A 70,563-nucleotide genomic window follows, 5' to 3' on the forward strand; every position below is an offset into this window, starting at 1 on the left:
GAGAATCCTACCCATTGCATTTGCATCTTAGTTCAAACTTTCCTTTTTGTTTAGTCTAGTTTAGAAGTAAAAATATTAGTAACTAAAAGAAAACACATTGATGTCACTTGGTATTATAATCTAGTAATATTTCTCTTCACTTGTAAGTGAGGTAAGTGAGAGGCATGAAAGAGAATCTATGCATAAAAACTTAAAAAGTTAGAGATGTATGAAGTTGCTTTTGATCCCAGCTCCCTTCATTTTTTTAAGACGATAAGATAATTGCATTAAATTCATCTTAATTATGAAGAAGGAAATTCAAACTTAAGCGTAGAGAATTGAGCACGATGTTCTAACCGAAAACTATTAAAAAAGAAAAACGAAAGCGTCACCAAACTTGCATCAAATGTAGCAATCTTAGCATGCACCATTGCCAGAAAACTGCATTAAAGTTGTGGGCAAAGCAACCACAAAGCGCATGTCGATAAAGGGAAAGGCAAATGCTGCTTTCAATCCAAGCTTCCTCAGTCGGCATTTTTTAGTTGCCGTTGCCGTTGCCGTTGTTGTTGTCGTTGGCTAATGGTGAAAAAATATGCAAGCATCAAACAAAAGTTGGAAACACCGAAAAAAGTGAGGAAGAAAAAGCAGGTTTAGCGCGTCGTAGTCGAGGCTTTCTCTCGAGCTGTTTTTTTCAGGCAGCAAAAGATGATTTAGAACTTCCCAGGAGCAAACGCAGCTAGCCGTTGTGTGGCATCTTTCCCTCATTCAAATTCAAAAACAGACAACCGTTAGTGGTTTTCATTCAACCATGGCATGCTCGATAAAGCTTTTGCTTTTACTATGACCGCCAGTGACGCAGATTCTGGCTAGGGGTGGACACATTTTGGTTTGGTCTAGTTTTCCGAATGAAACCGCAAACCGAAGCATAAAATATAACTAATTTCGTTCGTTTAGGTTTTGCACAATTCATTTGGGTTGGTTCAATTCCCTTTGAGCTCATCCATAATATAACTAATTTTGTTTAGGCCCTTTGATTGGAGATGAGATATGAATACAGCATGACATAGCTCATAAAAAATAATATCTTACAAAGCCATAATTCTAGATTAGGTTATGTTCAGCCCCTTCCGGTTGGAGATAGCCTAAGAATAGAAAGAAAATTTTAGAGATTTAACCGGTCCGGTCAAATTCCGACCAAAATTAATGAGGCAATAACCCAAACCAAGTCTAACCAGTCTGGTTAAGGTTTTTGAGTTAAAAACCACACCAAACCCATGGGTTCAGACCGGTCTGGTCTGGTCGACAAATTATCATAACCTTTAATTTTGGCATCTTACTATTTTCTAATCACCAACAATCACATATTAAGTTGAATAATAAGCTGTTTAGAACTAAGGTACAGAGTGTTCAAGCTTGAACAGTGTGAAGGACCAAAACACAAGCAGAACTAGGCTTCCCGAACAATTAGTAAAGTTTTCTCACACAGTGAGATGTCTTATATTCGATTCTCGCCAAAAGAGAATTTGAATCACATTAAGAGTCCGGGCTCAAAACAGATCCCGGTGCCTAGTTCTGGCATTCGACATGCATAGCAGGCCACCATCCGACTACACAGATATACGTGCAAAAAACAAGTTAACTCAGAGTTCATAAACAAACAAGAGCTCGTCCCAACTCAACTGCAAGGGAGGAGGGAAGCACGCAGTAGCTCGTTTAAATAAGTCTAGAAAGTAGATATTAGCGAAGAGAATAAATTCGAAGTGAGTCATATAATCGACGTCCAGGGTGACAATTACATTGTATATTATCACTAGTCAAGTCAACTAACTAGAATTCCATGACAACCAACACAAGTACATATTACCATAAAATCTCTATGAAAAGGGAATCTACATATGACCAACAGAAAATACATCGAACTCAAAGGAATGCAAACCCGGAATCATCACTGCATTTTAGCCACCGGTTCGAGTGCTTCAACTGTAACTACACTATTGCCCCTGATCACCTGCAGAAACAGAAGTTAAGAATTAAGCAAACCAACCAAATTACCGGAACATATGGCAAATGGCAGTGGAATTATAAAAATAACAAATAAAGAAGAAAACTGGGACCTACCACCATGCCAATTTCATTCTTTTCGTCGCCGTTGACTTCTACGGTGTTGTCAACGACCAGGTTCATGAACTGGTCAAAACCCCGGAGGGTTCCAACAACCATGCGGTTGGCATTCATCTTGACTGCAATCCAAGACATCGGTTAATTCAGCCATTTCCATTTAAACTTCTCGTAATGTTGAAGAGAAGAAAATATAAATTCCAACGCATTAGAATCAAGGAAAATTGTTTCGGCAAATTTAAGACATAAGGGTTTGACCTTCTACCATTTTCCCCCAAACTTCAACAACTACATACAAAACACAGTAACTATTCCTATTTAAGCTTTATCCCAACCACTCCTAGAGAGGGGCAATCTAGCGAAGCAAGAGGGACAAGTTATAACTTGATTTTCACACAGTGATCCCAGGTGATCAAACATCTACAGTCTAAAAAAATTTCAAAATGCCTAATGATTTTAAAAAGGAGCTAGAAGCCCGAATAAACTCATCATAATATCATGCAAGTAAAGCAACTAATAAAAAGTCGTACCCAGTGCACAAGGCTCCCGCTTTACGCAGGGTCTGGGAGAGGTGAATGTCGGCTAGCCTTACCCCCATTTTATGGAGAGGCTACTCCCAAGTCTCGAACCCGAGACCTACCGCTCATGGGCGAAGGCAACTAATAAGCCCGTAAAAAAACAAACGGCATATCCTTGCTAACGAATACAAATACATCTTTATGTGCTCAGACGGTCAGTGTACAGGCATTAGAAAGTGTCCCAACAAATCCCTACTTGACTAAAAATGTACAAGAATATAAAATCAAACTTTTATTAAAGAAAAATTAAACAAAATAAACTTAAGAACGCTGCGAAAATAAAGGCCATCATCGACATGCCAGCTCCCAAATCACACCGGATTAGGAATGCGAAGGCCTCCCCTTTTTTATCATTTTGTTTGAGGCTAGAGAATTAAATGCAGAAATAGGGGAAGGGTTCCAAATCTTTTTTGGTTCCTGTTCAAAATTTCACCTATACCTGATTAAAAAAAAATTGATTTTCTTATAACATAGGAGACATCTCTATTTTTCCCCGGGGGGAATCCTTAGAATTACCATGATCAACCATTAACGAGTAATCCTAATGTGGGGAGGTGGAATCTTCTAGTTCTTTCGATTTGCCATTCACAGCACAGAATTATAGAAACCAAGCTTGAATGTATGTCATGAAACTCAACTTAAAGTTCATGTTCACATCAATTTAGAATTACATATTCATTAACAAGTTACTTTGACAGTCTGAAATCATGACATTCAACAACAAATTACTGCCAAAGAAAAAACGTAAACCCCCCGTCACGCCCACAAAAACAAGCATTGGGTTACAGAAAGCGATCGTGCCTTTTAAAAATGATAAGATAATAGTAAACCAATCAAAACATAACAATATGTAGTATTATTATCTTTTGGCCTCAGAATATTTGGTAGTATCAATTACGGTTTCTGTAAAATCTCAGACTTCTTCCAAGAAAGCAAAACAGACAGATCCTTTCGTTACTAACTTTTCCACTTAGTATTTAATACCCAGATAACTGAAATTTATGGTTAAATTCAGCTAAATTTTCCCAGCAACCAAACAGAACAATAATGCAAATCCAGCAGAACACATAAAATAGAACAAAATTGAGGAGAAAATGCATCGAAAACTTACTTTGGAGCTTTTTGTCCATGTACCTGTTGAAATAAAAAAAAAGCAACAAATTCGAATTAATTAGCACCCTAATTCATAAAAAAACAAATTCAAAAAATAACAAAAATAATACAGCAGAGAATCGGAACGACGAAATCGAGCATTCGACACAAAATAATACTTACTTTTTCAGATCCGGAGGCTGGCCTGATCTGCTCATGGCGAGGAATGAGGGAGAGAGAGAGAGAGAGAGAGAGGCTTCGGGCGAAGTCGACTTCGGATAAACCCTAGCGAATGAAATATTTTTGGTCTCTTCGGTTTCTATGGAGGTAGGAAACGGGTTTTGATTGAGAGGTGGGCCATCAAAAAGCCCAGTAACGGGAGACAAGGGCCCAATAAGCCCACAAAAAATGAGAAAAATGTTGGGGTGTTGCGAGAATCGAACTCACGACCTCTCGCACCCGAAGCGAGAATCATACCACTAGACCAAACACCCGGTGATGGTATCGGTTCCGAACACAATCTACTTAGACATTTCATGATAAAACTCAAACTTGATAACCTTCATCCGTTTGTGCTAAACTGCGGATTGAGATGATTTTACTTCCTTATAACATACGTGTACCCTATATGGCACGTTCTATTAATTTTCTGCCTTGGGGAACGTTTCTTTGTATCTCCAAGCCTAAGAATTGGACGATGCTGGTGTGTTAGTGATTGTGATCGATCGGCTTTGTTGACTAATGGTTTCGTCCAGAAAGTTTCGGGCCATTCAACCTCGGTTCCGCTTTCAAGTCACTCTTACGTTCTAATCGCGTCAACAGACGAGAAACTTTTCATCTCCGCTTGTTTAAAATTTGTTGTTAGTTGGTGTTATTTCCCCATTGCAGGTAGGTTCTTCTCCAAGTCTTTCACGTTCCGTTCCCAACACAGTTGTCTTGTTGTAATTTCGAATGTAATTTACACAGTTGGTTGCTGGCGTTAGAGGATTTGGTGGGGTTGGGTTCATGTTATGGTGATTGGTTTCTTGTCTTGGTTGCTGGAGTTTAGTTTTGTCCAAAATTTAGGCACTCATAATTTGATTTATTCCTTTGCCGTAGGTTTCTTTATACTTTGTTGCTGTTTGGAGTTGATCTTGAAGATGTTATTGGTGTCGCTGTTGATGGACGTGGTGTAGGCAAGTTTATGGTAGTTACGTTGGTATTTGTATGACGTTTTTGTTTGTTACGCCTCGTAATGTTAATCAGGCAGCGTGTCTTTTAATTAAGACGTAACTTTAGTTTTTGATACTTAGTTCGGGTTTGGATAGATTTGCTATTCTATGTACTATCTTATGATATTCAATAAAGCATCAAATTCATATAAAAAAACAATATTCTTGTTGCTCGCAAGAAGTTTATATATGAGTTGGTGTTGTAAATATTATTTATTATGTGGCCATTCACTTATGGATCAATACGTAATTAGTCAGGACTTTTCTACGTAAATCATAAACCTATAATATAAACACTATAATGAGAACGAAAAGACACTCTGATTTTTCCTCCCAATCTCTCTCTCGTCTCTCCTTGTTCTCTCTTACTCTACACTTTATTTTTAATAGTTGGTTATTGATCTCGAGTCATGCGTCCGGCTCCTCCCTTATATCATCTGTATTAAAAAAAACTAATATTTCAAATGCTAAAGGAAAACATTATTCCAATGACATACAGAGTGGAAAACAAGAGCACATACTATGTATACTATGGTCGTGGGAGATCTTGACAAACCCAGGTCTCCGATAAGCCTCCTAGAACTAGAAGACTTGGGGTGAAAGCAAATCGACAACCACGCTTTGTCCCCACAAAAATTGGGCATCTTTTGACACGAACAAACACTTTTGTTCATATGTTCAACTATTTTAATTGTGTGATTTTTCTAACTTAAAGACTCCAAGAAAGTCAAAATTGAATACGAAAGTTTTGGAAGATTTTTGTTTGTCCACATAGATATATCCATCTTCTTATATCGCTCATCATATGATTAAGAAAAACTAATTTATTCAATCATATGCAAGCATCAAGCATCTCTTCACGACTTCGAGAAATTCTTATGTCTGACGATTATACTTATTCAGGTCCAAATGATACGCAAACACATTGAAACACATTTTCTTATAAGTGAGTCAAATGATCCACATTATTGTACTGTCGGACGCGAGAATTTCTCTACTACTCAACACAGACATTTGTGGACACTTGTTTATTAAATTATTTATGTATTCCTTTCGTTGAATTTAAATTTTTCAAAAGGTGTCCTTGGTGAATGGAGTACATTTTTTAAGTACAAATGGGTGTCAATGTTTCATGGTCCAAATAAACAACTCAAAGTCTTCACGTATAACTCTTAGGCCTGGTCAATTCATTCTGTTCCAGATATGGCCGGTCCACCCAATGTCCCTATTTCATATCTCCTAGTGAGTGGAGTTACTCCATGACTTTTCGTGTCAACCATGCCTTTGCATTTCTTATAGGCAAATGCCGGCCATGCTTTCTTATTTTTTTATTTGCCTAATATATAGACTTTCTTTATTCTTTGCTCCTCACACGTTGCAATCAAATTTAACTATTGTAGTAGTAAGTTAGAGCATCCCTTCTTGTCTTCATTATTTCAAATGTCAATGCCAAAGTTCGATAGCTTCTAGCAACATTCCCATTGACCACTTGTTTCAAAGAAAAAGTAACGTAGATGGTAGATTTCAACAGTTAAGAGAGTTCGGTGGGTAAAAAATAAAAATAAAAAGTTCAAGTGGTACTGATGTGCATTCTTTGCAAGATGTGGTGGTTCTTGCGTAAAATCCTCTTATTTCAAGTGTCAATGCCAAGTTCAATAGCTTCTCGCAACACTCCCATCCACCACTTGTTTTTAGGAAGAAGTGTAGATTTTAGATTTGTATGGTAGAGAACTCATCTCTGTATTCATGATTGTAATTCGATTCTAGCGATTGAGAGCTATATAGGAATAGATGTTTCAGATAAGGTTTTTCTCGTACAAAACTTATCTATGCATTCATGATAAAAGTTCGACTCTAACGATTCAGGATTACCCCGGAATAGACAGATGTGAGAGAGTTTTTAGAGTTAGAGAAGTTATTTCGGTACTCATAACAAGAGTTCGACTCTAATCATTGGAAACTATCAACAGACAAATGAGAACAAGTACCTGCAGTAGATAACTTATCTTTGTATTCATGATAAGGGTTCAGATTCAACAATTGTGAACTATTTAGGTAGAGTGGTGTTATCCTTACACTCATTTTTACTTCTTACACATTCTTTTTAATTTCTGACCGTTGAATCGAATGAATTGAAAATGATTAAATGACAAAAATTAATAAGAGCGTATATAAAGTAAAAATGAGTGTATGAATAGAACTACGCTTTATGAATTGACAAGTTCTCTTGTTATTCAATGGAAAACTAAGAGACAAGAGTGTGTTTGTTTGGTTGGTGGATAGTTCTTAATTCCTTTTTGAGTTTGATTAGGGAGCCCTTAAACTATGATGGTTGGTTCTTGTATGGAAAGATAAAAACAAACCAACTATTTCCTTTTGACTTTCCAGCAAATGAATTGAGATTCCACTCCCCATAAAGTTAATCAAACCACTATGAATCTGGTAATGATAAAATGTGGTCGGTATTATTTACCAAAAAAGAAAATTTGTGGTTGGCATGCATTTGGTTCAAACTGACAAATGATTCCTGATTTTAAAGTATACAGTAGTGCCAGTCCATCATTTTTAATATGTTTTTGTTTTAAATTTATTATTAAAAAAGTGAGATTCCATAAACTTTTTGTCATCTCACAATTTAACATAAATTTCAATGTCAATAATATAAAACATTGTGTAAAAAATATGAAGCGACAAAAAATCCATGAAAAATCTCATTTTGAGAGATTATTCTTAACATTTCTCTTATGGGAACTATAACATTTTACATTCCATCCTTTGTTTTCTCTTTACCATACATCAAAATAATTTTTGTTTCATTTATATAGAACCCTTTGGTTGACTCAAATTTCCAAATAGTAAATTGTAGCAAATGGTCCCTCAACTTTAATCAAATTGGAGCAATAGTCTCTCAACTAAAAATCCATTACCATTGGTCCCTCAACTCATCAAATTTTGTAGCTATGGTTATTTCGTCAACTTCGTTAGAATTTTGTCAAAATGAGTTATGTTGGAAGAACCATTGCTACAATTAGGTTCACTCAACTCATTAAAACGTGTAGCTATGATCATTTTCATCAATTTCGGCAGAATTTTATCAAAATGAGTTATGTTGGAGGGACCATTGCTACAATTGGGTTAAAGTTGAGGAATCATTTCTCTAGTTGGATTAAAGTTGTGGGACCAATGGTAATGAATTTTTAGTTGAGGTACCATAGCTGCACGTTTTGATGAGTTGAGAGATCAATGATAATGAATTTTTAGTTAAAAGACCATTACTTTAATTAAATTAAAATTAAAATACCATTACTATAATTTACTCAATTTCCAAATGATACATCAACCATTGTGTACCGACAAATGTGGTGTTAAACCGTCTGACATGTATTGTCAAATGCCAAAGTGGGTCATTAGACGTTCCCACTGTTTTTGAATTAAGGAAATTCTATGAGACCGCACTATTCTTCCATTTCCAAATTATACATCAACCATTGTGTACCAACAAATGTGGTGTTCAACCTTCTGTTTATACTTATAATATATATAATTTCATCATAAACTACAAAGTAGAATGATGAAGTATTTGAACATAATGAAGACATGAGGAACAAACATATAATTTGTGTTCATTTAAGTATACAAGTCCTTAATAATTTATTGTAAAAAATAAAATGTAAAATGAAAGTTATCTATTTTTTGGTCTAAGTGAATCGCAACCTAGGCTGATCTCTAGACGGGTCTGGGCGGACTAGGCAGATGCCTAGGTGATCTAGGCGAGAGCCTCAGCAGGTTTAATCGTCTTTTCTTAATTTTCAAACGTCTAGGCATTAATCGGGACGGTAGCCAACCACCTAACATCTAGGCAGGGCCTAGTCGGCGCTAGGCATAGATTTTTATAACAATGCTTATATAAATTATAAATTTTAAATTATTCTACCATATGTAAAAGTGATTTAGACAAAAAACAAGCATATTACGGTCCCTAATTGAACTGTCATATCTGTCAGAACTTTATAATATCTTTGCTTGTGAGATTAATTGCTCTAAACAGTCACGTTTGGATCAAATAAGTGCTCTAAACTGTTAAGAAGTCAGAAACAAAGGAGACTCTTTCTGAGACATTCCCCCCACTCCCATAAATCTCATATAAAATCCTCTTTCCCAACCACCACCATTTCCTTATGTCCACTAACCAAAGTCATGTAGCCACTCCCTCCTCCTTAGCCTTCTCAACCTCCACCACCTCCAATCTCCACCCACCTCTCTCTCTCTCTCTCTCTCTCTCTCTCTCTCTAAACCTCAAAAAACCAAACCAAAATGCTTGGAAAAAAGATGGTGAGTTTCAAAGAGCTAGCAAAGAAAGTGAAGGTTATGGGAGGAGCTGAGAGAGAGCCATCACACCATGAGTATCTGCTGAGGAATTCGGAGCAAGGAGGCTCTCCGTCAGCGAAAACCCCGACTGGATTTTTGGCCTTGTATGTAGGCGAGGAGCGCCAGAGGTTTCTGGTACCAACAAGCTCCCTTTCTCATCCACTCTTCAAGATGCTGCTGGAGAAAGCTTACAATGAGTACGGCTTTCAGCAGAGATATGGGCTTGTGGTGCCCTGCAGCGTCTCAGCTTTTGAGGAGGTTTTGAATGCTGTGGAATGCAGCAATGGCAAGTTTGATTTTGGTGAACTTGTTGAGGAGTTTATTTCATGAGTCAAAAATATTTGTTTTCTTTTTGTACAAGAAATACTGAGAGAGTGATGAATCAAAATTGAGACCTCAAGTTCTAGTAGCTTAGGGCGACCGGGCCAGGCCGAGTCAGAAAAGTTTTGATTGCACAAGGTGAATGCTCTTAACTAAACTAAATTACGAGCCATTAAAAGTAAAACGTTATGTTTCGATGCTTTTTTTTTATTAGTGAAAGTGTTTAGCTTAGTGATTATGGGTTTATAATTTCAAGTATGTACTGGAACATGTTCATATTACATATTAAACATTGCTCACCTATTCAGAAGAGGTGAAGCTACTTTCGGAATGAGGATCCTCTCTGGATCCTATTTGTGAGGATTCCGGATTCCTCAAATCGTGTCCGTTCATTGTATATCGTACTGTCAATTTTCGTCATGTACTTTTCATGTTTAATTTTAAATAAAAGTATTTAAAATGATTTATAACTGTAAGATGTACGATGAATAGACACGATTTGATGATCCCGGATCCTCACAAAGAAGATCCTCATTCCTACTTTTGGTCAATTTAGGTAATCTTCCAAAAGGATACATTATTATGTTCTTTAATCCCTCTTAGTACAATTAATTGCAATTCTCAGTTCAACTTCTGCAATTTGACCTTTGAGTTGTAGTCTTAGAGCGTCTCCAAAGGACAAGGCAATTTACGTGGCAAACCTAATTTTCCTTCCACATTAACATTTTATCTTCCAATGGATAAAGGCAAGCGTCTAAAGGCAATTTGCCTCAACGGGTTTGGCGGCAAGGCAACACATTGCCTTGTTGACAAGGTGAAGGCAAATAGGGACCCATTTTTATATTATTATTTAGAACATGATTTATGTGTATGTCATGAAGTGATGTTGTCTGGGTGTTTGGTTTAGAAAAATGACTTTTTCACTCTCATTTCATTCTCCTGCACGTTTTGCTTGTTTTTGTCCATTAAATTACCGTTGATTTATTTAATCATGTGGCTAAAGCAAGAAGGAAAGTGTTAGAAAATAAAAAGGAGTTGTGGAAATCATTTCGTTTTACTTCATTAGTTGCCTCATCACTTAGAGTGACACGGTAAAATTTGAGGCACCTGTATTTTGATGATCCATGTGAACTTTCTTCAGTAGTTACCTCATGAAAAATATGTCACTCTAAGCGATGAGGCAAATACTGAAAGCAAAAGTTCACATGGATCATCACAGCACATGTGACTCAAAATTTTACCTTGTCCCTTGGAGATGCTCCAAGATCACATAATAAGGTTGCAGATGCTGTGGAGCTAATTCTGCAGATTTTCTACCACATTGAATATAGAGACCAAATTTACGGTGCAGAAGGAAGTTGTATGACTTGCAAAAGGGAAATTTAGACATGATGAGCTCGTATGTTGCCCGGGATTGGATTGGAGTTGGATAACTCTCTAAATTAAATGTGTGTTGAAGGAAGAAATGAGCAAATTTTCCAACTTGGAAGTAGGAGATGGATTAATCATGAATGAAATTTATCCCATCCAATCGCTAGAAAATGGTAGGTTTAGAAGAGATAAGTTTCCTTTGTGTCTAATCCCTTGCATTTGACTCGGAAAAAAAAAAATCATTCACTTCTACTCCACACATACCTTGAATTATATGAGTTATCAATACAAAGCTTAATACAGCAACGTGTAACACGAGTACACCACCACTGTGGCAATAATATGACGCCGTGTGTAAAGGTTTTTACACATGGCATCGTATCATTGTCATAAGCCGTCACAGTTGCGGTGTACCTGTGCCATGGAATTCCTTCTTCAATCCTAGGCACCACATGAGATGGCCAAAGACTGGACTGTTTCTCATGATGCATCAGAGATTCTGAATAAAAGAGCAATTCATACAGTTGGGCATCTCTGTAGGAAACAAATTTTGTTGTCCATTTTATTGCAGACCATCATACTACACCAACAAGTACAAGTTTGAACAATCAACTTTCCAGGGAGAGGGAGAACCTGGTAATAAACTGTAAACCCGGTGAACTGACGGGTTGGCCTCTTATAGGGCCTTCTCGTCCTTCATCGGAAAGCTGTATAGCCCGGGCCAATGGGCACATGCCTCCATTGATTAAGCTCATAAAACAACCTAGCTCTCACTCTCAACATCCTTACAACCGTTCACAAGAATGCTCTTCATGCGGTCCATCAAGTCCTGCATTTGTTCCCTCGAATGCAATGGAGACGGATAAACACAAGCACAGTTCAAGCATCCATCACGTATGGTGTCGAAAATGGCTATGGAGGGGCCAACTCCATGGGCTGAAGCGCAGCCCTCATAGTCCTCAACCCCAAGCTCTTTGTTGATTTCACTAGACTCATCAATCACTGTGTCCTCAAACACTGAGATAAAGGCAGTTCTCATAGAAGACGATGGGGTTAAGCCAGGGTTTTCAATAGCCTTGCACATGAGGAAGTTGAGGTCTGCCATGTCTGTGAAATGCTTGTTAGAGTTCTTGGCACTGGCAAAGGACGTGTAGCATCTCTTTGCCAGATCCCACAATGTGTTGCCTTCTCCGTTGATGTCATGCGTGTTCATGATGGCGGAATGATAAAACCCTGAATCAATTAGTGATGCATGCCAATCTTATTTCACCAGCACTTTTATTATTGACAATTTGACATTGTATTCATATCAATGATCAATGACTTTTAAAAACTGAAATTTAATAGTCAAAAATTCGATTGAAGGTAAAAAGTAAGCAATGGCTTACCGAGATGATTGATAGAGAGGGGTGGATCAAGAATTGGCCGACAATCGAGTAGGGTTACAACACCATACTTCTCCCATTGATGATCGGGAAGCTGCTTAGAGGCACGGGCAGCAATCATTCCAGCAGCTGCCAAGGCTCCGCATAATTTTATATCTCTAGACTTACAACCCTGCAGTTCAAGTCACCAATAAAGCGGCCAATAAGTAATCTAACAACACCATCAGTCACAATTCTTGACATTTTCGAGTTATACCAAATCAACGAATTTGCGTTGACAATTACTTAGTTTATATAGAACCATAGATGTAGAAGTACAAAAGAGAGCTCTAGTCTTAAGTTTTTAATAATTCACAAGTATGTGTATAACCCGAAAATGTTTCAAAACCAAATAAAACTCCCGGAAAATGTATGGTTTGCTTAATGCGAAGCTTGATTGTATGTTATGATTAAGTAAATGGCTTGATTGTATTGTCCTTCCTATTTACAGACTTGAGTCCATGACGAACCCAAGGATATGGAGAAAAACTTCCGTAACAGTTGTATGCCTAGGTCAGGTCACGTAAAACGGACACATAATTATACACAACTGGCTACAGTTAAAATTTTCGTCACAGAGATGACGCATTATACGAAACTAACAAGCAACAGAAAAACGAGTAGTCTACATAATTGAGAAGAAAACAACAACTCCACGCACATTCTTATGGAAAGAGGACAAATCATCAGGCCCATGACGCCCATTCCTACTACTCCAAGGGCTTACACACGACAAAGGTTTGATGCGATAGGGGACCAAACGACTGGTCGTATAGCCCACAGGACCGCGCCCCATTTCCATTCTCAATGTCGAGCCATTGTTAATTTTGTTACCTCTTTTGTTTCTGCAACAGCACAAATGGGACCAACTACGATATTTTTTTTCATTTGTAAGTAAGGTGTTTTAAATTTTACTCTCATTGATAGCAAGTTCGATACTAAATTATTGTAGCTGATTTATTGTGAGATTTAGCCGTAATTTTTCATTTTTATTTTATTTTATTGTTATATTAAAAAAAAGAAAAAAAATACACCCTGTAATAAGTGGCCACGTATCAATAAACTGGGGATGGTTTAATTAGAGGGGAAGAATCCCCTCCGGATCTCTCCCATCAAATTTCAAAGGTTCGGATCTTTGAATCTCTAAAATTTGGAAAGAGAGATCCGGAGAGGATGTCTTTCCTTATCGAGTAGATGGATTATTAAATTGCCGTTAAAATTAGGTTCACGCGCCGTTATATTTTATAAGGAAACCCACTTTTATGTCGTTTTCAAACACATGCATGCAGTGACCCTTCTATCTTTAACAAAAATACATAAACTAATTAAAAAAAACTAAAAAAATATCAATGAAACACAAATATTCTGTTGATCTAATAAAAAATTGTGTAATTATTTATGGTTAAATGTGATATTAAAAGTGTAGAATAATGCATATTTGTGTAATTTCATCATTTAATGTTAAATTTAACGGTGAATAACGATGACCAAGAGAACGTGACTCAAAAATTGAAAACGACTTACAGCGAGCAGCCTGTGGGTATCTTCTGGGCTCAACTGTAATTTCACCACCTGGGAGCGCCTTTCGGAACTCGCGTCTTGGAACTCCAGGTTCGACAGCCTCAGCGAATTCAAAGAGTACCCCATCATGTCCACCCCACGCGCCCAAAACGGCTTATTCGCCTTCCCGTTCGGGATCAAATCTTCTATTCCCAAACTCACCTCCCCGTCTCCCTTTAATTCCCTCTCTGCCCCTCCTCCCCCCGTTGACTTCAACTCCCCCAGCAGCTCCTTCAGCACCGCAACGGCCGCCGCGCGGTCGCAGGCTGACGTGTGCAGGCGGAGCACCAGTACCCACCGCGACTCGCTTATCGCGTACGTGCTCGCATATATCACGTCCGTGTCGGATTCCACCGAAGGGTCGAGGTTTTGCCACGGGTTCAAGTTCATCTCGTGCTCGAGGATCTGATGCAACGGGGCGATATTGTCGGGGTTGATTTGAAGAATGGGAGCCGTTGACGGGAGATCGAACGGCTGGATTTGGAGGTGAGGGGTGGGGAGAGTGAGGAAGGAGTAGGTACCGGTGGCGGGGTCGAAGTGGTGTTTCGAGCGGAGGATGGGGTGGGAATTTTGGAGGTTGTGGAGGGCAGTTTGGAGATTTGAGAAGTTTGGGGGTCTCGTGAGGAGGAGGGCTAGGACAGTTATACCGGTGCCGCAGGGAACGGCTTTGCACCAACTGTGCTCAGTCCCGCCGACGAGTCGGGTCTTGGGCTCCGGCATTGCTGGTGGGTTGGGGTTTTGATGATCCGACTCCGACATGTTGGAATGCGAGAGATTAGATGAATAAAAAAATTGGTTGGGGAAATGTTGGGTCCGTTGGGATATATAGGAGGAAGATTATGAGAAAATAAAAGACCACGTTTGTTTTATTTATTTATTTTCAACACATAGAAACTAGAAAGTAAAAGACCATTGGCTCCTCAATGCACAGTGAGGACTAAGAGCTCATCCTCAATTAATTACATAGCGGATTCATGAAATCTTAATGTTTATATTTTAGATTCCTATGTAACGATTATTTTTGTAAAAAATTAGTTGAATATAATGAATTTGTAAAAATTACAAATCGTCTATTTGTTTACAACAATTAATTGACCAACAACTTTAATTAAAATTCTTTTTTTTATAATGTTTACAATATAAATTTATAATATAAACTGCTCAGATCATAAACTCAAATTTTTGTTTTGAGTGGTTTTAAGTCTTTGTCTTTATTTATGGGTCAACTTTTGTGTGCTTATCAGTCTAATTCTTAATACTTGCTACATTTTCATATTATTATTTTGGGAATACCTGGGCCCGTGGGGATATGCTATCCCGGAAAAGAATATGTGTTATGTTCTAAATGGTAATTACGAGTTACGACCAAGGTTTATACCATTCATTTTTCATTTAGTAGCGGTTATATCTATATCTAGTGGGTAAATGTTTAACTTGTAGAGTAAAGACCACATATTTATAGAATGTTAGGTGTATTATTTAGCGAGACAAATTAATGAACTAACATTCATGTGATATGTACATATCATTTGCCACATCAAATCGTAGATCAATGTCATATGAACATGTGGTCTTCCTAACATGTTCTTTTAAAGAGATGATGATATATATTGTAATGAGGTGACCATTATATAGGTGTAGCTAGGTAAATTCATGGCCTAACTTTTGGAGAAGTTTTTCAACACACGAAAAAGGGAGAGGCGAAATTTAAAAAGGTAAAAGGTCTAAACAAATTTAGACAATCAAATTCTTTTAGCCTAAGATTAAAAACAAAAATTTAACGCACACACAACGCAGCACTTCGGCAAATCGACGACAACCAAAGTTTTAAATATCAATTTTTACGAAAATATCGCCATATATTTTATTTCGATATCGATAGACATTTGGAGAAGATATTTTTCAGATGCACTCAAATATGTTGTATAAAAATTAGGTAGTGTGTATATATCATATATTTCATTATATAACATATTTAGAAGTTAACTTTTTATTAAGATAAAAAGACTTAAATAAAATAAGAAAAAACTTAAATGTTGTCTAACTACTACTTATTGACCCAATACGTTCAAGTTATTGTTGACCAAAAAAAAGGATCCATTTCTGGTTTTAGGCTAAAAAATTGTGGAAATTTTGGTCGTTATTATAATCAATTTTGTGGATATTGACGGATATTTGCCCAAAATCACCAACACGAAGAAGAAAACATTTCATCGAACACCTTCCCTGCATATTCGGAGGGGCAAATTTCGCATTCTTTACGGAAATTTTCGATAATTAGAGGTGTGGCCGCACTTCCTTGCGTTGTTGTGACTACACCACTGCACTCAACACACCGTCATGTGGTTTTAATCTCCACTCATATTATGAAATAGGTGACTTGATACACAATGTGACAAGTGTTTTCTATACCCCAAAATTCATTCAATATTTAAGTTTTACCTTTTATGTTTGATTCTGTGACAATTGTATAAGCACTTCAAAATGATCGTACACCATCATATATACAATTATACAGACATGGGAATGATTTAACCCCATCATATGAGACCCATATACATGAAAAATCATCGGAACTCAATCTTAACGGAAGTTGACGGGATATGGGTGTGGCATAGAATGAGACTGTCATTATTTATTTTCGGCTTTTCAACCAAAATGGTCTCTGAGATTTGTATAACTTCTCATTTTAATTTTTGAGATTTGACATCAATACAAGTGGTTCATGAGATTGTCTATCATCAATCATTTTGGTCCTTCCATGCATAGTTATGTTAAATAAAGATTAAAATGACAAAACTACCCTCAATTTAGTAAACAGTATACCAAAATGATTTGACAAAAATTGAGGGTATTTTTGTTATTTTTCCTTATTTAATGGAAATTTTTCACGGAATGACCAAATGATTGATGATGGACAATTTCAGGGACTAAAATGATGAGTTATGCAAATCTCACTGATTATTTTGGATAAAAAAAAAGTTTTTATTTTCAGTTTCTTCCAATATCTCAAATTCATATGGGTTCCAAATAATTCATTTTCCAGAGTCGTGATGATATGTTCCATCCTTTTCTTATCCACATATCGCTCTCATGTAAGTATGACCATATATAGGACCATAACATCAGTTAAGTATGTTGTGTGTGTGTGTATATATATATATATATATATGAAGAAAATTCAGTTTCGTTTAAAATCAAACTTTGGTTTAAAGGATGGATGTTTTAGCAGTCCATAAGTTGACACGAAATAATTTGGACAATATTGTAAAAAGAAGTTCTAGTGATTTCATTCATTTTTAATAATGTTACACTTACCGTCTATTTGTACTATCTCTCTAATAAAGGTAGAACTCACCAACACATATGACACAAATATAAGCAATTTGTCTTCAGTGCACACCAAGATATCTTCCATATAATTAACCTAATCAAGAAGTTGACAAAAAAAAAAAAAAAAAAAAAACCTAATCATCAAGAAGATTTAGGGTTTAGGGTGAACCTAATCATCAGGCAATGAACCTAGCCTTTTAGATTACGGAGAGATTTAGGAAGTAAAACAATCACGCTAATAAATAGTAAATAAAATAGTGGTTCAAATTTCAAAATCGAAGTCACTTAGTATTACGGTCTACTAGTATTTCTCTTCACTTGTAAGTGAGAGGTCTTATGTTCGATTCCAAGTGTATTAGAACCATATTATTGTTAGCCCATTGTGAGGCTCAACCCACTCCCCCACCCCTTTAGATAGGCTTGGCAAATGGGTCGTGTTTGCTATGTTCATGTCGTTTTCGTGTAACATCTTAATGGGTTCTTAATATGTTAGGTCACTTTATTGACCCGTTAAGAATTTTTGTTTCTTTTCTAAATTTGCACATACCCCCTTACCATGTAAATATAATTACTTCAAAACATAAAAACATATTTGTCATTAAGTACTACATCTACATACTCCAAAATATGAGCTTAATGAAAAAACATCAATACATTACTAGTCTACTGCAAAATATCAAATGTGTAAGGATATGCATGCATTTATTGTGGCGTTTCCATCTTTGCTAGTTGTGTGACTCTCGACTGTGAAGTATCTGTAAGTGGACCCCTTCTAAAATGCATGTTTTAATAGTAGAAATGCATACATGATAAACATGATTTATTGATTACGTTTGATGAGATATTATGCTTACTGAGAATATTTTGAATTATCATATTTTATCGAACTTATGTTCTTTATAGTATATATGATGGATGACTATATACTATTTAGGAACATGTTTTCTTTACACTTCTTTATAGTATATATGATGGATGACTATATGCTATGAAGATGTTTTTGAGATATATGTACCTATGTTTGGAAAGATTATATTCAATGTTTTTGTGCGTATCTAATGGTCACTATTCTGCCTCTGGGCAATGATACTTATATTAGGCATTCGGGTCGGGTGATGTAGGGGCCTTCAGGTCGATTGAAGATTTATATATATGCCTTTGGGTCGGGTGATGTAGGGGCATTTGGGTCGATTTGAAGATTTTTATATTGGCCTTCGGGTCGGGTGATGTAGGGCCTTCGGGTTGATTATGATACCACTAGTTAGCATACTATATACGATATATGTTTTATTAAAGGTTTTATGGCATGCTAGGGTTTTCAGAAAACCTATCACATATTATGCTATTAGTTTTAAAAAAACTTTAGGGGTTAGTATGTTGATAACTGTTTTTATTTATTATATATATATATTATGTTTGTTTTGCACCCCCTCAGGACTTAGAATCGAGACGCACAATCTCGGCGTCCAGGCACTTCTGCATCGGCATCTTCAAGTCCTCTCGGTGTATGACCCATTCCTTTATTCATTCAATTTCATATTACCTCCTTTTAGTGTTCTAAATTAGTTGTATGCTTTGTACACTTTCCTCATTTGCATATTAATTATATTTAAATTTATAAGTCTTATTTATTTCTGGTTCTCATGTATCTTAATATGGCTTCATTATCTTCGGGTGTCGGCTAACACGTGCTTACCTTAGTGTTTGGGAGAATATCAGGGTCAGGCGTGTTAATAATAAGAGTATTCCAGGAATATTCCCGGGGCCTTTCTTAAGGTAATTCGACGTCCTGAATCCGTTTTTGACGTCTATTTTCCCAAATTCAATCGTTTTAATAGGATTTTATTAATTGGACCCTTTATGTGCTTAGGTGCATTTATTGTGGCGTTTCCATCTTTGCTAGTTGCATGACTCTCAACGGCGAAGTATCTGTGAGTGGACCCATTCTAAAATGCATGTTTTAATAGTAGAAATGCATACATGATAAGCATGATTTATTGATTATGTTTTATGAAACGTTTTATGAGATATTATGCTTACTGAGAATATTTTGAATTATCATATTTTATCGAATTGATGTTCTTTGTAGTATATATGATGGATGACTATATGCTATGAAGATGTTTTTGAGATATATGTACCTATGTTTGGAAAAATTATATTCAATGTTTTTGTGTGTATCTAGTGGTCATTGTTTTGCCTCCGGGCAATGACACTTATATTAGGCCTTCTGGTCGGGTGATGTAGGGGCCTTTAGGTCGATTGAAGATTTATATGTAGGCCTTTCGGGTCGGGTGATGGGGCATTCAGGTCGATTGAAGATTTATATATTGGCCTTCAGGTTGGGTGATGTAGGGGCCCTTGGGTCGATTATGATACCACTAGTTAGCACACTATGTACGAGATATGTTTTATGAAGGGTTTTATGGCATGCTAGCGTTTTTGGAAAACCTATCACATATTATACTATTAGTTTTTATAAAACTTTGGGGGTTAGTATGTTGATAACTGTTTTATTATATATATATATATATATATATATATCAACTTGGTCCACTCATGTTTGTTTTGCGCCCTTTCAGGACACAAGAACGAGGAATAAGATTCCAGATACGAGGCATTCCCCTACAAGTGATACTGCATCTTCCTCTTTGCTTTGACTTCTATTGTAATAGCACCTCTCTATTTTATCTTCCGCCTGTGCTCTGAATTAGATGTATGCTCTGAACATGTTATGCATTATCATTATATTCATTGTTGGCACTTGAATATTATTATTGTGATAGAATCTTCACGCTAGGGGTGGGCACTTGGAACCGAAAACCGAAACCGAAACACGACTCGAATCGAACCACACCGAACGGTTTGGTTTTGTGGTTTTGAAACGGTTTCGGTTTCAAAACTGAACTGCGACAAAGAAAATGGTTTGGTTTCGGTTTTGGGTTTTCAAAACCGCACTGAAACCAACACGAAACCGAAACCGCACCATATAATAAATAAATGTTATATTTTAAACTTTTAATTAGTTTCAAGTTCAACTAGGTTATAGATTTGGTTTTGCGGTTTTGGGTTTGCACTTCTCTTCAACTCTTGACTGCTTCTGCGCCTTGCATCTTTGCCTCTGCCTCTGCAATCCGCATCTCTGCCTCTACCTCTGCGACTACGACTGCCTGTTTGCATCTCTACCTCTGCAATTGCAACCTCACTGAGTCACTGCTTGCCTTGCATCCCCAGATCCCCTTCATTTGCAAGCCCTAATCTCTGCAAATCAAAAGTTCTGCAAAACAGACTTGGCAAATCATTCACCTGCTCTTCGTTCCAGCTAATATGGTAAGAACTTAGAACTTGTATTAGTTAGAACTTAGAACTTGTATTAGTTAGAACTTAGAACTTGTATTACTTCAAACTTGTATCATTCATCAATTTAATCTGTTTTTATGTTGATCTATATATATATAGCTAGTTTTAAGATATTAGATTAAGCAACTGTTTAGTTGAGGGCGTTGTATTTAGTATTACATTTGCATAATCTCTTTATGGTTTACATTTTATTTTTCATTTTGTTTCAATCTATTTTATCAGTTTTGGACCTTTCAATTTGTTTTCAGGTGATTCCTCTCTCATGGATTATTTTTTGTGGATTTTCATATGCAAATTATGCTAAAATTTTGATGTAATGTTCTTTAGATCTCTGTTAATGTTTTCGTTTGCAAACACGGTCGGTTCTCGGTTGTGAAGGACAATATTTCTTTTTGTGTTTTAGAATGAAATAGAATATGCTTTGTGTCAATTTTATGATCTGAGTTACTTGTCGAACTAGGTTATTTCGGGTTTGATGTGTTTGAATTTGTTCTGGGAGCATTCAAGTAGTTAGAAACTGAAACCCCTAAGTTAATGAGAAACCATGTGGTCATTTTATTTGGTTTGTCATGGATGTGTTCTTTGTCTTCTGTGAACATCTTATTGTTTCTGGTTATGTTTTTATTTGCTCAAGCTTGCTTGATTTGGCTGCTTATAGAACATCTAAGGGAGTACTTAGTTTTTTATCGAGCAGAGGAGAGGTTTTCTTCACAGTCTCATTAACCAGGTTTACCTATATAGTTAAATGTGGTGTTTGACTAAGAACGAAAAACAAATTTTAGAATTGAAATGGTGTTGGACCTTTTGCTTGAAGACAGCCTGATGCCTTAGCAGAAGAGTATGATGTTAATTAAAAGTTTTAAACTTGGATTGAAGTTGGTCGAATTTGATTAATGAAACATGCAGTTCTGGAGCTTATAGCAGCTCAGCTAGCTGTTTTCTGTTTTGTTTTTGCTGAAACAGTTGATTTTGTTTGGAATTTTTGTTTTGAGCAATTCTGTGTTGGGTTCTACTTCTGGGATTATGTGATATTGTGATTGTTACAAGGAAAATAAGATCGTCTTATGCATAAATATGTGTATATTTTAAATTGTACATTTTTTTCTCAAAAACCAAACCGAAACCGTTTGAAACTGCACCGAACCGAACCAAACGGTTTGGTTTCATTTCGGTTTTGGCTTCAAAACTGCACTGCACCGCACCGCAAAAAGTTTCTGTTTCGGTTGTGGTTTCACTCGAAATCGCACCGAACCGCACCGCGCCCACCCCTACTTCATGCATGAATGAATAGTCACATCCTATTATTTTGCTATAATTTATACGCATGTTTTACATGTTCTTAGCATATGCATTCATTAAATGGGTTTCGTCATCCTCGGGTATCGATCAGCACGTGGCCATCCCAATATCCCTCGGACATTGAGATCGGGGCGTGTCACCAAACTTAAACCCAATGGCTAAAGTAATTAAAAAAATATTCTTTTATGTGTTTCATATTCTTTTATAGTTTTTCACGAGTTTCATGGTGTCGGTTAATGATTTTTCAATATTTGTCGGAATCTAAATATTTTTAGGTTAAAATGTTCACAAAATTAAATTAGGATAGTCTACATAATTTTATCTTTTAAAAAAAGTTACTTTAAGAAAAAAAATTAGCCTAAATTCATTCTTTAAAAATCTGGAGCTAATATTTTAACTAAAATGTTGGGTTAAAACATAAATTTTCTGGGCTAAAAATTTTAGGTTTTAACCCAAGAGTTGGAGATAGAATATTATGGCTTGGATATTTTGTATCATAATGCTTGGTATGGGATGGTAACGGCGAAGAAAAGGATGCACGATGACAAGTCGTCGTCATATAGGCCTTTAGCGTGGTATGTCAAAGCTATCGCTAGTTCTAATTAATCCTAGCTCACATTGTGTATTGGAGTGTGATTCGCAGTCATCCTGTTTCAAAAGAAAAAAAAATTCATGTCATTCCATGTTATACAGAGTGGTTTACGTTTTGCAGGTAAGGCCTCGTTTGGCAGCTCGGACTGTACTGACTATTTCTGTCGGATAGGATAAATAACCACCGGATAGTACTGACTAAATTAGTCGGGCGTTTGGTGCAGTATCGGATTAATAACCGTATTATTTATACTATGTTTGGTATTATACCGGATAAGTGGAATTCAAAATATTAATATTTTAAGATAAAAATTGATACTTAGGTTTATTTTTCTTTTTGTACGGTTGTTTCTTCACTTTGCAGAAGAGAAGCACTTTGCTTCTCCCATTCCCGAAGCAAAATGAAAGGCACTCTACAAAGACCATCAACACCGAAGCCTCTCAAATCTCCACCTCTCTGTCATTTGAAGCACTTTGCTTCTCCCATTCGAGTTTCGTCAATCCATCGCGAAGATGAAAACCCAGAAGCAAAAAATGGAGAAGATGAAAACCCAAAAGCAAAAAGATGGAGAAGATGAAAACCCAGAAGCAAAAAATTGAAAACCCATAATTGAAAACCCAGAAACACCATAATTGAAAACCTGGGTTTCGTCTGCCTAGCTACCTTTTCTTCCTTCTTGGGCTCCCCCGTCGCCGGAGCCTCTGCTGGCAGTTGGGAAGGAGGGAGAGACAGAGCAGCAATACCTTGGTGGAGTTCGCGTTGGGCAGGAGCAGAGAGGGTCGGAGAGAAGAGCATACTGGGCGCGAACCCGACTAATTATACCAACCTATTGGAGAGGATAGCTAAGCGGGTGCAGAGTGTATTAAAATGGTGGGCCCGGATTATTTAATCCGGTGCTTATTTAATCCAAACGACCACCAAACACCGTACATCGTATTATTAGTACTATCCGGTGTCTTATACGGTGTGCCAAACAGGACCTAAGTGTTTTCTTAATTTTTATTCTGCATCAATATTAGTGGTGTCATCGTCACATTCCTTAATTTAACTACCAACGTTTTTTCAGGCCTATGTTATTTCTTGAAGGATTCTGATCAGAACCGCATGAATCATTTAAAGGAAGTAAGAAAACGAAATAAAAGAACATACAAAATGCATAAATTGACGATGAGACAGGAAAAGAAACAAATAATTTGTCGCTGCCTTTCTCACCTCTTCCCGGCCCTTTTGTTATTTTTGTGGCAACCAAATAGACGGAAACGAAGCTATTTGGGATTTTTCCCTGAAAATTGAGGGTTGCGGATGGCTTGTACAAATATTTGGACTTTGTGAGACTATTATGCCTTTTCCGATCATGTATTTTTTTTATTTCTCTTGTAAGTTTGGTTTGCAATTTGTGAGAAGTTTAGTTAGAGCATTCTACCCACTAGTAGAAAAAACACTTTGCACGACGGAGCAAATTTAGTCGTGCAAAGTGGGTTTGCGCGACTATAAACACAAAGTGTCGCGCAAATGTATTTTGCGTGATGAAAGTTGTGTCGCGCAAAACTGTTTTGCACGACGCAACCTTCGTCGTGCAAGATTTTGGTGCCAAACGAAGCATATTTACCGCTTTTATCCCAACTTTGCGCGACGCAGATGGGAAGTGGTCGCGCAAAACTGCTTTGCGCGACGGAGATGGGCAGTGGTCGTGCAAAACAGCTTTGCGCGACGCCAGCCTTTGTCGCGCAAAGCTGTTTTGCGCGACCACTGCCCATCTCCATCGCTCAAAGTGAAACTAGAAATTTTTGTCCTTCTGTCATTTATCACACTCATCACTCCAATTCAAACACTTCACTCAAAACTGAGAAAACCCAACAGTTCACTCATCACTCCAATTCCAACACTTCACTTCACTCACTCTCATCACTCCAAAGGTAAGAGCTTTCTTTCCCCCACAATTTTGCTACTTTTCAAATTTTCATTTATTTTTTTATGACTTCTTTTTCTTTTGATTTAGTGTATTTGTTTGTTTATTTTAGACAAGACTCTAGGAACATGTAGAAATTGACTCAAGAGGAACGTGTAGATATTGAAAGCTTAAGCAGTTGCCATCTGATTTACTAAAGCTTATTAAGATTGGGGAGTGAGTCAGATAGAGTGACCATCTAAGCAACTACACCAAATGGAAATAAAGAATTTAATACAATAAATTGGAAAGTTAAAGAGAATATATGATATTTGTAGTAATTTTTAGGTCCACTTATGTTCCCTTCTCTTTTCCCATGGATACTGACGAGGAAAAGAAAATGAAAAGCTTCAAGGACAAAAATATCATGAGCAGGGGAGAATCGATCCCATGCATCATTCATTCTTCGTTGTCCAGTTCTATTGATTAATGTTGCGTTTCAGGAGGGAGAAGAAGATAAAAAATGAAGGACAATACTTGCATTCAATGTTCTGGTGTAAAAATGAATCTTTCCTTGTTGATGGCTCTTAGAATGAAATGGAATTGTAAACTATGTAACAGAGACAGGCCTTCTAATTTAAATACCTTGATGATACAGGCAGGTGGAAGTGGGCATGAGGCTGCACACGCTGGATTTCTGGGGAATGGAATGCTAACTGCAGCTATTTGCGGGGATGTTTTTGCCTCACCACAAGTTGATTCAATTCTAGCAGTATGGTCTCCTGCAATTTATAGCTTTAATTGGAAGGGAACCAAACCCTATTGATTTATGTACAATTGTTACATGAGGAGACTCTGATATGATATAATTGTATAATTTATAGGGCATCCGAGCTGTGACTGGTATAATTTGAAGGAGCATTCTGAAAGACCATTGCTTGGGTTGTGACTGATATATTTATCATCATAGGGTTTTTGAACTCCTTCAGGTTGTCTTCTTATTGTGCAGGTATAATTTCTACTTTGTCTTGAAGTTTGTTTGTTGGGTTATCCTTTGTATGGTTGGGATGCTAAATAATAGTTATGGCCCAAGTTTTGGAGCATTCTGAAAAACCATTAATTCATATTAAATTATGGAATTGATTTAGCTATAACAGAGACATGAGTGTTGCAACACAGTTACCACTGCTATTGCCCACTTCGACATCAATATGTGCAAGTCAGGCGGTGAATTCAGTTAAGATGTTTGTGGATTTAAAGGAGTTTTTATGCTATAACTATTAATTAATTAATTAAAATAAAATAAAAAAAACAGAAACCTTTGCAATTTTAACATAAGGTAAAGCTAGCATGCAAATGTGAAAACCAATTAGAGAAATCTGATCAAACCTAAGAAAATAATTAGTCCAAAAAAACACAAATGCCATTAATTTGAAGGAGGTCAAACCCTATGATGATAAGAAAAATATGAGAAAATAAGTAAAGTGACACACAAAATTTTGTCCCGTTAATTATAAGAACAATAGATCACAAAAATAAAATAAAATAAATACACAAACACTAAATTAAAATAAATACGAAAACTAATAAGATTAAAAAACTTGTTATTGTGTACCTTTGCCTGCGTGCTATGCCCTTTTTTGGTCATGATGGAGTTTTTTGGGATTGAATTTTTAATTAATCTTTATTAATTTTATCTATTTTATTTAGTTCTAGTAATTATTGTGATTTAGTTTATTTGTATGCACATATTTTTGTACATCACGTACAAAATTGTTTTGTGTTGTACGAAGTTAATACTACTTAACTTCGTACCCTTTTTTCAAGAAAAGCTTAGTTTCCCGTTTGAGAATTAGTTGGATTTCGTGCATGGATGCGAAAGCATGACTGCGGTCCAATTAATTCTTGAATTGTCCCATTTTTTGGACAGTTTGGGAATGCATAGTTATGTGTTGTAGTTTGCGGTCCACATATTAGGTTTCGATAGTGGAAATTTTGGTAACATTTCCTGATGTTCTTCGAGTACACGGTGGATATTATGTATCTACGACGTGCACTTGAAGAACTGTAAGGAGATGCTGCCGAAATTAGCCCACGTCGAAATTTAATCCATTGGAATCATAAATTACGGCACATAACTGTGCATTCTTGAATAGGATAGGGCCTTACCGGAGGAATAAGGTGACAAGACAATAGTTGAAGTTGTTGTAATTCTTGTACTTTTATTGGGATTGCAGACAAAATGGACAGACAGTGGATACATAATCATAATAGATGTGCTGTTGAGTACTTGGATGGAATAGATGAGTTTGTTGAATTCGCAACTACACACAACCTAGGTTCAACTCATATCCGATGTCCGTGTAGGAGGTGTAACAACTCAATGTGGGAGACATTCGAGAATGTTCGATTTCATTTAGTAAGAAATGGGATGATGGAGACCTATACTACTTGGTATCATCATGGAGAACGATTAGACCAAGCTTCGTCTTCATACGTGACACGAGTGGAAACTGTTGAATCTAATGTGGATCCTAATGAACAAGTTATGAATATTCTAAATGACGTTTATCCATACGCCTTGAGCAACACCAATCAGGAAGGGGGAGAAGGGGGAGATGACAGTCGTCCAACCATGGACAGTGAGGAATTCAAAAACTACGAAAAACTATTGAAAAATGCCAAACAAGAATTATATCCGGGTTGTGAGAACTTTTCAGTGCTCACAGCAATTGTGGAGTTGATGCATGGCAAGATAAAGTTTCGTTTGTCAAACAAGTGTTTTGATTACTTTTTGGGAGTTATCAAGAGGATGCTTCCAAATGAGAATTGTTTACCTGAAGATCATAAAAGTGCCCAAAAAGTGTTGAAGGGTCTCGGATTGGGGTATGAAAAAATTCACTCATGTGTAAATAATTGTATATTGTTCTATAAGGAGAACAAATCGTTGGATAAATGCCCTGTCTGCAATGAGCCGAGGTTTAAAATGACATCACATAATAGAAAGACCAAGATTCCACAAAAAGTAATGCGTTATCTTCCATTGAAGCCTAGGTTGCAACGATTGTACATGTCGATGCATACCGCAACCGACATGAGATGGCATAAAGAATGACGAGTATATGATGATGTTATGAGGCATCATGTAGATGGAGAGGCATGGAAAGAATTTGATCGGATGTACCCTGATTTTACAGCTGATCCGCACAACGTCAGATTGGGACTTGCCACCGATGGATTTAATCCGTTCGGGGTTTTAAACCAAACCCACAACACTTGGCCGGTCGTCGTGTTTCCTTATAATCTGCCACCTTGGAAGTGCATGAAAAAAGAATACATGATGTTGACTCTATTAATTACCGGAGATCCAAGAAAGTCCATTGATGTTTATTTGCAGCCGTTGGGTGATGAGCTAAAAGATTTATGGGAAAACGGTGTTCGTACATATGATAAATATACTGGGCAGATGTTCACCATGCGAGCGGCAGTGATGTGGATAGTAAACGATTTTTCCGCGTATGCAATGGTTTCTGGGTGGATGACTAAGGGTTATTTGGCATGTCCAATATGCAAGGAGAACGTAACATCGTCTTGGCATGCAAGAAAAGTTTGTTATCTTGGTCATCGTAGATGGCTCCCTTGGGACAACGAGTGGCGTCAGAATGATAAAGCCTTTGACGACACAAAAGAGACTCGGCCAAGACCAAGAGAATGGTCCGGAGATGAGATTTTGGATCAGTTAAACCGTTTGGAATTTGGTCATTTCGGCAAAGGGGTCAGTAACCCCAGACCAACTACACATCTGAACTGGACACACAAGAGTATGCTATTTGAGCTTCCGTACTGGTCAAAGTTAAAATTGAGACACAACCTCGATGTTATGCATATTGAGAAAAATGTGTTTGACATTTTGGTCGGGACAATTCTAGACATTGAAAGAAAAACAAAAGACACGATCGAAGCTCACCTCGATTTGGAACGAATGGGCATTAGGTCATCCTTGTGGATGAAGAATGTTGGTGGTACATTGAAGAAAGGCCATCCCTTTTTTATAGTTAAGTCAAATGGGAAGAAAGAGTTTTTCAACTTTATTTCTTCTGTAAAGTTTCCAGATGTGTATGCTTCCAATATCTCGCGTTACGTGAACGTGAATGGGTGTAAATTTTCAAACATGAAGAGTCATGACTGTCATGTGTTACTCCAACGCCTTCTTTCGGTTGGTATTCGACATTTATTGCCTCTTGATGTGGTGAAACCAATCGTGTTGTTGTCGAGATTTTTTTCGCAGTTGATTGCGGTGTTTGCGGAAGTCAGATGTTAAACAATTGCAGGACGACATTGTGAACGTCTTATGCAAGTTCGAGCAGATATTTCCCCCAGCTTTCTTTACAAGTATGATTCACGTGATGATTCACTTGCCAGATGAGGCATTGCTTGCCAGACCAATGAACTGTCGATGGATGTATCCAATAGAAAGGTACTTGATTAAGCGTGTATATATATATATATAACATATTCATGATCAACGAATGCTTTGAATAATTTGTAGCATACCTTTTATTTGTGCAGATATCTTGGTGAGTTGAAAAAGTGTGTTCGAAACAGGGCAAAGCCCGAATGATCACTTGTGGAGGCATGGGTCGCATATGAGTCACTTACGTTTTGTGCAATGTATCTTCAAGATGTTGAGACAGCTTTCAATCATCTTGAACGCAATAATGATGGTGGTGTCAGAAAAGAGAAACTGTCTGTTTTTGCCCAAATTGCGCGACTATTCGGCGATCCTGTAAAAGGCAAATCATTTACCAAAAAGAACATGAAGGTAGCGCATTGGTTCATACTCAACAATTGTGATGAGGCTTTGCCATACCTTCAAGAGCATGAACAGTTGATGAAGCAGGAACATTCTTCACATTCATATGCCAAGAAGCACCGTGACTTGTTTCCTTCGTGGTTTCACGAACATGTAAGTTGTATGTGGTTTGAATTGAGCATATTTTCCAAATTGTTCATGCCCGTCTTTAAATTTGGTTACACTAACAGGTTAACTTTTTGTATATGTTATGTTAGATGAACAAATTGAAGGAATTGAATTCACCCTCTTACGATGAAGAATTATATAACTTGGCGAGAGGACCGATTCACACTGAATTGTTCTCAGGTTGTCATGTCAACGGGATCAAGTTCTTGGGGGCAACACGTGATGACAAGTTATCTACTCAAAATAGTGGTGTCCATGTCCCGGGTGCGGGCGACAGTGAAGACATTGATTTTTATGGCAAACTAACTAGTGTAATACAATTGCTTTACAAAGACAGGTGTCAAGTGATACTGTTTAAGTGTCTTTGGTTTGATACAAACCCACATAACCGAACGAGTGTTAAGCAAGACCATGGTTTACTATCAGTAAACACTACGAGACATTGGTACGATGAAGACCCATACATTTTGGCAACCATGGCGAAACAAATATTCTATCTGGACGACCCTAAAGCCGGCAATGGTTGGAAAGTTTTTTCAGAAGATTGATCGAAGAGGGCTATATGATATTCCAGAACTAGATCATGATGACAACGTCGCTGACCAACAGTTATCATCTTCGATAGAAATTGGTGAAGAAACACTTCGGGATACTAATATTGTCCAAGAACCGTTTGACGTACCTGGAGTTCCCGAATTCGAAATATCAATTGACCTTGGTGATTTGCCTCAATACAATGCACCGGAACAGGCAAACGAAGATGAGGATGAATGGGAATCCGAAAATGATAGTAGTGAGGATAGCGAGAGTTATTATTGTAGTTCGGATGAGGATTAATATAAACTTGGAAAGAAAAAAGCAGGAGGGTGAGGAGAGGCAAAGTCAAACTAAAAAAGGCACGGGATGAGTTCAAAACAATGCTAGAAGTACGTTGTTATCTTCTTCCCTCAAATTATTCTTCTCTACATAGAAATTATATGCTTTGTCTCATTTTCTTGTTCATGGCTTCAATTCCTTGTACGTTGTTATCTGCCACCGACGGCAGAGGCAGTTGGTCGTTTCACTGATGAAAACTTGTTCCAAACTGAGTAAAGTATTTTTGACTCCTATGGTGTATGAACTGTATAAAACAGGAATGGGAGAAACTACTTTTGAAAATGTGAAGTATTATATAAGTAGGCACCATTTTGTTTCCTTCCCAAGTATAAAAACAAATGTTTCCTTCCCAAGTATGCTTAGACAATTGAATGATACCATAAGCTTATTAGTTACTACTTACCGTTCACATCTTGTTAGTTAACTGTTATGTGGTTTGGAATGTTGTCTTCTGTAATACTGCTTTATGAAACTGCAATTTACATTGGCGAATGTGGATTTTGCAGATGTAAAGGTAGTCATGAAAAACTCAGGAACTGAAATGCTCGGAGTAGGTGTTTCCTCAATTCAATCAGCTACTTCCATTCAATCAGCTGATTGGATCTTCAATTCAATCAGCTACTGGCGTTGTGTATAATATCACAAGTGGAGGTCGTAAATTATTGCTAGTGGTTGGTGCTGGTAGCCCCTTTTTCTTTGCTCCTTTCCTTGGCCTAATGAAGTCTGCAAACTATTGTAAATGTTCAGGTCCTTCTGTTAACATAACATTTGGGGCTGTTGTGGATGATCGCTACGACGGAGAGCTTCATGTGACTATTATTGCAACAGGCTTTTCGCAGTCATTTCAGAAGACACTACTAATTAACAGACCCCAAGGCAGCAAAGCTGCTTGACAAGGTTGCAGGGGGCAAGAAAGCAGAGCCACCACCATTTCATCAAAACCGTCGCCGAGAAAGCTTTTATTTTAATTCAATTTGTATTTTTTCTCAGTCTCTTGTGCATTTTGCCTTGTAATGATACTAAAGTTCCAATCTATGAGATTTCATGTCACTATTTTCAGTCAATTCCTTTAATCTATTTCACCTCCCACCTTTTACTTTCACTGCGTTTTATAACAAAATTTCAAGAAGCACGAACTTGAGATTGGCTAAATCAGTGGTCTCTCAAATATACGTACACACATTACATGTTTCAGTCATTTTTCCTCATGAAAATGTGAAAACAAAAATAAAAAATTGAAGAGTTGGTAGACGTCAATGTTGAAGCCATCTGCTTTATTTATTTTTGGCCCCAGCAAGCTATCTCGGTTGGAAGAGTTGGACGTCAATGTTGAAGCCATCTGCTTCACTTTCGATCTTAAATTTCCTATCATATCCTTTCAACGATTCATCTCTTTCTCTGATCTGAGTTTCAAAAATGGCAGCATAAAGAATGTCATACAATGATAGCCAGAAGTATGTTTAACATTATGAAGGACTATCTTACTATAACTGTGTTTGATTTTTATCAAAAGTTTCATGAGCTTCTATCACAAACGGTGATCACATGAAATACAAACTTAAAGAAGTCATAACTTGGGAATAAACCTCGTCACATGCTACATTGACCAATAGAAACCGGAAATGAAAGAAGAGCATACAACAGTGTTCAATTCCTATATTTGTTCCAATAGCAGTTTGGTGTATGCATTAAAACAAGTCAACTGTGATTACTTAAAAGAAGAGAATTAAGATTGAAGCAGTTGTTGTTCCATCCTTCTTCAAAGGAAACTTGAACTCAATCTCTAAATTCAGGAAACTTGTTAGACTGTTGGCAACCATGGAAATGATTTCCTTGATTTTGAGAGGATCATTTCTGTGTTTATGGCTAAGTATTGCAAACACTTCCGCTTCTTGTCTGGAATGTCCATCTTGAAGCCCTTTCAAGTTAGCATATTCTTCCAAGAGCCTGATCATGGTTGTAACAATTTGCACCAGCAAGAGCACGATTTGACCAAACTGAGATAGAAATCAGCATGTACGCTTGATTTCTATCTCAACTTTGTAATCCTGAGTTTTGGACAGTTGAAGATCTGAATTTTTACCTTTTTTCTTAAGCTTATTTCGAAAGCTTCTTTTCCTGCTAAATGTCGTCTCCTATAATAGGAAAGCAAACTAATAATTACCAAGATCCACCAAAAAGACTCCATCGTCAATCAGAGCAGTAACAACATAGCAATATGCAATTCATTGTCTAAAACTAAGGATTAGGTGGAAGCAAAACGGTTGAATCATAATTAAGAATATCTTGTTTCAAATGGTATGTTTTTATACTTACCACAGGCAGATCAAGTTCTCCTGCTCTACGAACTGCAGCAACCAGGTCACGGTTAGATTCTGTATACATGCTAGTCACAAGTCCATATTGACCAGCTCTGGCTGTACGACCAACCCTGTGTATAAAGTCCACAGCATAAGTACCAAATTGAGAGGACTAGCAGCAGCCATAGCTGAGTCCTCTTTGTCAAACTGAACAAACCCAAAACCCTTTCTCTTCCCATTTTCGTCTACTACATTGAAAGAGATGAGAACGCAGGTCCTCTCCATTAACCATGTTGTATAATTCCTCTGATTGAACTTGTTGCTCTGATTGATGACAACCCTTTGATAAGATATATTGTCACAAGGATCAGTGAGAGTGTGACACCAACCCGGTTGCTGGAAAATATGGTCTTTCGCTATGCAATTAGGAAAGCAAACGGCATCCTGGTGTACATCAACCCTATTACACAATTCCTGATTCGATTTCGATAACAAGCTGGTGAAAATAGAATAGTCAAGCTGGGAAATGGCCATGATTGTCAATGCACAGCTATGTAACAGTGATAAGCAGAGGAACTGCTTGATAGCATTGATATGACCCAAACACCCATTCTCCTCAGTGAAACTAGCTGCAAGATCTTTAGGCGAAGAACGACAAACAAGTACAACAATATCCAAAGCTTCCAGGTTGCTACTCAATGACATATTCTCCGTATTATGCCTCTTAGACATATCATCAAACAGATGGAATGCATAGAAATTTTTCTTCACAAATTTACCCACAAGATACCAATTAACTCATCCACATTTCTCAATCAAGAAGTCTTCATACATGATCACAATAACACCAGTATAATATGGTAGAATAAACTGCAAAATCCAATACCATTTGTCCTTCCGATTTGTAAAATTTGAACCAATTCAAGTAAATATTCAATCACAGCAACTGCTGCTCAGATAAAATCGATGCAAATTCAAAACTTGAAACAAAGTAAGAAGTAATTAAACAACATGCACAAACCTAAACGATCCCACATAACCCATAATTCGCCAAAAAAAATGCTGATGGACCCTAAATTCTAATCGAAATTGTCAAAACGAAACCAAGAAATTTTTTATCTCGATCATAAATATACGGGGGGAAACAAGATTGAAATAGATATGATCCCAATGTAGAGGGTGATGAATTACCTGATTTAGGGATTGCGAATGTGGGCCGTGAAGAATGGGGAGATCGGAAGGGAGGGCAGAGACTGATCCTTGCAAAAGGATGATGCTATTTGTGCAATCGGGTAAAAACGTTTTGCGCGACGTCGCGCAAAGTGTTTTATTTTTTTTTCCCTTTGCTTTTTTTTTGGGTTCTTGCATTGCCTTTTTTTTTTTTTTTCGTATCCACTTGTGTAAATGTTTTAAATTGACGATCGAATTAGTTCATTATATTCATATAGGATTAAAGAGTGTAGCTGTAAAAAATCATCAAAATCGGAGTTAAAATAACCGTTAAATCGTGAATTTTCGTTTACAACCGTCGAAACGTTTTGTCCCGTAACTTACTTGTGAACGTTTTTTTTTGAGATTTTTTGCGTATGCGATCTTGAAGCATATACAAACAAGTTTGACGGTTGGATCGTTGAAACTAGTCTCGTAGAATGCGTATCCCATTAAAACGATATATTCCCTAGCACTTAGATTTTATTTATACTTGCATCAACTATAACATAAGATTTTGTGGTATCCACTTGTGTAAATGTTTTAAATTGACGATCGAATTAGTTCATTGTATTCATATAGGGTTAAAGAGTGTAGCTGTAAAAAATCATCAAAATCGGAGTTAAAATAACCGTTAAATCGTGAATTTTTGTTTACAAACGTCGAAACGTTTTGTCCCGTAACTTTACCTATGAACGTTTGTTTTTTGAGACTTTTTTCGTATGCGATCTCGAAGTATATACAAACAAGTTTGACGGTTGGATTGTTGAAACTAGTCTTGTAGAATGCGTATCCCATTAAAACAATATATTCCCTAACACTTAGATTTTATTTATACTTGCATCAACTATAACATAAGATTTTAGGGTATCCATTTATGTAAATGTTTTAAATTGACGATCGAATTAGTTCATTGTATTCATATAGGGTTAAAAAGTGTAGCTGTAAAAAATCATCAAAATTGAAGTTAACAGGCTTTGCGCGACGCATGCCCGTCCTTCTGTCACTACCTTTGCGCGACAGTTTTTGCGCGACGAAGGTCCATTGTGCTAAGTTTTGCGCGACCTTTTGGGACTTTGCGCGACGAAGGACCTGCGTCGCGCAAAGTGTTTTTGGTACTAGTGACCTCTATTTCAGTATAACGTACGAGTCAACGTTGTCCAAATACCATTCAACAATGCTTATATGTTTAGATTTTGTTGTTCTCAACGTTTCCAGGATTCTCATTTTGCATATGTCGTTATATACCAGACTGATCTTGTGATATAACGAAATGTCAAAGTGGCGTTGTTGCTGCTTGTACAAGGAACTACCTCAGGATGTGAAAGATACACCTGACCGGCTAACTTTAGTGATTTCATGTAAGTTTTCTCCTCTGATGCCACGGAAAGAGAACTTGTTCAAGTATTAGCAGAAACACATACGATGGATGGCGAGCTAATCAGTTCAATGAATTTTATAGATAAAGATCACAAACTCGAATCATATATAATTATGCCAGCATATATAGAACAAGTGCTGCATCATAAACTGAAAACATACAAATTAACTTCAGTTTAAGTAGATGGTTTAGTACTCAATTTTTTCAGCACACACGTAAAACCCTTCAATAACCAATAATAATATTACTACCTGGCCACACACTCTTAAGCTTATATCTTGCTGTCACAATCCACAAGAATTTTCTTCATGTTATCAACCAGCTCCAGCATTTGCTCTCTCGAGTGCAACGGTGTTGGATACACACAAACACAGTCCAACCTTCCATTCCTTATTGTGTCGAAAACCGCAATGGAAGGGCCGATGCCATGCACCGAAGAGCAGCCGATGTAGTCATCTACTCCCAGCTCTCGCTGTATGTCATTGTAATCGTCAATGATCGTGTCTTCAAACACTGTCATAAATGATGTTCTCAGTGAAGATGATGGGGTTAAGGCCGGGTTATCGATGGCCTTGCACATCACAAAGCTCAGGGTAGCCAAATCCGTGAAGTGTTTGTCGTTCTTTTTGGAGTTTGCAAAGGCCGTGTAGGTTTTCTTGGCCAGCTCCCATAGATTTTCTCCTCCTTTTATGGTGTGGACGAGGGGGATGACAGAGTGGTAATTCCCTGAAGGTCAAACGGTAGTTCTCTTTATTACCATCACGGGTAGAAAAATCCTATAATTGTATGATCTAAATAAAAAACAAATCATAGAGTTCTCATCCAGTACGACCTTTTGTAACTATATATGTTTTGTAGCATCCTCTCACACAAGAAAAACTTATGTGAGATTGCTCTTGCCACGTGACACGAGTGGATTGGTCAGCGACATGTGTGTAAATTCAATTTCAAGATGCCATCTCATACATTCATTAATTCTAGATATGCTGCTATTAATTTATTGAGTAATCTTAGCAAACCAAGTTACTGTCAAGTCTCTCTCGCAAGGACAAATAGATAGGTCAGGTATACTAGACACAAACCCAAACATGTCTAGGATTATGACTTTTCACGCCTTCGATTTATTATAGATAACCATAACATGTCAGAGCAACTTCTATGGCACGAGAGTTGTTACAATAACAAAGTACTTGTTTTGTGAAAATCATCTCTTACTGTGTGTTCGTTTATGTATGTTTAAGATCACTGAGAAACTAGTGTGAATTACCAAAGTGGTGAATTGAAAGAGCTGGATCAAGATCCGAGCGGCAATCAATGAGTGTCAGCACTCCATACTTCTTCTTTTGATTAGGTTTCGAGCATTTATCTGCTGCAATCAATCCAGCAGCCACCAATGCTCCACATAGTTTAATCTCTCTGGCCTTGCATCCCTACAAATTTTGATTTCATATAACACAAGGGTCTCAACAAACCCTATATATTTTGACCAAAGAAAAACCTTATATATATAAATGAGAGTTATTAGGTACCGGTACTCATATACAGTGTTAGAGTATATTTTGATACAATACTATTGATAGTCTGCTGTTATTGACACTCTAAAAATATCATTCTGCACTTTCTATTTTTTTTTTTATATATACAAATTTCTTTTAGATTTTTTTAAATTTAGAGTGCATGATGACCTTTTTATAGTGACAATAACATCTCCATATCGATATTTAGAAATATCAACACTCTATCAGCTACTGTAAATTAGTAGCGGTACTACTCATTACAAGCTTGACGGAAAAGTTGAGGCTGCATGCATATATATACATATAAAACTTACAGTGAGAATCCTCTTCGTTTCATCTTGATTCATCTGAAACCTCACCACCTGGGACGATCTAACTGATTTGTAGTCTTTGAATTTCAAACTTGACAGCCTGACGGTATTCAGAGAGTAACTAATCATGTCACCCCCACGACTCCAAAAGGGTTTCTTAGCAACCCTAGCAGGAACAAGATCCTCAATTCCAAAATTGGCCTCCCCTTTATTCCCAGTTTCCTTCACTATCCCTTTCCCCTCTCCACCATCATCACCATCATCAGCACTCATCAAGAACCCTAGCAACTCTCTCAGCATTGTCTCAGCTGTAGTGTGGTCGCATGCTGCCACGTGGAACCTCATCACTGCCACCCACTTGGCGTCCGGTAGGGTGTAGATGGTTCCAAAGAACATGTCATGATCATTTGGCGGCGACGACGATGACGACGAAGTAGTCTTAGTCCAAGTGTTTTGGTTGAGCTCATGCTCAAGGATCAGATGGAAGGGAGAGACTGAACTGTTGCTAGGGTTTGAGAGGGTTTCAAGGATTTCCAAAGTTGATGAGAGGTCCAATGTTTTGATTTGGACAAAAGGAGTAGGGGATGTGACAAAGGAGAATGTGTTTGCTTTGGTATTGGTATGGAGCCTAGAGTTGAGGATTGGGTGGGCATTTTGGAGTTTGTGAAGGGCGGTTTGGTATTTGACCATATCCGGGGCTTTGGATATGTCAAAACCTAGCACCGTTATGCCCGTGCCGCCGGGGACCGCCCGGCACCAGCTGTTCTCCATGGCACCAACTGCCCGGCCTTTTGGTTGCTCAGCCATTTTCAAAAGCCTAGTTGGTTGTGGTGGTAGTGGCAGTGGTAGTAGTAGTAGTCAAGGTGGTGGGATTTTATACAATATGTGCATAAATTATAAAGAGTTGGGATTGTAAGAACTGTAAAACAAATTGGTGAATTTTGCATTAATTTTCTATCTGCCCTCTGTTTGGTTGGTGGTTGCTTTGATGATGCATTAAAGAAATCTTGAAGGCCCAATTAATTTCTTAGCTATTTTACGAGAATGGACTAAATTTGCCATGCATCTCAACCATCCTTATGTGTAGGTTTAGGATTTGAACTTTGGGGCTTTTAGTGTTTAAAGTTAAAATTTTTAAGATAGCAATATAGTGTGAAGTGTGCAAAAAAAAATTTATTCATTGAGACATTGCGTCGAATAATTGGCGGGCGTGTGTTGTCAGCTAACCCATGTTACGCACAGGTATACGGATATTGACATATGCCGAAACAATCTGAGTAGTATCAAGAGAATTTGGCGTGTGTTGTCTACGCAATTTGTCGAGATATGCCTAGCAAATATTACATCAAATACTTGGTTTCCACAAAAGGACTTGTACCAAACATTTGAAGGGTCCTCATAAGATCTTCACATGAATATTTTCCAAACCCCGGGTGGTCCTGAGACCTTGTTCCCAATGTACATCCTCCTCTGGTTACCTAATGTTTTATTATTATTTAGAAATACTAGTAATGGGGCATATCGGTCTCATCATCAACCACATTATAACACGTGTAATAATAGTATTATGTGAGGGTATTTTAAGTGAACACAAAAAATTTCCATTGGGAACGAGTTATATGAAATGAGGATGATAAGGTGACGATATCTCAAAATAATCATGTGAAAATGTTAAAACACGTAAGTGACGTATGTATGATATATAATGGGGTGTGCTATCCACACACGCCTTTTTACTTCTTACACACCCCTTGTTAATTTATGTCCGTTGATCTTCTTTAATTCATCCGATCCGAAGGCCGAAAACCAAAAAAATGTGAGAGAAGTAAAAAATGGTGTGTGGATATCACACCCCTATATAATTTGAGATACAACTAGAGACGTTCCGTTGCAAAATGAGGCCTTTCTAATTTAGTACCTTAATGTGATATTTTTCACAATAATATAAATTGGAGGTGCATCATACTAGATTTCTTAGAATAAGAGATGAATGATGATTTTTTTTTATATATAATGAGAACATGAAGAAAATACGGTGCCTAATTTAAAGCAAGGCCTAAAACGTATGCCATATTCATTTTGTCTCCGGGCCGCCTCTGGACACAACCATTTTAATGTCTCTTTTTCCTATAAGGTTCGTTTGAAATTGTTTTTAAAATGAATGAAAACGTTTTCTATGAAAAATGTTTTAGAACCAATCTTTAGTTAAAATGCAAATGAATCTTGGAAAAGTATTTGAAATGTTTCCTACAATAAGCATATAAATAATGTTTTTTACAAGAAGCATTTTTAATGCTTTTGAAATCCAAAAATATTTTTTTAAACCAATTTTAATCATTTGAAAAACATTTTCAAACAATTTCTAAGCCTCTCACCCATTCCACATCAGCCGAAGTTCTTTAGCATTAAAAACTCATATCTTAATGCAACTTAAAGAAAGTGCCAGCCTCCTGTCTCTCTTTTACTCGCATTAACTAATTCTCCTACAAAAACAGAGATTTCCTCTCGTCAACAAACGATGCTGACAATTCTTCTCGTCCTGTTGTCTCTTTTCCCTCATTACTACCTTTTTTTTATATTGAGTTTAATTTCATAATTAGTTAGCAATAATATGGTTAGTTAAAATTCGTTTTTGACAATAATCGAATCTAAGACTTCTTATTTACAAGTGAAGATGAATATCATTAGATCGTAATACTAAGTGACCCCTTATTAATTTCACATAGGAAAATTGTTTGAGGTCTGGGTGGGCATGTGCCCATGAGAGACTAGTTTGGTGTCAAGAATTGAGAAAAAAAAAATGGTGATAATTCTCGAAAAATAAAAACACGAAGAGGGATCTGCAGAGGAATTTATTGATATGCAAAATCAAGAGAAACATGGCTCCTTCATTGTTTTCCATTTTGGTGTGAAACAAGAACGAGCTTTCATAAGTTCATTTTCTTAGGTACAACAATAGCTTATCGGCCATCCACCAAAATAAATTTAGGTAAGGAGCTCCATCACTGGCATGTTAAATATCAATGAGTTCAGTTACGTTGTATTGGAAGCTTTAAAATTTTTAGGTGATTCGAAGTACTCGATATTTTGGATCATGCCAAAAAAGAGCTAAATACTGCACCGGGCGTATTCGGTAAACTTTGATTTCTTTAGCGAGGAATTTATTATTGATTTCATGTTATAGATCAGCCAAGCTGCATTTTCATCATTATCATTTTACCTGCTCCACCTAACTGTTAACTCCTTTCCACCAATCTCCGGAGGTAAAAAAATTAAGGGCAGGAGGTTTTTAATGTGTTTTTAACTTCCAAACGAGCCTATGTTATCAAGATTTTAGAAAAACAGTTAGCAATGTACTATAAAATAAATTGATATTGTCTCTCCGAAATAAGATATAAAATGAAAATGGGGTTTTAACTTCAATATACACGACCACACTATCATATGAGTACGCAATTTATATTTATACCACATCTTAATTGAATTGTACAAAAATTCAACGACTTGTACTCACTTCTCAGCCACATGATTTTGACTTCTTATAAAATTTACAATATTATTTTAATACTACCTTGGGAGCAGCCTCTTCATAAAATGGGGGTAAGGCTAGCCGACATTCACCTCTCCCAGACCTTGCGTAAAGCGGGAGCCTTGTGCACTGGGTACGACATTTTTATTTTAATACTACGACATCTTACTAGGAGAAATAGTAGACTTTTCTAGCATAATTAATCCTCCTTGTCTCTTGCTTTGCTTTTCTTGTTGTGGAATAACCAGCAACCAGGTAAGATATTGCTACAGAATCCCTTAGTCGTAGTTTGTTGATCAGACTAACTAAAACGCAGAATTTGGCATCAGCTTCTCCATAGTATCACTATCATGATTTCTTAATTTTTGTACAATAACTACTGAGTTGTGGATACCTCATGCTTATTTATAATGTTTCAATCGAATAAATTAAAACAATCTAAAAATCAACGGACAAAAAAATACAGAATATGCAAATGGAGAAAATGAGTGTGTAGAAAATTTCCTAGGATTTTATTTTCACGGGGATGATGAACCCCCTGTTGTATTTATTCTAATATAATTGTGAATTGATTCCCTCTGAATCAATCTTGTATTTCATGTTTTGGATACACGTAAGATTGATTGAGTTCTTGACAATTATGTACTTATGATACCTAACTGATAGGCTAAGAAAATAGGATTTGAGATTCTTTTATGGACGAAACCCTAATGCCTTGGCCAGTATAAATAGTAAGGTCCCTACAAACCCTAGATACACAACAAACCAAACCTGACAGACACATTTTTTCCTTTTGGGAGGCTTCCCATAAAGTAGTTGTATCCGGCTAGGTGTTTGTAGAAGATCTCGATATTGCAAAAGCTTTTCTTCGTGTTCAAATTTGATGGAAATTGGGTAATTCACCAGATCGGAAACAAATGTTGCTTAGACTATCGATCACAATATGGTCTAAAGAATATGAACAGATAGTGATTATAGAATTGAATGAATCTAACAAAAAAGGATTGACAAATATATAGAGATGAAAATAACCTTTCTGGAGGAGTTGTATTCTTCAGGGGAGGTTATAACTTTTCACATTGAAATACAACTGTTCATATCTTTTTAGAATTAAATAAATAAATAATTATATTATTTCCTTTATTAATTAATTAACTTCTTTCACTACAATCATATGTATATTAGTACACCAATGTTATGGTGTACCTTCACACATCATTACAGATATTGTGAAAACCATTTTATCATAATTATATTCCAACATCTCCCATTGATTATGATGACCTAAATGGTTTCCTATTCTGATTTCTTTCTCAAGAGTATTACTCATAAAGAAATTCAATGTAACATCAGATATGTGGCTTCTTTACCTAGTGTGCACCATTCCACTTTATCTGATAACATTTTACACTTTAGTAAAATGACATCATATCCAAGTAACTAGGAAAAACAATCCATACCCGGTTACAAATGATGACTTAGTCCCACACTATACGCCACAATGTTATATAAATTATTTCTTGAAGCTTATTACGGATTTTACTTTCAAGACAATTTATTATAACATGGTTTCCTCGCTAGTACCCTTTATCTTTAACTGACCAAGTACTAAAGTACGAGATAAAGTCGCATCTACTTGTCCATGTTTCAGGCGTTCCTAAAACCATCCAATGATGCCCGCATCACGTCTCACACTACAACACATCTAGATGTTTTGCAAACCCATTGTACTCACATGCTCTCTAAATTTTTCTAGAGACAATCCCCTGGTCATCGATTCGGCCACCATCTCTTCGGAGGGTATGTAGTTGACCTTTACCTTTCCTCTCTCCACTATATCTTGTAAATAGTGATATTTAATATCAATGTGTTTTCCTTTGAAACTATTTACTCCACTCTTTATCAGAAAGATGGCAGACTCATTATCACAAAACATATTGACGAGCTCCTTAGGTATACCTATATTTAAATTATCGATAAATCCCTTAACCCATATTGCAGTACTTACCGTTGTGCTACATGATATATATTATGCTTCCATGGTAGATTTTGCAACACAACCTTGTTTCTTACTTAACCAAGAAGCAATCGTTCCCTAAACAAGACAATATTACCACTTGTTGACTTTCTGTCATCCCAGTCGCCTGCGAAAACTGCATCGCAATAACAAATTAAATCCAGATCATTTTAATCTGAAACAAAGTTTCATACCTTGGGTGCCTTTTAGATATCTAATAATTCTCTTTACTGCCATCCAATGTTGCTTTCCGGGGTTGGATTGATATCTACTTACCAATCCAACTGCATAACATATGTCAGGTCTTATGCTGGTCATAGCATACATCAAACTTCCAACTACTTGGGCATACAGAACATTTTGCATATTAATGATGTCTTGCTTCTGTACCAGACACATATTTTTGGAAAGCATCATTCATTTACAAATAGGTGTACTAACTGGCTTGCAATCTTGCATATTAAATCTTTTAAATATTTTATCCAAATAATTTCGTTGATCCAAATAGAGCGTTTTGGCATCTCTATCCTTAGTAATTTTAATTCCTAGAACATAAGATGCTTCTCCCATATCTTTCATTTCAAAATTGAATCCCATATATGACTTAATCTTTTCAATCATATCTATATAGTTACCTGCAATAAGATGTCATTTACATATAGTTTCCTTTTTCCTATAATTTTTACGAACTTCTTCAATAGCCAACATTGCAAGCAATGTATCCATTGTTAATTCAACTTGACCATAAGTCATGGAAGTAACTACATTTTTCCAAGAATTTGGGAGGTTACCAAGAAGAACAATAACTTGCATTTTATCGGAAACTGGATGGCTAGCATTGGCTAAGTCTTTTGCCATTACCTCCATTTTAGTAATATGATCGACCATAGAATCCCATTTTAGTCCCATTGTATTTCTTAAGCAATAACTGAATGTATGTTTGAGATTTAGGGCCATACTTCTTTCAAGTACATCCATGATTTCTTTGGACGAATCATATTCTTCATAGAGAGGTATTAATTTATCTTCCATGTAATTGAGAATTGTGGCCTTAGCCAACTCATTATCTTCCACCCATTTCTTATAAACTCAAGATGGCCCAAGGGGTCTCTCGTCCTTGATAGTGTACAAAGTCTTGTCATGAGTTAAAAGATAAGCGATCCTTCTCTTCCATATTTGATAATTAACGTTGTTCAATCTCTCTATTTTAAAAACTTCAGATCTGGAAGATTTAGTTGACATATCTCAGAAAATTACAAAACAAACACAATACTTAATACAAACTTAAATACAAATACAAATACTACTAGTGTACTTTTAATTATTACAAGCTACAGATACTAAATGTTCTTTATAAATTAAGGACTAAAAAATAAAATAAAATAAAAGATTGAGACTTATTTATTTTTAGTAGTAGATACCGCACGCATTCACAGAGGCTTTGTCTAATCAGTGAAAGACGCGATCACGTCGATAGAAGGCTCGTGGATTTCTTACTTGTCTACTTGGTCAGGCCTGATCAATTCTTTCCTTATTTTTGTGCATAAAAGCATCCTCTTCTCGTCTAGTGGATTCTTTTTCAATTCTCAGTGGCCTTGGTCACCTTAAATTTCTTGCAGTTGAAACTTCTCTTTGTGCCAAATCAGGATATATAAAATCATAATGAGTATTATATTGTTCCAAATGATTGAGCACTCTAACTCTTGGATCCCCTAAAATTAAACCATTGCTTCCACTTTTGGTCTTTGTGACTGTTATTCAAAGTATTCCACAAATCAACCTTAAAATTATTAAGGTAAACATGATTAATAAAACCTGAATTTTGTTTGATCGTAACACCCAAACTAGTAGGGAAGGGTTCCAATTGTAGCTGTCCTGAATTTTGCCTAGAGGAAGAGCCCATTTCAAAGAATTTGTTGACTTAAAACAAATTCTCCTTTTTTATTTTCAAGGCAATTCCCTTATTCTTCTTTATTTTTGAAGCACTTCCTCCAGGAAAAAACAAGTTTCTCTTTCTGCTGTCTCTGGAAAAACTTTGTTTCTCAGCCTGGCGGATAATCTCAAACGGCGGTGACAATTCTTCTTGGAGGATAATGGTGTTGTTGGTGTGGTCTATTACCGCGAGAGCACAAGACCGCGGCTGGATGATGTGACCATGGTGGGAGAACATTGTAGACATTGAAATTTCGGTGGCATAAATGTTAGCCATTGCATTAAGATTACATTTGTAAACATTGAAATTTTGGTGAAATAAATGTTGACCATTGTATTAAAATTACAACCTTCATTCACTTCACCTACATCATACATTAAGTTCACCTACAACATCCACCCAAGTTCACCTACATCATACACTAAGTTTACCTACAACATCCACCCAAGTTCACCTACAACATCCACCAAGTTTCACCTACAACATCCACCAAAACAAATGGATGGTGGTGATTCATTCCCAAAGCCTATAAATAGGCTCCTCCATCAAAGAATCAAGAGAGGATTTTACATACGCTTTCTCTACTCCCAAATTGGAAGAGAATTCACACCACACCAAAGCCTTGAAGCCTCGAAACTCTAAAGCTTTCAAGCAAATTCCGAAGAATCAAGAAAGCCCTCTTCGTTCTTCGTCAAAATCCTCCTTCAAGATCAAGCCCCAACGACCCTTGAAGAAACTTCCACTAATTCAAGATCAAGCAATGCCGACTGCAATGGGTTTTCTGAGGTTATAATAGGACTGAATAAATCATCTGGATGTAATTCGTTCAAATTCTGATAATGGTAATTATATTTGGGGAGTGAACTTAGTGAATTTGAATGCTGAAATGGTTCAATGGAAAATTGAGTTTTGTTCTCTGCCGAATGAAATGGTGTGGGGGAAAATAGTTTGAATTGTTAGGTTAATTCAGGCCTGGGTTCAAACGGGTTGTATAATGGGATTTCGAACAAGCTATAATGTTTAAATGATTGGGTATTTTTGTGAGTTTTAGATTATGCAGGAAAATTCTCAGATGCCGATTTTGAACTTTTGATTAAAATCAGTTCAATATTTTCCTTGTCCACCAATGTCTTCTTCCCTAATTTCTTCTCAAGTTGAAACTTAGTAAGAACGTTGTTGAATTCGTTACTTGATGAAGAGGAAGTCTCAAATGTAGTTCGAGATGTCATCGGATGAATACTGGGCAAATTGTTTTGATTCATGAAAACCTAGCTCTGAGGCCAATGATAGAAATTGAGAAGTTCACAGGATCGGAAATGGATGTCACTTAGACTATCGATCACAATATGGTGTAAAAGATATGAACAGAGAGTGATTATAGAATTGAATGAATCTGACATAAAAGGATTTGACAAATATATAGAGATGGAAATAACCTTTATGGATGAGTTGTATTCTTTAGGGGAAGTTATAACTTTTCACATTGAAATACAACTGTTCATATTTTTTTAGAAATAAATAAATATATTATTTCCTTTATTAATTAATTAACTTATTTTACTACAATCATATCTATATTAGTACACCAATGTTATGGTGTATCTTCACACATGATTACATATATTGTGAAAACCATGTTATGATAATCATATTCCAACAAAACTGATTCGATGGATGCTTGAGCCACATCAGGTTAGTCATCTTTCTTTTATTATTGTGTTTTAATCGTATAATCATATTAGGCTAACTCCCCCTTCACAAAAAAAAATGTAAAGATGGAAGTTCATAACATAATTAATTAGTACCTTGTTGTGATGTCGTTGTTGTGGATTATGAACTCATTCCACTTAGATATAGTCGACAACATCATGTACACTGAAACTGTTGTTGTAGTTTGGGACGACCTCAAGAACATATTTTCATAGAGCAGTGACTCGAGGATCTACCAAGTTCGACAAGAAATTAATCGTCAAAGGCAGCTCTCTGTTTCTTCCTATTACACCAAGATAAAAGCCGTGTGGGATGAGTTAGCGTCCTACCATGACCTACTTACTCACACCTGTGCAGGCTTGAAAAGACTCACTGAACAGGAAGAGAAAGAAAGAGTTATGCAATTTCTGATGGGATTGAACGACTCTTACTCAACTGTACGAGGCTCGATTTTGATGATGAACCTGCTCCCTAACACACGCCGAGTTCATGGCCTTATTCTCCAACATGAACAGCAAATGGATGTGGCCAGTCACCGCGATATGGGGACTAACTCTCATGCCATGCAGGTCCAACGAACCCCAGCGTTGTCGTCATCTAACAACAAGCCCTCCAACACACTTTCACATAAGTCACTTAAATCCGACACTATAATCCATAAACCTCAAATTTGTATTTAACCGTCGATTTTTGTTTAGGCTTTATTCTTTATTTTGAATTTCATTTTAAAAAATTTCTATTTTGAAAACATGATCTTTTGGGGGATGTTGGAAGATGAACGATTCAGATATTTGATGTGACGACTCGTCCTTAATTTTCCTATGTAATTTATCCCCGAGTATGTGTATTAACGGTTATGCCTTTATTGGCAAGTGACGTGGACGTAGTTATATCGTTTTTATTGTATTTCTTGTTATTGTATTTAAATTGTACACGTTGTTATGAGTGTACGTAAATTTTATCAGTGTGAAAACACTATTCCGGATAGATTTTCGATACTCTTTTCTATGCAAAATCCAAAACCCTATCCCTAGCTTTTTATTAGCCCATCCCGTGCACTCCACCAATCCCATCCATTCCCTCATCTCTGTCCCCCAATCAGAAAAAGAGAAAAGGATTTCTCTCTCTCTCTCGTATACTCTATTTCTCTGCAAAACCCTTAATCGAGCTTCAAAGCTCACAGATCGAACCCAAAAACCACACCATTGTACTCATCTCATCCTCACGAACATAACCATGTTCTTGAAACCTAGAATGTATGAGCTTTCAACGTCGAACTCGTGAGGTCTGAACTCGAGCACACTGACTTCGACGTGTTTTTGAATGAGTTAGGATGTTTTGAAGCTTGGGAAGGCTTCTACACAACATTTTAAGGGTCCTAGGCTTGTTTTGGAAAAAGGTTGATGTGAAATGACTGAGTTTCAAAGAGTTCATTTTTGGTCGGAATTTTCGAGGCGTTTTTCGACAAACTCCGTCCACTTTTTGGACTCCAAACAGGTATAACGCGATTCTTCACTTCACTAGCTTCAAATCCATATAAAGTACGTCGAAAATGGTTGAGAAATGAAGGAGAATAGTGCATTTGAAAATTTTCCAGAAATCCGGCGAAGTTGAGTTGCTGACAGCGACGATGGTGAGGCTAGCCAGAGAAGGAGCCAGAATATTCCGTCAAAGAGACGGAATATTCTGACGGCGTCAGGTAACGCCAGAGGGCTCGTTTTAACTCTCTGGCCCTCCAAGAAATTAATATTTTAATGAACAGTGCATGGTCATATTTCTTACCATCTCCAACAGAGGGCCATAAGACTCGTTTTAGCCATGTCACAAAAAACCGTCTCCAACTGAGGGCCAAAGGGTTATAGGGCCAAACATAATTTATTATTTAAATTTAAAAACTACAACTTATGTTTAAAAACTACAACTTAAATTTAAAAACTACAAATTAAATTTAAAAACTACAACAACTAAAATATATAGGGAAAAAATGAATACTTTTTAATATTTTTTTTTACAAATTTTGACCAAAAAAAGTTCAAATTCAAATCCAACGACTAGTTGATGTCAGAATGACGTCAGCTAGCCATTGGATTTGAAATATTTTTTTTCTATAAATAGGATGGATATTGGGCTATAATTCACACACCTTTGAATTCAATCTATTTCATTGCAATCTCTTTCAATTCAATCTCATGGCGCAACACACAATATGTGGCAGCCATGGTGTGTCAGCCAATTGAGGAACAACCTCAATGGGATGGCTCTGTTGCTGGTCACTCTTACAAACCATAAAACAAAAGGATGACATATGCCAATCTGATGAACAACTACTTCAACCCAAACTCGGTGTACACAGAAGATGATTTTAGACGTCACTTCAGGATGAGGAGTCATGTCTTCGAGCATTTACTTCATGATGTCCATCAGGTCAATCCAAACTTTCAACAGAAGCTGGACAGAGCAGGCCGCCCTGGTTTCTCACCTTATCAGAAGGTTACTGTTGCACTATGAATGATGGCCTATGCCTCCCCAGCTGATTCGACGGATGAAACCCATGGTAGTCTATATGCCTTGACACTCTTACTGAATTCTGTAACATAATTATTCAACTTTACAAAAGAGGAGTACCTCCGCAAGCCAAATCAAGAAGATCAGGATTGGCTCATTCGCAAAGTTGAAGTGTAATACCCTGAAATTTTAAATATATGAAAATGTGGAGAAAAATTGAAAATAAAGTGATGTACGATTATGAAAAATTGAATGGAGATTTTATATTATTTTTTGGGAATTTATATTAAATTATTTGAATTTAGATTTTAATTAAAACTAGTTATGAAGAGTGAAGTTTGGAAATTAATTATTTAAAATCCATAGACCGTTCGAGGTCACAATTTATATAACTCGATCTCATGAACGCGTAGGCGTAAACCGTTCGCAAAACAAAATTATAACGAAAAAGTTATTAATGTTTAAAGTTAAAGACATTTTTGTAATTTTGACTTGAACTAGAAGGCTCCAGAAAATCTGGAGCAATGGGAGTGCCACGTGGGTGGCTGAGATGAAAAGGGAAGGAAATGGGGGAATTGGTCTACCCAATCAGAAGAGGAGGAAATGAAGGAAAAGAGATAGGGGAGAATGAGGGAATCGGGTTCCCTTCGACCCAAGTAACCCGACCCAGAGGCATCCATGATTTCCGATACAATCCATGGTGCTTTCTGGCGAGTTGACGCCACTCACCATCGGGAAAATATTTACCATTGACCCCTCTACCATTTCCATAAAAAAATGAGAAGAATTGGCATTAAATTGGTGAAACCCGCACCGATGGGTGCGGGGGTACCTTATCGAAGAACCACCAATTTTGAAACAATTTCTTTCAATTTCCACCACCATAACCCTCATCTTGAGCCGAGGAACAAAGACCAAACAAGTTTGGGGGCGTCGGAGTTGTTATGGAGTCGAATTGATGGCACCCAAATTCTAGGGTTCCGACGGAATTGAGTGAAATTAGGGCTTTTATCGGCCGAATTGGAGTTCGGCTCAGGTATGGAAGTTGTTACTCTCATTGAGATATACTTGCCTGTAAAATTTGGTAATTTTTTTTAAATAGTTGAATTTTCCGGCAAGTCGGGGCGGCCGATTGCCATGTGCGGCGACGCGTGACCATTGAGCCAATGTCATCATTTTACGCTAATTTCGATGTTCTGAATCTATATTTAATATACATTTGGTGTGATTCACTTGTTTGAACCTAGTTAGTGATTGTGAGTCACTTAAATATTTTTCAGAAATGAGTTAGGAAATGGAATGGTGAACTACGAAATGCTTGATCCCATTCAAGGGTACGTAGGTAGTCTAACGGGGGTTAGATGCAACCTTAAAACAACCGAGATTAATCTTTCGTTGAAATTTGTCTAAGTAGAGGAATTGGATGATTAATTTACAAAATTTACCTTATGTTCTTGGTAAATGAGTTGTGTTATAAATTTTGTGACTAACTCATAATTGGATAATCAAGAATTAACCTTTGGTTGAGAAGTTGATTAAATAGAAGAAATATGGAGATTTAATTGGTAATTTAAACATATGTTTTGGTAATAAAATATGATTGTAGTGTTATGAGGAATTAAGGAATTTAAGTAAAGAATCGTGATTAATAGTAGCTAAATAAAACAAAGTTTAGTTTGGGTCTATCACCGATATTATTTACCGAAATAAATATTTCAGGATGGGGCGTTTCACGAAGACCGTGGGTTTTCGGGCATGATAGGGTCATTAGACTGCATGCATTGGAATTAGAAGAACTGTCCCACCAGATGGCAATGAAGCTTTAGTGGAAGGTCGAGAAAGCCAACTATTGTGTTAAAGGCAGTTGCCTCACTTGACACATGGATCTATCATGCTTTCTTTGGAGTCCCTGGATCCCAAAATGACATTATAGTTCTTGGGCGTTCACCCCTCTTCAATAACCTGACGGAAGGTAAATCACCTCAACTTGACTACTACATCAACGATTGTCAATACAATATGGGGTATTACTTGGTAGATGACATCTACCCAAATTGGGCAACACTTGTCTAAGTAATTTCAAACCCTAAAAATGAAGCCAAAAATTGTTTTACCATACACCAAGAGGCATATTGGAAAGATGTTGAGAGAGCTTTTGGTGTTCTACAAGCACGGTGGAAGATCATTAAGGAACTGGCAAGAGGGTGGAGTTGAGAAAATTTGGACTCCATCATGATGTCTTGCATCATATTACACAATATGATTGTGGAGGATGAGCGAGATGGGTATATTGATGGAGAGTCCGATGACAACCAAGATGATCCAAATAGGTCAAGAAGGGCTTGTGCAAAAATATATGATGGGCCTAATTTGCCTTTCAATTCAAGAACTGGTAGTATTTCTATAAATTAGTACATGAGGCTATAGGATGATACGTTCCCGTGCCACAAACAAGTACCTACAACAGGATCTTGTTGCACATCTTTGGGCCAAAAGAAGCATGGAGTAGGAAGTTATAGGAAAAAATAATTTTAAAAATTTTGTAAAATAAAATTCAAAAATAACGACTAGCTGACTTCAGCACCTAGCCGTTGGTTTTTTGAATCTTGGCTCGGTCCAGGGCTGACTGGCTCTTTGTGTCACATCCTAGTTCGCATAGTAAGATATTGTCTGCTTTTGGCCACACCCTCACAGATTTGTTTTTGGGCTTCCACCCAAAACGCGTCTCACTATAGGGAGGTGGACATGTACATATAAGGCACATCACCTTTCATCCCCCAGGCGATGTGGGATCTTACAATCCACCTCCCTTAGGGGCCCAACGCCCTCGTCGGCACACTTCTGGCCGGGGAGTGACTCTGATACCAAATTTTCACATCCTAGTCCGCATAGTAAAATATTGTCCGCTTTGGGCCACACCCTCACAATTTTGTTCTTGGACTCCCCCCCCTAAACGCATCTCACTATAGGGAGGTAGGCATGTACATATAAGGCACATCACCCTCTCTCCCCCGGTCAATGTGGGATCTTACAATCCATCCCCTTTAGGGCTTGACGTCCTCGTTAGCACACTTCCGGGCAGGTAGTGGCTTTGATACCAAATTGTCACATCCCAGTCTGCATAGTAAGATATTGTCCATTTTGGGCCACGCCCTCACGAATTTGTTCTTGGGTTTCCACACAAAACGCGTCTCACTATAAGGAGGTGGGCATGTACATATAAGGCACATCACCTCCCCTCCCCCAGACGATGTGGGATCTTACACTTTGGCCATTTTTTGTCCAGTGAGGTCCACGAGCCCTTTGGCTTGGCCCTCGGTTTGAGACGGTTTTCAGGCTACTTTTGGCCCTCTGACCCTTTTATCCCTTTTGACCGTTTGGTTAGAGATGGTCTAAGCGTAAATGTGTTTTTTTGTTGGAAGTGTTTTCATTAGAAACATGTTAGAGCATCTTCAAAAAAAAAAATGTTAAAATTACCACATAGACATGCAATAGCAAAAAAATGACAACAAACTCATTGAGAGACATAACAATAAGTGACACCAAATGTAGCCCCCATCTCATTACTACATTTTGCGCATGGCTCATTTGAATATGCACATGGTGCATTTATATCTTATTCGGAACAAATCATGTTGAATGCTTCAAATTCTAGGGTTGATGTTAAGTATTAATTAGATACTGTATACTTCAAAATGTAGGGTGTACATGCATTGACATTAATAATGGTTGAAACTTGAAATGACACATCCTGAGTTTGAAATACTTTCAAAACTTGGCAACTCATATCCTCCAACTCTTTTCTCTTTAAGAAGATTTCTTAGAGTACAAAGTTGTTTATAATTTTTTTTTAAATTTATTATTATTAAGAGGAGGACGAGGGTTCGAAACTATTATATTAATATAGGAGAGGGGAAGTTTTGAACATGGGATGCATGAGTAGAAATTCAACAACCTATCTACTAGAATAATAAATTACATGCAAAACAAACCAAGGGACTTAAGGCTCGAAAAATAAAAAGTTACACTAGGATGTCATGAGGCCAAATGACTCTTGCTATATCAGCAACTAGAAGACATATACAAGTTGAAGGAGCTTACTAAAAAAATATTGAACCAAATAACATGATAAAAACCCATACAATCCAATTCATCAGCAAAAATTTATCTTTTCATTTTGTGTTGTACTCTTATTCCCCATTTAAGTGTGAATATGTACGAATTATTAAGGAGTTTATAGCTCATTTAGTTATATTAACATTCACCCTTGTACTTGATCAAGTGCCGAGTACGACTCAATCTCCCTTAGTATCACCTATTTAAAAATAAGTATGCAAATTACTCAAATTCTATGATCCCAATTGGTTTAGAGTGCTTCTATAAAAAATAATTGTACAACTCAAATTTTTAAATCTATAATCTGTATAAATAAAGTGAGAAGGCAAAAATGGTGAAACTTTCAAAATGCTAAAATTTGCTCTTCTCTCTTAAGTAGAATTCTAAAATATTAAAATTAATTAGTTAGAGTTACAATAGTAATTTTAGAATAAAATCACTTATGGCTCGTTTACTAATCTCTAATCAGAAGGAGAGGAATTGAATCGAGGAGTTAGAATGGGAAGCAGTCAGAATTGAATTCATATTGAAGTTGTTTACTAAAATGTTCTGGAATCAAAGAATGAATGGTAATAATTTCACACTGTTCTAAAAATTCCCGCCTAGCGCCTAGCCTAGTGCTGCCTAGGTGATAGGCGGCTGGCCACCGTTCCAATTAATGCTTAGACGTTTGAAAATTAAGAAAGGGTGACTAGACCTGTTGAGTCACCCGCTTAGACCGCCTAGGCACCCGCTGAGCTCGCCCAGACCCGCCTAGGCACCAGCCTAGGTTGCGACTTACTTAGACAGAAAATAGATAACTTTCATTTTGCATTTTAATTTTTACAATAAATTATTAGGAACTTGTTGTATACTTAAATGAACACACATTATATCCTTGTTCCCAATGTTTTCATTACGTTCTAATACTTCATTTTATATATATATATATATATATCATTCTACTTTATAGTTTATGATGAGATTATATATATATATATATATTAAGTATAAACAGATACTTATATACACAAAATATAATAGATTTACTTAAATCTGTTTAGTCCACCTAGTCCGCCTAGGCGCCCGTTTAGGCTCTAGCATGCCGTCCGACTAGCACCTAGTGTCTTTTAGAACCCTGTAATTTCATATAAGTTGTTTACTAATATGCATGAAATTGAATGAAAGTTAATATAATTATTAAAATATCATTGTCCTAAAATAAGTATTTTATATACTAATTAATAAAAAAAAATTAAAATGCACGTTTTTGTCAATGTTAAACATACTATAATGTAAAATCCCTTTTTCAGAATTTTAATTATTCCAATATTAGGTAAACATTGGGGTATCCTGTTATCAAAATTCATTTTCGCATTTTGATTTCGATTATAGTTAGGTGAATGTGCCATTAGTGGGTAGTTACTTCATTTTGTATTTTTGCATTTTTATATTTGTAATTAAAAAAATAGATCCACCAAAAAAATCATTTAAAAATAGAAAACATTTGTCTTGAATTTAACATTGAAAAAAACTAATTGTCACACACGTAGACGTGTGCCTCGAGGCTATTGTTTTAAGTGAAACCAAAAGTAATTTTTCATTAGTAAACTAAACACAGTTTTTTTTTTTTTTCACCAAAAGAAAATCATGGTTACTGTTCTTCCTGCAAAACTTGGAATTTTATGCCATGTGAAAGGCCGGCCCAAAGGCCTAAAGTTAGCAGTCTATCATACCCACACGGCCCAAACCACCTGAAAACTGCGCCGCCACCAGAGCCCGCAAAACATAAAGGCACAGGTCAACCTGTTATTTGAGGCAAGAAACAAGGGTAATACAGTCCATTCACCCCGACAGAAATTGAAAATTAAAATCGAACAATCATGACCGTCCGATGTAACATTCTTTGAACTTTGAAGTAGAGCCGTAGATATATTTATAGAGAGAGAGCGCCTCTCGAAATTTCAAATCTCACTCTCATCCCGCTCTCCTCCCATTTCAGACCAGTAGAGAGCGAGAGAGAGAGAGAGAGAGAGAAGCATTTGGGGAAGCGGATCTACTACAAGTGAGCCCATCATAGGTGTGACCGATTCTCCGTCGCCTTCTCGCCACCGCATCAGAATGTCCGGCCGCCACGAGAAAGAGAAGGGCGTTAACGTCCAGGTCCTTCTCCGTTGCAGGTATTTACCCTTTCCCGCACTTCATTTCTCTCTTTAGGGTTAGGCTTTTTCAAAATCGTTATAAGGCGACATTTTTGAATTTTTGAAATCCCTAATTACTTTGCGATTTTGTTAATTGTTACTTAAATTGTTGATTTAGGCCGTTTAGTGAGGATGAGTTGCGGAGCAATGCCCCGCAGGTTATTACTTGTAATGAGTACCAGAGGGAAGTGGCCGTGTCTCAGAACATTGCCGGAAAACACATCGATAGGGTTTTCACTTTCGATAAGGTCTTTTCCTTCAACCCAAGTATTGTTTTCTTTAATGTTGATTTTTCGGATTTTCGAAATTTTGAAATTGGTATGGTTATGGTCAAATTTTTAATTTTTAATTTTTGTGGCTTCTACTTGTAGGTTTTTGGTCCTAATGCTCAGCAAAGAGATCTTTATGATCAAGCTGTGATTCCAATAGTGCACGAAGTCTTGGAAGGCTTCAACTGTACCATTTTTGCGTATGGGCAAACTGGTACCGGTAAGACATACACAATGGAGGGTGAATTCAAAAGGGCAAAGGTATGGTGTTGCGGTTTCGTATTGAGTTTTGTGGTGATGTTGTCCAAGTTTTTGTCATTTAAATCTTTTGATGTCATGGTCTATTTAAACAGACTGGGCCTAATGGAGAATTGCCTCCCGAGGCTGGAGTTATTCCAAGGGCTGTCCAGCAGATTTTCGATACCCTTGAGGGCCAGAATGCAGAGTACAGTGTGAAAGTCACTTTCTTAGAGCTTTACAACGAAGAGATTACTGATCTTCTTGCTCCAGAGGAACTTAATAGAGTTTCTTTGGAAGATAAGCAGAAAAAGCAGCTGCCTCTGATGGAGGATGGGAAAGGTGGAGTCCTTGTAAGAGGTTTGGAGGAGGAAATTGTGACAAGTGCGAATGAGATTTTTACTCTTCTCGAAAGAGGGTCTTCTAAACGTCGTACTGCTGAAACTTTATTGAACAAGCAGTCAAGGTAATGCAAATGCTTCTTTGACTGACTTCATGTATTCAGTGTCAACTTTTGTTTATGGTATTTTACTTTGTCAATTTCAGTCGGTCACATTCTCTCTTTTCCATCACCATACACATTAAAGAAGCAACCCCAGAAGGTGAAGAGCTGATCAAATGTGGAAAGTTGAATCTGGTTGATTTGGCCGGCTCAGAAAATATTTCTCGTTCGGGTGCTCGAGAGGTGCAATTCAGTTTGACTGTTCAAGTTTGTTTGTAGTGATAGGAATTGCTCTTTTAAATTTATGCTTAAACTGTTCTTAATTTTGCGCTCTCACAATTATTAGGGTCGTGCAAGGGAAGCCGGAGAAATCAACAAAAGTTTACTGACTTTAGGGCGAGTAATCAATGCCCTGGTGGAACATCTTGGGCATATCCCATACAGGTTTGCTAAGCACTGTTTTGCTGTTATCTCTATGCCTATGCTCGTGGTTCTTCCCAGTTCTATTAACAGAGTCGTATTTGAAATCAGGGATAGTAAGCTAACACGATTACTTCGGGATTCACTTGGAGGAAGAACAAAGACCTGCATCATAGCTACAGTATCGCCTGCTGTGCACTGTCTTGAGGAAACCTTGAGTACGCTGGATTATGCACACAGAGCGAAAAATATAAGAAATAAACCTGAGGTTTGTTATTTCATAATGGTACCCATAGTTTCTTTATCTGATATGTTTCTCAACTGCGATCTTTTTGGTCAACTCTACAACAATTGTCTAAGGGAAGTTTGTTGTTGGTGCATAGAAAACCAGAGGCTCTTTTGTTACTGGAATAATACAATAATGAATTCGTCTTCTTGGCAAATTTGTACACCGTTACATGCCTATAGGAGTGATTACTGTTGGTTTGTGAATTTGTACATTGTTACAAACTTTAGGAGTGATTACTGTTGGTTCCACAAGTAATCTGTCCTTTCTTCTGTGAAGACTATAGTTTGGACGAGTTTACAATCCTCACTTTTTATGTTTGTATGTCTTGTTATTTTGTGTTATTGCACAATGGTACTGTCGTATGTGATCTTTGTTAAGTGTTGAAACCTTTTTTCTTTTAATGTTTCATAAAATGATGAAGTGCTGTATTTCAACCATTTGTAGGTGAATCAAAAAATGATGAAATCAACTCTTATCAAGGATCTTTATGGTGAAATTGAACGGCTTAAGGCAGGTCAGACACTTTGGCTGCCGGTTTAAGTAAAGTGTCCCTGTAATTTCATATGGTGATTGTTTCTAATGTTGTGATTGTGTTCAGAGGTGTATGCTGCGCGTGAGAAGAATGGTGTTTATATCCCGAAGGAGCGATACTATCAGGAAGAAAGTGAAAGGAAGGTATAATATTTTCCTTTAGCTTGTTAAGGATATTATTTGTGTCTGGATCTGATAGCTTTTCTGAGGTACTTCTGTACAATGTTTGTTTGCTGATTTCTAGAAGGCAGTGCTTGCTTACTTTTTGTATTTGTGAAACTTAACTTTTCTTTTCTCCATTTTTTGTTTGTGGTGGGTGTGGGGGGTTGCTATTATGGCTTTGCATAAACAACTCTTTCCATATATTTTGAAAGACATTGTACTTTCATTGATTAGCTGATTCTGAGGCCTTGTTAATTTTGTTTTGCTGTACTTATTCCCTTTTTTTCTTGTGTGTAGTCCATGGCTGATCAGATTGAGAACATGGGGGTTGTAATAGAAAACCATCAGAAGGTTTGTCCATACGACATTTTTTTAAAGATAAGTCATTGACTTATTTCTGGTTTTTTGGCGATATCTAACTTCATTTTTACATGTGGCATGTTATAAACAGCAATTTGAGGAGTTGCAGAATAAATATGATCTCCAGGTTCGACAGTGTTATGAATTGAGTAGCAAGCTTGATTCAACTGAGGTGAGCTATCTTCATCTACTCATGTTCCTGGTATTTTGGGTAAGGATTTTTTTGCTATAGATTCTGAAAACTCATTGTAAAATGATGTTGCAGAAAACTTTGAACCATACCACTAAGTTACTTTCTACCACTGAGGAAGAATTGATGAAATGCCGGTATGCTTTGAAGGAGAGGGATTTTATCATTTCTGAGCAGAAGAAAGCTGGTCTGTCTGAATCCTTAATTTCTTGAACTTGATTGTTTTCTGCATTTGTGTTTGTTTTGATATTATTGAATGCATGGCAGAAAATGCTTTGGCTCAGCAAGCATGCAATTTGCAATCTGACTTGGAGAAAGCACTTCACGATAATGCATCCTTGTTTCTAAAAATTGGTTTGTAGCCCTCAACAAGCAAATATATTTAAGTTGTTTTAATTGTCAAACAAATTTACTAAGTCTTTGTGTTTATGATGTGATACTGTGCAGGTAGAGAGGACAAGCTGAGTGCTGATAATAGGTTGGTAGTGAATAATTACCAGGAAGATCTTGCCAAACAAGTTGGTTCTCTTTGCCAGATTGTAGCAACATCGATGTCTCATCAGAATGAACACCTTCAGTGTGTAGAGAATCTTTGTCATTCTTTTTTGAGTGCACATGTTAAGGTATCATTTGAAAGTTTCCCTTGCTTTTCTCTCTTATGAGGTTCATTTATGTTAGGATTGTTTTTTAATGATGTCTTCTTGCTTTTGGACTTCTTGATTTTAGGCAATTATGGACATGAAGAGTAAATTGACATCTTCAAGGACTTTGTATCTTTCTCATATTGAGGCAGTGCAAAATGTTGTGCGTTTGCACAAGGCGAGCTCTAATGCTGGTCTAGAGGAAATTTCATGTTTGGCTTCTTCTAATGTGCAGTCTGTTGAAGAAGTAGGTAGCAATGATGGAGTTCCCCTGTTGCACATATCAGTTTTGTACCATGGTTTCTTGTTGCCGCTAACCCTTTTTACCAACTTTTTTTTGTATTTTCTTGGAATCAGTTTCTAACTTCAGAGGCTGGTGAAGCAGCTACAATATTTGAGGATCTTCAGAGCGGTCTCTCAACACAGCAGGGTGAAATGACAGCTTTTGCTAAGGAATTGAAACAGGTCCTGCTCTGACTTCTACCTTATTACATTTATAATTTAATCTACGAAAATTAAGTTTGTAGCACATTAGTTATTTGCATAGCATGGGGAAAAAATTAAGTTTGTAGCACATCAGGTCCTGCTCTGCTTTTTCAATATCTTCTTATTTGGTTTCTGCATAACAGAGATTCAATTTGAGTATTAAGCAAATAAAAGACATTTCTGAGTACTCTCAAGGATTCCTACACAAGCTTTTGGAAGAATCAAAGAGGCTTGAAGATCATGTGGGGCAGACCAATGATATTAAATTAAATAGCATTGCTGAATTTCAGAAGGCTTATGAGGTATAGACAATTACTGCACAGATATATCTGCATTGATATATTTTCTTCTGAAAAATTTCTGACATCCCAAGTGTATGTCACACAGGAGCAATCAAAATCTGATGCAGAGAAGCTTATTGCTGATATCTCTAGTTTAGTCTCCATTCACATGTGCCGTCAGAAAGAGATGGTTTGTTTCCATTGTTGGTTTATTATAATTTTCTCCAGATTAAGATTTTTATTCATTCTCATTTTGAAATGAATCACTGTTGAACTGACAGGTGGATGCCAAGCTTGTTGGTTTCAGAGAAAGTGCTATTGCAGACAAGTATTTCATGGACGGTCATGTTTCCTCCATGGAGGGTATTACCACAGACGCAAAAAGAAAATGGCTTGAATTTTCAATGCAAGCAGAAAATGATGCTAAGGATGGTGTTGACTATTCTGCTGCTAAGCATTGCCGCATGGAGGTTATTCTACAAAAAAGGTAAGTTTGTCATGTTTCATGCCGACTCTTGATCCATAATCTTTTTCTTCTTGAATGCTGATGTTTGTTCTGTTCTTTTATTTGTTAGTGTAAGTACTGCTGATACAGCTTTGGAGCACTGGAAAAAGACACAGGAGTCTGTGAATGATATGGGAAATAAACATGTTTCAGCTATGCTGTCACTTATCAGGTAGGGAAACCTTTTTCACATCTTGTTCATCAGGGATTTGTTGCTTTTGCTTAAGTTTTGTATGGGCAACCCCATTAGTCTTCTTGAAAAGAAAATGTACCGGAGAACGAACTGTGCTTCTTAAATTTAACAGATAAAAGGGCCTCTACTTTTAAACATTAAGGGGACACGTTTATCGTTCTTATAACATCATAGATTTTGTTTGTTCCATTTCATGTCAATTACCCTTAATCCTTAAATATTTCTTATTGCAGGAATGCTTCGGACAGTAATGAGCAACATGATGTCGAGATCAATTCAGTGAGGGCTGCAGTTGAGCAAGATGTGGCAAAGAATACTGATGATCTCCTTCAGCATGTTGATAGTAAGTTTTTGTTGTCTTACTTTAACATATCCTGAATCTGTTGAGCGGTGATGAGTTGTTCAAATGTTTTGCGATTTTTCTTATAATTGTATTGTTCAAGCAATAAGCGTTCGCATGATCTAACTGGTCAGCAATTGCCAGCTAGCAGTACACATTCCAAAACCTTTCCAGGTTTTGAAACTGGTTGTTAGAGTGTAAAACCTACAACTGACTCATTGTTTCATGCATTTGAATTTGAAAAATGAAGTTGGGCAACGATGATGAAATGTAGGCAAAGTTTAATACATTAGAGACCTGAATACGAGCAGTATATTGTTTTTTTTATCTCTGTTTCTACTGGCTTTGGTTATATTTTACCGAAATCTCCTACAGGTGTGCGTGAGCAGGAGCAGGAATCCATATCTAAAATCTTAGAGACTATCAAGGCTCATACAAACACCCTTGAGACTTTCCGGGAGAGTCACTCGGGCCAAGCTGTTTCAATTGAGGAGAGGGCACGGGAAACCTTCCAGAACCATTATTTGGTGAGCTTTCTTTCCACACTTGCTATTATGATCTACTTATCGGTCATGACTATCTTCAGAACTGGAAATAAATTGTGCTTGAGCACATTCTCCTACTTGTCTACTGATTTATATTAAAGGGAAAAGTAACAAGATATCGAGAATTTTATTCTTCTTACTTATGTGCTCATTTACAATTCGGTTCATGATTTATGTTTTGATGAATGTGTAGGACTATGAACCTAGTGGATCTACGCCGGAAAAGTCTGAGCCGGAAGTTCCAAGCAAGGGCACCATTGAGTCACTTCGAGCCATGCCAATGGAAGCTCTTGTGGAGGAGTTCCGGGAAAACAATTCCTACGAGTCATTCGATGTGAAGGAGTTGAAACCGTCACTTATACCTCGCACTCCGCTTACACAACTGAACTAAATGTGGCGCGATGATCATTGCTCGATTACCCGCATGAAATGGAATTTGTATTTGTATCATTATTTTACACTTTTTCTCGCTTCTGAGAAATATAATGTAGCAGAGTGTAGTGGAAGTTGGGGGTGTATGGTTTGCTCCTGGTGCAGTCGGTGTACCAATAAATCCTGTCTTTGGATTTAGCAGTGTAGCTCGATATACGTAGGAATTTATATTGGAGGCAGAAAAAACCTACATCTGTTTAATTTTTTTCAATCAATGGTGTTTTGTTCAACCACATTTGCAAGTTTTATCTTTCTTTTTGCGTTGACGTTGATTCGTTATCTCCTTCCATGCCGGCCATGATTTCGCGGTTGCTGCCGGTGCCACCAATCTCTTCCTCTTCCTCTCCCTTCTCTTATTGTCTCTGTACTGGTGAAGGCAAATGTTGAAATAAAATTCATAGGATTGTACTTTGCTCTTCAACGTTCAAATGTTACAAGAGCTCGAGTAGAACTTGCGTCAAAAAATCGACTTGTAACTTGTAAGTAAAGAATCTTAAGTACGCTTAAATATAGTCTTAAATTATATTCTCCCAAACCTCATGAATTTATGATAACCTGATTTCGAGAAAGGAAAAGGGAATATACCCTAATTCCATTTTACTTTTAAAACAAAAAAAAGATGGTATCTAAAGTTTCAAGTTCGATTCTCATAGAAACTTGAAACAAGATCTCCATATTATATTTGTGTATGATTCAATGAAAAATTCTATGATGTTACGGAGTATAAGATAGTTTAAGCTTTTTAACCTTTAGATTTAGATTTTTTAATTTTAAATAAAAGATCTAATGCTTAAAAAACCCGGATTTTCCATGTTTCAGATCATCGTAGAAAATCCGTGACGTGCTGTCTCATTCTGAAACTACAAACTCCAAGACTGTTTGAAACATTGTCAACTCCCACAACCTTGTTATGCTCAAACTGAAAAACCAGACCTTCCTTGACCCCAACCATGGCATCCTCAGACTCCCATTGTTCTCCACAGCTGCTGCTGTTACAAACACCACGGCTGTCCCCGCCCAACCTCATTTTCCCCGAACTCTGGACCCCAAATTCTATGTCAACGTCCTGCTCAGCTCCAGAAACATCTTTCACATCCGACAAGTGCATGCCCAAGTGACTGCCAATGGAATGCTCCAAAATCTCACCGTTGCAAACAAGCTGCTTTATATGTACACCCAGCAGAGGGTGCTGGGTGAAGCTTATGCTCTGTTTGGTGGGATGGAGGAGAAAGATGCAGTTTCTTGGAGTGTAATGGTTGGTGGGTTTGTGAAGGCTGGTGATTATACCAATGGTTTTGCAACATTTAGGGAGCTTATTCGAGGCGGTGTTTCGCCGGATAACTATACATTGCCCTTTGTGATTAGGGTTTGTAGGGATTTGATGGACCTGCAAATGGGCAGGTTGGTTCATGGCATTGTGTTGAAGCATGGGTTGGTTTCGGATAATTTTGTTTGCGCTGCGCTCGTGGACATGTATGCGAAATGTAGGGTTATCGATGATGCCCGCCAACTGTTTGATAATATGCAGAGCAGGGATCTTGTGAGTTGGACAGTGATGATTGGTGCATGTGCTGAGTGCAGGAATGCTGATGAGGCTTTGGTTTTGTTTGATCGGATGGTTGATGAAGGTGTTTTACCGGATAAGGTTGCTATGGCTACTGTTGTTAATGCTTGTGCAAAATTGGGGGCTATGCATAAAGCCAGGCTTGTTGATGATTATATATGTAGGAATAAGTTTTCGTTGGATGTGATCTTAGGAACGGCGATGATTGATATGTATGCTAAGTGCGGATGTGTTGATTCTGCTAGGGAAATTTTTGATAGGATGCACGTAAAGAATGTTATAACATGGAGTGCTATGATTGCAGCGTATGGTTATCATGGGCACGGCCGAAAAGCTATTGATATTTTTGAAATGATGTTAAGCAGTGGAGTGTCACCAAATGCAATAACTTTTATTTCACTATTATATGCTTGTAGTCATTCAGGCTTGATCGAAGAGGGTCTTCGGTTTTTCTCTTCGATGTGGGATGAATATGCTGTCAGAGCAGATGTCAAACATTATACTTGTATGGTTGATCTCTTGGGCCGTGCTGGGAAACTTGATGAGGCCTTAAAATTAGTCGAGAGCACGGCAGTTGAGAAAGATGAGGGGTTATGGGGAGCTTTTCTTGGCGCATGTAGAATCCATGGGAATGTAGACCTGGCAAAAAAGGTAGTGAATTCTCTTCTTGAACTACAGCCAGAAAACGCAGGGCATTATGTATTGCTTTCAAATATATATGCACGAGAAGGTAGGTGGAAGGAAATGTCAAAAATGAGAGATCTGATGACCCAGAGGAAACTGAAGAAAATTCCGGGTTTGACTTGGATTGAAGTGGATAACAAAATTTACCAATTTAGCGTGGGCGATAGGTCTCATCCATGGTCAGAAAAGATTTATGCGATGATCAAGAGTTTGAATGAGAAGTTGGAGCTGGCTGGTTATGTGCCTGATACAAATTTTGTGTTACATGATGTTGACGAGGAAGTGAAGTTGGGTATGTTGTCTTCACATAGTGAGAAGTTGGCAATTGCATTTGGTCTCCTTGCCACTGCTGATGGAACTCCGATCAGAATTACAAAAAATCTTAGGGTTTGTGGTGACTGCCACTCGTTTATCAAGTTTGTATCGGCTATAACACAAAGGGTTATCATTGTTCGAGATGCAAATCGATTTCACCACTTCAAAGAAGGGGCATGCTCATGTGGAGATTATTGGTAATCACATATTTGACGATAATTTAGGTTAGTTTTCCCAAAGTCAAAATAAAAAGTTGAGATTTCCTCTCTTGCTTTAGTTTCCATCTCATGATATAATTATGCAATATCAATTTAAAAGACATTTAGGTTTTCAATTTTCTAGTGAGTTTATGTCTTTAATAGCACATCATATATTATACACGGATCAACTAAAAGTTTCTTGAACGACATAGATAAAATATGAAAATCTGGATTGTTCTTTATAGACGGATTTAGCCAATTTATCCGAGCTGCAAGTGTTCATCTCAACATCTAACGTCTGAATTATTGTTCAATAGATAATTTAGGAAGAGGAAAAGGAAGAGTCGGTATGTTTATTATAGTTCTTTTGAAGAGAATTCATGGGTAGTTATATAAGACTCAAATCTGCTCCGGAAATTAGCCTTGAATTAAGCTGATCAGACAAGAGTTTGGTTGTTGGGCCTTGTTTGGTTTATTGAAATTTCTTCCCACAAATTCTAGAAACTTTTGTTTTTGTTGTCACCCAAAAGTATTAAGGCTCATCGTGTGGTGAGGTCTGGGATGCCATCTTAGTAGTCTCTTGTGTGTTGTGGAGGTACAGGATGACATCCCGTTAGTAGGCACATAATGCTTAAGTGGGAACGGGGCAATAATATTTTTCAGTCGTTTTTCTAGGGGAGCATCAGCATTAAAAATTTTAGTAGTACAATATTTTTCTTTCAATGTGAATGATAATTTTGAAATTAAAAGAGATCGTAACAAGAAAATAATTCAAGTCTTGATGTAGTTTGGTGGTCATGCTGATCTTTTATATGTTGAGTTCTTAATTATGTTTTTAATTAGTAACAAGTTTGACATGATTATCATCTACAACTTGTGATTAAAATTTTAAGATAGTCTCCCTTCGGATATTTGGTCCCCTGATTAGAACGCGAGTGATCTGGTTTTCTAAATTAAATGATATGATTGTTATTTAGTTTCGTATTGTTGTTAGGATTGTTGTGTCTGTTTAACCCCTTAAGGGTTATGATTAGTATATTTTGCCTCTACATTTTTTCAATAAGTATAAACTTGGAAAACATCAACTCCCCAAACATCGTTGCTTTCTTTGTTCTGCTTAGTCTTTTGGTTCTTGAAATGTTCCTTTTGTGTTACTCTACGTTTACCTTTCCCAGCCCCATCTAGTTTCCTTGTTTCACAATGGTCCACTGAATGTCAAGACCGTGTCATCCCCTCTTCAGGAGGATGTGGACAACCTTAGAATTTACAAGTTTGCAAAAGACCGTTGACCTATCTGGGCAGGTAGGGATGTCGCCTATCCATAAGCGATTGTGTGACCATTTAGGGTACCCAACAGTTAGAATGTCACAATCCATCTGTTGTGTTCCTTTGTAACTTTAGCTTTTGCACTTAAATTAATAGCAACGACAATGTGGGTGAACTTGTCATGGATGAAGGGACTAGGCTTCTAGCTAAAGATCAAACTCGGAAACAGAACAACTCCTATCTATTTGTGTCTCACCAGCAACTGTTTTGTACTTTAACGAGACAAATACCTGCTATAGTTAGTTAGAGGGACTTGAATTCAATTCAATTCTACCAAACCTAGAGGCAGTAATTACAAACCAAAGTTTAGACCCCTTCCTCAACCAGTTAGTGATAAAACAACCCAATCACTGATCCTATTTGTCGAAAACTTATATTTGTAAATTATTAGCTATACCTAATTCTGAGGGATTGTGGGACTAATGATGCTTATTCACCTTGTTAGCACTACTGTTATAGTCTTTTGGATCCTTAATTTCTATGATTATGCTAATTATTAGTTCAATTGATGTTCGACACAAGGAAGACAGGAATGTTCTGAGTTGCTTTCTAGCTATAAACTACCAATGCATGATTCAGAGAAAGATCACAAATTATGAAATATTGTATTCGAAGCTTTTGAAACCTCCATTGCTTTGAATTTGATCTGAACTATAAAATAACTTTTGGTACAAAAATAAAAACAAAAGTTCTGTGGTGAGACCTGCAAGCTGTTGATTCCATACATCATCTATACCAGGGCGTATTTGCGGCTGCTTTTGGAAGGGCTAAAAAGTGGTTTCTGCCAACCATAAGCACTTTTGTCTATGTTTAGCAAGAAAACTTAAAAAATGTTTCTAGGTCACAGAAACAATTTCAGAGGAGCACTCCCAACTGCTTTTCCAGGAAGCATTTGAATTTTTAATAATAATTTCAACGTGCTTTTAAATAAAATCACTTCTAGCAGAAACTCTTATGATGAACAAAAGTGCTTCTTACGTAAGCAGTCCTAAACGGCGACTCTAATATGTAATTTCATTCTAACTCTTCAAAATTGAATCATTTGGCACATCTTTATTATGTTTTTATGGTGAATATATCTATCTGTTGTTATAAATGGACAAAAGTTAGAGAAATAACCTTTGCTATGAGCGAGATCGAATAGGGTGTAATATATCACACTGTTTTTGTTTATTAACTATAACAGAATGATTGCAGGTAAGAGAAATACGAGAATGCAGAAAATATTCTAACTTATCTTTCTTCTCTTATTGCTTTTTGTATCCGTGTGTTTTGAACACTCGTAGTGCTTTATTTATCGAGCAACTACTTTGAAAATTTACAAAAATTTCACTATTTAGCATATGAATATTTACTGTATACATGTGGGCAAACATACCCACTGTTTACAACACTCCCCATTGGATGCTCACATATCAACATCAGTTGTCTCGTTAAAACTTTGCTTGGAAAAACCCAGTAGGAAAAAACCATTGTGAAGGAAAAAGAGTACAACTTTACCCGAATTGTTGATATGGTGTTGAGCATGCTTATGTTGCCTCGTTAAAACCTTGATAGAAAAAACCCAATGGGAAAAATCCTAATCGAAGGAAAAAGAGTACAACATGCATGTATCATGGATGCTCCCCCTGAATTGTATCTCCCCCTAATTTCGCATTCTTCAAATTTGTAAGCCGATGTAATCCTATTCCCTGCACTAACTTCTGAAATGTGCACTTTGGTAGAGATTTGGTGAACAAGTCTGCCAAATTTTCATTGGAACGGATTTGTCTGACTTCAATAACTTTAGTCTTCTGAAGCTCATGTGCACTGAAAAACCTTGGAGATATGTGTTTAGTCTTATCACCCTTGATGAATCATTCCTTCATCTGGGCAACACAGGCTGCATTATCTTCATGAATGACAGTTGGAGTGTCTGTCTTTGAAGGTAGACCACATGAATTCCGGATGTGATGGATTATTGACCTTAATCAAGAACATTCACGACTTGCTTCATGTAAATCAATTATTTTCGGGTGATTGGAAAATGTAGCAACTAATGTTTGCTTCGTTGAGCGCCATGAAATTGTTGTATCTCCATTAATGAATGCATATCCAGTTTGTGAGCGGGCTTTATGCGGATCGGAGAGAAAACCAGCATTTGCGTATCCAACAAGGATCTGGTCATTTGTGGACTTGTCTGAGTAGAAGAGACCCATGTCTGTTGTCCCACGAAGGTATCGTATAACATCTTTGACTCCCTTCCAATGACGAATTGTGAAAGCATAGCTATACCTAGCTAACAAGTTTACTAAAAAAGCTATATCTGGTCTAGTACATTGTGCTAAATATAATAAAGCACCTATTGCACTCAAATATGGTACTTTTGGACCAATGACCAGTTCATCATCTTCTTTTGGACGAAATGGATCTTTCTTAATGTCTAAAGAACGAACGACCATTGGGGTGTTAAGTGGATAAGCCTTGTCCATGCCAAATCGCTTCAGTATTTTTTCAATGTAAGATGATTGATGGACCAAAATTCCATTAGCACAATGCTTGATCTGCATGCCGAGACAATATTTTGTTTTCCTAAGGTGTTTCATTTCAAATTCACTTTTCAGATATTCAACATTTTTATTGAGCTCTTCAGGAGTTTCAACTAGGTTCATATCATTGATATATACTGCCACTATAGCAAATCCAGTATTTGATTTTTTAATGAACACACAAGGGCAGATGACATTGTTGATATATCCTTTTTTGATCAAATACTCATTGAGAGGATTATACCACATTCGTCCAGATTGTTTCAGCCCATATAGTGATCGCCTTAATTTGATTGAGAACATACATCGTGGTTTGTTAGTTGTTTCGGGCAACTTAAGTCCTTCTAGGACTTTCATATATACGTCAGTATTTAATTCTCCATATAGATACGCGGTGATGACATCCATAAGTCACATGTTAAGTTTTTCTGAAACCACTAAACTTATTAAGTAACGGAATGTAATTGTGCCCATTACAAGAGAGTATGTCTCTTCATAATCAATTCCAGGTCTTTGTGAAAAGCCTTGTGCAACGAGTCGTACTTTATATCTTGCAATCTCGTTTTTCTCGTTGCGTTTCCTTGTGAATACCCATTTGTAACCTACGGGGTTCACACCAGGCGGGGTTTGGACTACTGGTCCAAAAACACTTCGCCTTTCCAAGGAATTTAATTCTGCCTAGATTGTATCTTTCCACTTAGGCCAATCATGTCTCTGTTTGCATTCATCAACAGAGTCAGGTTCAATGTCATCGCTTAATACAATTTCAGTGGTTACTGCGAAAACGAACATATCGTTGATGATTACTTCATTTCGATCCCACAATTCATTAGTACATGCATAATTTATGGAAATTTATTTGCTTTCATGTACTTCTGTCTCTTCGGGGATATGTGTCTCATCAAGGACATTTTCTTTTTCAGAAAATTTAGAATCATGAATTGTGGATTTATCATTCGCTTTCTTTTCATGAATGATTTCATTTGGATTCAGTTGTGCCCTCATCTCTCTTTCGAGGGGCTGAATCTTTTGAACCTGGTGGTCTACCACACTTCAGGCGTGCACTAGATGAATCATTCGCTACCACTTTATTTTGTCCAACAGGGACATCAATTCTTCTAGGTGCATTCGCAGCTGGTATATGTGACTTTAACTTTCGAAGCATCATTAAATGTATATAGCATTTGATTAGCACTACCTTGAAGATGAACAATCCTTTTCACTTAACCTTCACATTAAGTGCTTCGTGGATCAAAATGAGAGAAAGTGGGAACAACCCATGTCAGCTCTTGCTGTTATTCTGAAATGGTCTTTTATCCCCCTAACGACGAGAAGACTGTCTCATCAAAGTGACAATCAGCAAAACGAGCTGTAAACATATCACTCGTTAAGGGTTCCAAATATTTAATGATAGATGGTGAATCAAAACCCACATAAATTCCCAGTTTGCGTTGAGGTCCCATTTTAGTGTGTTGTGGCGGTGCAATAGGCACATAAACAGCACAACAAAAAACTCATGTTATAAATAGGTAAAAGTTAGAGAAATAACCTTTGCTAAGAGCGAGATCGAAGCGGGTGTAATATATCACACTGTTTTGTTTATTAACTATAATTGAATGATTGCAGGTAAGAGAAATAGGAGAATGCATAAAATATTCTAACTTATCTTTCTTCTATTATTGCTTTTTGTATTCGTGTGTTTTGAACACTCGTAGTGCTCTATTTATAGAGCAACTACCTTGAAAACTTACAAAAACTTCACTATTTAGCATATGAATCTTTACTGTATACATGTGGGCAAACATACCCACTGTTTACAAGTAAGAATTATTGAATGGCTGTGTTTGTCAGCTGGTATAAATGCCATACAGAATAACAGGTCAATTTGGTTTGCTTTTTCTTCAACTTTTTGTTCTTGCCAGGAGTCTTTTTTATCTCCAACTTTTGGTAGTGGGTGTTTGGTGGGACTAACATGATGTGTGATGGATACTGTCTCTTATCCTTTCTTTCCAGTTGAAGGTTCTTGACAAATCTCATTTAATCTCCATCTGGCAAAGATGATGCTCTCAACTGCAATCTGCGTGCACTTTCATGCAGTTGTGTTCTGCACCTTAATGCTCTCATGACCTATCTCCCGCTCCAAAACCATGCTTGCAATGTCAACACTTGATGTCTGATAGCCAAAGGGACAGAAGTGCTCAAATGCACCAAATCTGTATAGTCTCTTCCATCAATTCTATAGGCTCCTAAATATAGCCATGCATTTCACATTGAAGATCTCCATTTTGCAGAGATTGGTTCAAGTCCTAGTTGCAAATTTGCTTCCAAATGGTAAAGATTGTTATACAACTTTATGTCCCATCACCAAATATGAAAACCAAGATGGTAAAGAATACAAGTGATCACCCAACACCACACCTTTGATAGTGGGTGGGGTGGGTGCATGTCATTGTCTCTATGTGCTTGCAAATATATACATATAAATATGGATATATGTACAAACTAGTTTTCTTTTACCTATAGAATCAAACTTGCAAGAGAAGGGTGCCCAAGAGCTTTAAAAA

General features: G+C 37.0%; 7 protein-coding genes, 3 long non-coding RNA genes and 1 other non-coding gene across 12 annotated transcripts; 6 read left to right on the forward strand and 5 right to left on the reverse strand.

The window, feature by feature from the left end:
- Window positions 1-1,716: 1,716 nt before the first annotated feature.
- Window positions 1,717-4,098, reverse strand: LOC103449470 (probable small nuclear ribonucleoprotein G). The gene is made up of 4 exons (XM_008388792.3): window positions 3,951-4,098; window positions 3,787-3,809; window positions 2,098-2,219; window positions 1,717-1,987 (listed from the first exon to the last, which is right to left on the reverse strand). Exons 1-4 carry the CDS (start codon window positions 3,983-3,985, stop codon window positions 1,925-1,927), a joined length of 243 nt encoding a protein of 80 aa, XP_008387014.1. The 5' UTR covers window positions 3,986-4,098; the 3' UTR covers window positions 1,717-1,924.
- Window positions 4,099-4,189: 91 nt separating this feature from the next.
- On the reverse strand, window positions 4,190-4,261 carry TRNAP-CGG (transfer RNA proline (anticodon CGG)). The gene has a single exon. It is a non-coding gene; the product is annotated as a tRNA-Pro (tRNA).
- A 5,046-nt stretch (window positions 4,262-9,307) lies between these two features.
- LOC103449471 (auxin-induced protein 15A-like) lies at window positions 9,308-9,676 on the forward strand. Its single transcript, XM_008388793.4, has one exon. The coding sequence runs from the start codon at window positions 9,308-9,310 to the stop codon at window positions 9,674-9,676; it is 369 nt and encodes a 122-aa protein (XP_008387015.2).
- A 1,897-nt stretch (window positions 9,677-11,573) lies between these two features.
- Window positions 11,574-15,075, reverse strand: LOC103449472 (uncharacterized). The gene is made up of 3 exons (XM_008388795.4): window positions 13,987-15,075; window positions 12,427-12,595; window positions 11,574-12,271 (listed from the first exon to the last, which is right to left on the reverse strand). The coding sequence occupies exons 1-3, from the start codon at window positions 14,779-14,781 to the stop codon at window positions 11,802-11,804; spliced, it is 1,434 nt and encodes a 477-aa protein (XP_008387017.2). The 5' UTR covers window positions 14,782-15,075; the 3' UTR covers window positions 11,574-11,801.
- A 5,300-nt stretch (window positions 15,076-20,375) lies between these two features.
- Window positions 20,376-28,971, forward strand: LOC108174746 (uncharacterized). Its single transcript, XM_070809590.1, has 3 exons — window positions 20,376-20,685; window positions 25,153-25,266; window positions 25,379-28,971. Exon 3 carries the CDS (start codon window positions 27,628-27,630, stop codon window positions 28,813-28,815), a length of 1,188 nt encoding a protein of 395 aa, XP_070665691.1. The 5' UTR covers window positions 20,376-20,685; window positions 25,153-25,266; window positions 25,379-27,627; the 3' UTR covers window positions 28,816-28,971.
- A 92-nt stretch (window positions 28,972-29,063) lies between these two features.
- On the forward strand, window positions 29,064-29,930 carry LOC139190009 (uncharacterized). Its single transcript, XR_011573953.1, has 2 exons — window positions 29,064-29,460; window positions 29,565-29,930. It is a non-coding gene; the product is annotated as an uncharacterized lncRNA (long non-coding RNA).
- A 928-nt stretch (window positions 29,931-30,858) lies between these two features.
- LOC139190010 (uncharacterized) lies at window positions 30,859-31,415 on the forward strand. Its single transcript, XR_011573954.1, has 2 exons — window positions 30,859-30,996; window positions 31,099-31,415. It is a non-coding gene; the product is annotated as an uncharacterized lncRNA (long non-coding RNA).
- Window positions 31,416-31,832: 417 nt separating this feature from the next.
- On the reverse strand, window positions 31,833-33,947 carry LOC103449477 (uncharacterized). 2 transcript variants are annotated; one of them, XR_011573952.1, is made up of 3 exons: window positions 33,843-33,947; window positions 32,668-33,600; window positions 31,833-32,486 (listed from the first exon to the last, which is right to left on the reverse strand). It is a non-coding gene; the product is annotated as an uncharacterized lncRNA (long non-coding RNA). The 2 variants fall into 2 exon arrangements; XR_003767484.2 differs by lacking the exon at window positions 33,843-33,947 and having other exon boundaries at window positions 32,668-33,653.
- Window positions 33,948-35,290: 1,343 nt separating this feature from the next.
- LOC103449476 (uncharacterized) lies at window positions 35,291-37,962 on the reverse strand. Its single transcript, XM_008388800.4, has 3 exons — window positions 37,073-37,962; window positions 36,509-36,671; window positions 35,291-35,967 (listed from the first exon to the last, which is right to left on the reverse strand). Exons 1-3 carry the CDS (start codon window positions 37,874-37,876, stop codon window positions 35,513-35,515), a joined length of 1,422 nt encoding a protein of 473 aa, XP_008387022.1. The 5' UTR covers window positions 37,877-37,962; the 3' UTR covers window positions 35,291-35,512.
- A 16,843-nt stretch (window positions 37,963-54,805) lies between these two features.
- LOC103449475 (kinesin-like protein KIN-5C) lies at window positions 54,806-61,612 on the forward strand. Its single transcript, XM_008388799.4, has 23 exons — window positions 54,806-55,038; window positions 55,178-55,307; window positions 55,431-55,589; window positions 55,682-56,031; window positions 56,112-56,250; window positions 56,354-56,451; window positions 56,539-56,695; window positions 57,161-57,230; window positions 57,315-57,391; window positions 57,707-57,760; window positions 57,861-57,941; window positions 58,035-58,146; window positions 58,227-58,313; window positions 58,407-58,582; window positions 58,686-58,847; window positions 58,958-59,065; window positions 59,230-59,388; window positions 59,474-59,557; window positions 59,649-59,854; window positions 59,943-60,044; window positions 60,299-60,408; window positions 60,781-60,932; window positions 61,144-61,612. The coding sequence occupies exons 1-23, from the start codon at window positions 54,980-54,982 to the stop codon at window positions 61,339-61,341; spliced, it is 3,030 nt and encodes a 1,009-aa protein (XP_008387021.2). The 5' UTR covers window positions 54,806-54,979; the 3' UTR covers window positions 61,342-61,612.
- A 483-nt stretch (window positions 61,613-62,095) lies between these two features.
- On the forward strand, window positions 62,096-64,279 carry LOC103449474 (putative pentatricopeptide repeat-containing protein At3g23330). The gene has a single exon (XM_008388798.4). It carries the CDS (start codon window positions 62,293-62,295, stop codon window positions 64,144-64,146), a length of 1,854 nt encoding a protein of 617 aa, XP_008387020.4. The 5' UTR covers window positions 62,096-62,292; the 3' UTR covers window positions 64,147-64,279.
- Window positions 64,280-70,563: the final 6,284 nt, after the last annotated feature.

Source organism: Malus domestica, chromosome 12 (genome assembly GCF_042453785.1).
Source record: "Malus domestica chromosome 12, GDT2T_hap1".
Taxonomy (NCBI): Eukaryota; Viridiplantae; Streptophyta; class Magnoliopsida; order Rosales; family Rosaceae; genus Malus; species Malus domestica.

Coding starts and splice junctions, on each gene's coding strand:
- LOC103449470 (XM_008388792.3), bottom strand. CDS start 3,985: ATGAGCAGATCAGGCCAGCCTCCGGATCTGAAAAA. Junction 2,220..3,786: donor CATGGACAAAAAGCTCCAAA/GTAAGTTTTCGA, acceptor CTTGGATTGCAG/TCAAGATGAATGCCAACCGC. Junction 1,988..2,097: donor AGAATGAAATTGGCATGGTG/GTAGGTCCCAGT, acceptor CTGTTTCTGCAG/GTGATCAGGGGCAATAGTGT.
- LOC103449475 (XM_008388799.4), top strand. CDS start 54,980: ATGTCCGGCCGCCACGAGAAAGAGAAGGGCGTTAACGTCCAGGTCCTT. Junction 57,761..57,860: donor TAATAGAAAACCATCAGAAG/GTTTGTCCATAC, acceptor TGTTATAAACAG/CAATTTGAGGAGTTGCAGAA. Junction 58,314..58,406: donor ATCCTTGTTTCTAAAAATTG/GTTTGTAGCCCT, acceptor GATACTGTGCAG/GTAGAGAGGACAAGCTGAGT.
- LOC103449471 (XM_008388793.4), top strand. CDS start 9,308: ATGGTGAGTTTCAAAGAGCTAGCAAAGAAAGTGAAGGTTATGGGAGGA.
- LOC103449474 (XM_008388798.4), top strand. CDS start 62,293: ATGCTCAAACTGAAAAACCAGACCTTCCTTGACCCCAACCATGGCATC.
- LOC108174746 (XM_070809590.1), top strand. CDS start 27,628: ATGAGGCATCATGTAGATGGAGAGGCATGGAAAGAATTTGATCGGATG.
- LOC103449472 (XM_008388795.4), bottom strand. CDS start 14,781: ATGTCGGAGTCGGATCATCAAAACCCCAACCCACCAGCAATGCCGGAG. Junction 12,596..13,986: donor ATACCCACAGGCTGCTCGCT/GTAAGTCGTTTT, acceptor CTTGAACTGCAG/GGTTGTAAGTCTAGAGATAT. Junction 12,272..12,426: donor CCTCTCTATCAATCATCTCG/GTAAGCCATTGC, acceptor TAATTGATTCAG/GGTTTTATCATTCCGCCATC.
- LOC103449476 (XM_008388800.4), bottom strand. CDS start 37,876: ATGGCTGAGCAACCAAAAGGCCGGGCAGTTGGTGCCATGGAGAACAGC. Junction 36,672..37,072: donor AAACGAAGAGGATTCTCACT/GTAAGTTTTATA, acceptor CAAAATTTGTAG/GGATGCAAGGCCAGAGAGAT. Junction 35,968..36,508: donor TCTTTCAATTCACCACTTTG/GTAATTCACACT, acceptor TTTGACCTTCAG/GGAATTACCACTCTGTCATC.